Here is a 72,089-nt window from a genome sequence, read left to right on the forward strand (position 1 = left end):
ATCTAAGAGACCTCAAGCCAGCTTGAGTGTACACTAAGGTAAATACTAAACACCCAAATAAATAGCTCAGTGACAAGAAAACAACCAGAGAGCCACTGGACGCTGGTTCAAATCCCCAGCCAAAAAACACACAAATATTTTACAAACAACTCAAGTCTAGAGATGAGCGAGTAGTGTTCGATCGAGTAGGTGTTCAATTGAATACTACAGTATTCGAAATACTCGTACTCGATCGAACACTACTAGCTGTTCGAAGTTAAACGTTCGATGCAGAACCAGCATTGATTGGCAGAATGCTATACATTCTCCCAATCAATGCTGATTCTTCTCTTACCTTTCCGAAGTCTTCTCCGCGTTGCATCCCTGCGTCTTCTTCCAGGTGGAATTCACTTTGCCTAGGCATCCGGCCTAGGCAGAGCCAACTGCGCATGCGCAGGCATGCACGCGCATACACGCGCATGCGCAGTCGGCTCTGCTCAGGCGTCGGGCCGGATGCCTAGGCAGAGTGAATTCCACCCAGAAGAGGACACGGGGACCCTGTGCCGGGAGAAGACTTCAAGCAGAATCCAGCCCGACCGTCACTCGTGTACTTGGTAAGTATGATTTTATCGAATGTTGCCTACCCCTGAAACGAGCATTTCCCCCCATAGACTATAATGGGGTTCGAAATCCGTTCGAACAGTCGAACAGTGTGCAGCTGTTCGAATCGGATTTTGAACCTCGGACATTTTAGTGTTCACTCATCTCTACTCAAGTCCTAACAGAATCTTCCCCTGGTAATGTCAAATTTACCACCAAGAGAATTGGAGTCTCTCAAGAATCTTGATAATGATAACAATATCACCATCAAGCCATTTGACAAGGCAGGCAATCTGGTTATTCTTGAACAGTCTAAGTAGATTAAAATGTGCAATGACATTCTGGGTAACTCTGAGTGTTATGAAATCTTGAGGACAGACCCCACTGAATGATACACTGAGGAAGTTAAACAGATTGTTATTAGAGCTAAGGAGAAAAATCTTATTAGTCCAGCTGAATATGACTTCTTATTATTCCCTCATCCGGTGTGTGCTACCTTCTAGGCACTACTTAAGATCCACAAAGGACTGTCCCCAATAAAGGGGCTCCCAATAGTGGTTGATATTAACTTGGTGACCCAAAATACTAGCCTTTATGTAGATGATATACTATGCTCATTTGCAACCGGACTGTCCTCCTAAGTTAGAGTCACCATGGATTCCCTCCACTGTCTGGTTCAGACAACAGGCTACTTAATGTGAAAGCTCAAATTTATATGTTGTGGGCTACTTATATACTTACTAGAGATGAGCAAATTTTTCAAAAAATTGATTTAGCAGCTCGCCAAATTTTCTGATATGATTCAAATTAATTTGTGGTGAATTGTGTTAAAAAAAACAACTATTTCCTGGCTGTAGAGTTCCTGTATAGTGGTGTAGAACACAGTGTTCAACCTTGGATTTTAGTGATGACCCACTAGGGGACCTAAAACACTGATGCACTCAGTGCGGCTTCATCTCTATAGACTGCAATACATGTGTATTGCAATCTATAGAGGAAATCAGCCTATGCAGACATATAGGATCACTTCCTCACTTCTGTGCAGAGTCAACCAGCTACTGGCAGACAGATGTCACTGGCCAGATCCTGGGCTGCAGAAGATCTGTATCAGCACCCCCCAATCTCACCATAGGGGGTGTCGAGGGGGACATGTAGCATGGCGGAACCCCTTGGATGAAGTGGTCATGTTTGACATGTTTGCTAGGGCAGGTATATAAAAAAGAGAGGGGACACACCATATATAGCGACAATTGTACACAGAAAGCGTAGCAAAATCAAGACAAGTGACTATGGTATACAAAAAGTCGCTAAATGTGTATGAGGACAAACAGCGGTGTATGTCCACTAAAATGATAGTTGTATGTCCCATAGAGCAAGGTACAACATAATATGCAGTATTCAAGTCGTGTCCAACAGTACAAAACTACCACACAATTGATTAATAAAACATAATAAATTTTATTAATACCTACTAAAACAGTAGAATCACATGACATATATGAGAGACAATTACATAATACAATTCTGTTGCTTTAAGCAAGTGGGGGTAGACAAAACTACATAGTACCAACTAGCCAGTAATAGGTAGAAAACAGATGGCCAATAAGGGCTAGTTCACACGTGAACTGCCCGCGCGGGTTTTGACACAGAGAGAGCCGCGGCGAGCCGCGTCTCTCTCTTTTCAAAACCCGCCCGCCGCGACCATCGCTGTCGCGGCTTAACCCTCTGCTGTCGGCTCAAATGAATGAGCCGACATAGGAGGGAGCTGCGGGGGGCGGAAGCCGCGCGACTGAGACAGCGCGGCTTCCGTCTGAAGAAAGGACATGTCCTTTCTTTTCTCCGCTAGCAGCAGCTCGCCGCTAGCGGAGAACAGAAGCCCGGCGGTCTCCATAGACCACCATTATAAGGGGAGGTTTTGGACGCGAAATCCGCTGTCAAAAACCTCCCCTTATACTCACGTGTGAACTAGCCCTAACAGTTACATGAAGTAGGAATGGTCCTGGATAAGAACAACAATATATAATAATGTATGGTGCAAGATGCACCTAACCATTAACAGCAGTGTGACAAAGCCAGGAACCCAGTATCTCTCCTAGGCGGTATAACAATACAGTGTTGCCATCTTACCTACCAACAAGAAAGGAAACGCCCGGGCGTATCCTGAAGGATATTAATGGGGCTCCCTCATTTCTGCTATCTTTGAAAAGCACTAAGTGCATATATTTTATTTTTATGCTTAGTAGATATTTTAGCAAATTACAATAAAAGTTATTTTTTAGTTTTACTAATTTTTGTCCAACCTTGTTTGGTACATATACCACTAATTACATTAAAAAAAATCTATTGTGGCCCCTGGTTTTAGAACAGAATGACAAGGGACGCCTCAGAACAAAAAAAGGTATGCATCTTTATTTTACACTGAGGAGTAGTAAGCCCTATTTATACCTGTATACAGGCCATTTTTGCGATGAATTCCATGTGCATATTTTTCTGTGTGAGCATTTTTCCTTTCTTTGTGGACAATTTTCTGTGAGCACTTTTCTTATGCACATATATGATAGTAGGTTTTTCCTTTGTGTTTTTTTTTTTACTTTTTACAAAGTACAATGATATAATTATACCAATGTCGTCTTGTTCCAGAACTACTTGACATTACGCTGTTTGAGTACACTGTGCTTTTAATATTATCATGCAGGTTTTTACATGGAAAGAACTGCACTCTTCTTTGTATTCAGTTTCTCACTGATTAGTGAATATTTAATTGCTTAGTCACAGTTCTGTTTTTTCACTCTTAGTCCATTTTTGACTTGCTTAATACTTTTTTGCAGTATTTTAGTTCTCTCTGCATTGTTCGTTCCAGTATTGATTTAGCATGTATGCTCTGCCATTGACCTCACTCAATAATTGATATTCTAATGAAGTGAAGACCCAGGGTATCAAATCAGTCAGAGGGTAACCAAATATTGGGGTATAGCTTAGCCTGCCAGTTGCAACTACAGGTAGTCCTCGGGTTGCAACGGTCTAGAGTTATGATGTTTCGTGGTTACAGCTAGAGATGAGCGAGTAGGACCTTGCTAGTCGGGAGTGCTGGCAGCTTGCATTTATGCGGGAGCTGACCTTTTCTCATAGGAATGCATTGGCCAGCGTTGATTGGGCAGTGTACAGCATTCGGCCAATCAACGCTGGCCAGGAGGCGGAGTCTAATATCAGACCACAATGGAGACTGCTGTGGTCCGATCTTAGACTCCACCTCCTCACAGAAGAGCCTCTGGCAGAACCAGCATTGATTGGCCGAATGCTGTACACTGGACAATCAACGCTGGCCAATGAATTTCTATGAGAAAAAGTCTCAGGCTATATACGCTTTATCCAGGTTGTCATAGTGTGTACCCACCAAACCATCAAAACTAAAAATGCACAAGGCTACCGGTAAGGGACGTGGACGAGGCTGTGGGCGAGGCCGGGGATGTGGGAATGTTGCTGGGTAGCAAGGTCGCAGTGAAGCCACAGTGCATTCCATGCCTTTTCCTCAGGGGCTGCAAGCATTGCGCTTCTCCACAGTCCCCGGCTTGCTGGCCACATTAAGTAGGGTGCAGGGCACAAACCTAAGTAGGCTTGAGCACCAGGAACATGTGTTACAATGGCTGGCGGATAATGCTTCCACCACATTATCCACCAGCCAGTCAGCCTCTATCTCAACTCCTCCTCCTACACAACATTCTGGTCAGCCTTCCTCCCAAAATAGCCAATCTTCCCAGCAGAGTAATCCCAACTTTCCCTGCTCCCAGGAGCGGTTCTCTGGTCCTTTAACTTTCCCTCTCCCAGGACCTCCATTTCCCGATTTCACAGAGCTAACAGACAACTTTCTGTGTCCAGATGCCAAAACACTGGAGTCTCGGCCTGACCTACACAGGGGGGATGTCAAGTGGGGAAAGCAGTGTCGATGTTGAGGGAGGTGCAGCACCAAAGAGGGTAGCTAGAGGCAGAGGGATGTCCAGAGGCAGAGGTCAGCTGCTTCCCCGGAGCCAGGCCACACCCAGAATGGCCCAAGATGTTCCTTATCATAGCCAGCCCAGAAAAAACTCCCCCATTAAAGGCATGTTCCTCAATGGTGTGGAGATTTTTCAAGGAATGTGCGGAGGACAAATATAATGCGGTTTGCACAATTTGCCACTAGACACTGAGTAGGGGCTATGAGAAGAGGAACGTTTCAACCACTTCCATGCGCCGTCATTTGGAATTCAAGCACTGGATTCAGTGGGAGAGAGCAAACACAGGACAATCGTCGTCCGGCATTGCCGCCACTGTCTCTCCCACTGTTGCCAGTGCTGGCGCTGCAGTCTAGAGCACCAGCCAGGATACCGCAACATCTGGCTCCACCACTTTGGGGACTTCTCCCTCATCCTCCCCTATTCCTGTCTCAGCTCCTTCTCCTGTACCATCATGCGCCTCCTCCCAGCAACCCACCATCTCTCAGACATTTCAGTGCAGGCAAAAATACAGCGCTAACCACCCACATGCGCAAGCCTTGAACGCACACATCTCTAAACTCCTGGCCCAGGAAATGTTGGCGTTCCGGCTTGTGGAAACTCTGGACTTCCAGGACCTGATGGCAAGTGCGGCACCTCGCTATGCCACCATCACTACATCTCCCGGTGTGCCGTCCCCGCCTTGCACTAGCACGTTAATGTATCTGTATGCACTGAGCTGATCTTAGACTGATGGTGGATGGTATTACCACTAAAGAACTAGGTTCTTGGGAGCAGCAGTTCTACTCACTACCCCAAATGAGGGGAAGCGCAAAACAAAGAATACATCCAATGGGATTTCACTTGGAGCAAATGTAGGTCCAAAGTAAGAAACTGCGCTGAACCTGTATGTCTAATTTCAATGCTTTATTATAGACACTATATCATTCACCCAATTCACACTGTCTGAATGATATAGTGTCTATAATAAAGCATTGAAATTAGACATACAGGTTCAGCGCAGTTTCTTAGTTTGGATCTACATTTGTTCCAAGTGTAATTCCATTGGTTGCATTCTTTGCACCAGCACGTGTCACTCATCATCATGCCGGCCCTAAGTTCCGCGCTTTGCACAAAGGTCCACTTGACCACCGGCGCTTGGACAAGTGCATGCGGACAGGGATGCTACATTTCACTGACGGCACACTGAGTGAATGTAGTTGAGGCTGGGACTGGGTCACAAACTGGACCGGTGTACCTCGTCTCCCCACCTATCATTCCTGGCAGGGGCTCTGAAACAACACCCTCCTCCTCCTCCGTCACTGTTAAATTGACTCCAGCTACGAGCTGGAAACGATGCAGCACAGGCGTGGGTAGAAGTCAGCAGGCCGTGCTGAAGCTCATCAGCTTGGGGGACAGACAGCACACTGCCTCCGAGGTGAGGGATGCCCTCCTCGATGAGACAGCAATATGGTTTGAGCCGCTGCACCTGGGCCCAGGCATGGTCGTGTCTGATAACGGCAGGAACCTGGTAGCAGCTCTGGAGCTTGCCAGCCTCCAACATGTTCCATGCCTGGCCTATGTCTTTAACCTAGTGGTGCAACGTTATTTAGAGACATACCCAAATGTGCACGAGCTACTGGTGAAAGTGCGGCACTTTTGAGCCCGCTTTCGCAAGTCTAAAGTAGCCTCTGTTAGCCTCAAAAAACTCCAGCAACGCCTACATCTGCCCGAACAGCGGCTGTTGTGCGATATCCCCACACGCTGGAACTCAACATATCATATGTTGAGCAGAGTGGTTGAGCAACAGAGACTTTTGATGGAGTACCATCTCCAAAACCCTATGGTGCCACAAAGTCAGCTCCCTCAGTTTCTCAACCATGAGTGGCCATGGATGGGAGACCTATGTGAAATCCTATGGGTGTTTGAGGAGTCCACCAAGAGGGTCAGCTGTGATGACGCACTAGTGAGCGTAACAATCCCGCTCTTGTTTGTGATGCGAGAATACCTGATTGCCATCAGGGATAACGCATATCACACTGAGGAGTCAGAGATAGTAGCAGAACCGTCACAGCAGGAGAGTAGTTCCACACACCTGTCCGCTTCACAGCGTTTAGTGATGGAGGAGGAGGATGAAGACATGGCAGATGATATGATTGTGACACAGGAGGCTACCGCGGAAGTTCAGTGCATCCCATTCTTGCAGCGTGGATGGGGCAAAAGGGAGGAGGAGGAGGAAGAAGAGGAAATGCAGAGTGACCTTTCCGGTGGGGGCAGCAAAGTCATGCCAAGTAACACTCTGGCACACATGGCTGACTTCATGTTGGCGTGCTTTTCAAGTGACAAGCGCATAGTCAAAATAATGGAGAGCAACCAATACTGGTTATTTGCAATCCTTGACCCCCGGTATAAAAATAACATCTCATCTTTTATTCCGGTAGAGGGGAGGGCCAATCGCATTAATGACTGCTACAAGCAATTGGAGATGAAACATGATGGAAATGTTTCCATCAAGTGTCATTGGCGGCAGAGAGGACAGTTCCTCCATGAGGCGAACAACTGCCGTCCGGTCCACACTTACAAGGGGTACACTGTCTAAGCTCTGGGACACGTTAATGGCACCCCCTCACCAAACTCCCGCCACTGAGGGGTCTAGTGTCACCAGGCAGGAAAAGTATAGGTGCATGTTATGGTAATACCTGTCTGACCACAGCCCTGTCCTCTCCGATCCCTTTGCACCCTACACGTATTGGGTGTCAAAGTTGGACCTGTGGCTTGAACTTGCCCTATATGCCTTGAAGGTGACCCATCATTTTCATGCCCACCAGTGTCAAGCACCCCAACATGAATTGTCATGTCTGCGCTCAACCTCTACAATTCCTCTTCATATTCCTCCACCATCTGCGTTGCCCAATTCTGATCCTTCTAGGCTCAATCCACCCTGATTTCCCCAAACTCTGCTGGTTAGCGGATGAATCCACCCTGATTTCCCCAAACTCTGCTGGTTAGAGGCTCAACTCACTCCAAGGGCCAAAAACACTGCTGGTGCAAGGCTCAACTAACCCCAAGGACCTAAAACTCTGCTGATAAGAGGCTGAAGTCACCTAAAGGGCCTCAATCTCTGCTGGTAACTCAGCTTATGGGCCTCTAACTTAATTTGGAAGGGCTCACGTTAAGGGTCGGAAAACTGAATTTTGGAAGTATTTTCTCCCCATAGACTATAATGGGATTCGATGTTCGATTGAACAGTGGAGTATTGAGCGGCTACTCAAATCAAACTTCGAACTTCGAACATTTCACTGTTCGCTCATCTCTAATACTGAACACTAGTCCTTTCCCACATACAACAGAAGCATTTGCTGATGACTCATAACCAACCCCTGACAATCATTGCCATATCTAAAACAACTATTCAATATATTTGTACAAATTTACAATTTCAATGTTGATTTTAGCAGTCTGGAATTTTACTTGCCTCAAATAACTAACTACAGCTCATTGAGTGAAACTCCCTGTACACTCCATACAGTATGACTAGAAACACCAATCAAATATCTGGGCAAAGATCTGATTTCTCAGATTCTTCTTTGATTCTGTGGATCCCTTTTGGGTAATGATTTATGCTGCCAGAGGTGTATAGACTAGTAGATTTACTAGTGGTTAGTGTAAAGTTGGATAGGTAGTCTGACAATGCATAACTTTTCACAGTGGATAATGCAAGGTGTTAAATTTGACATATTTTTAGGCTATCTAACACCTTTCAGTTGTCTAAATTTCAGCTTCAATTTTACATCACAATATTGGCACATTTTTTAAAGCAACTTATTTAAAGGGATCCTATCATTAAAACTCTTTTTTTTTTCTCACTAACACGTCGGAATAGCCTTAAGAAAGGATTGAAATCCTGGTTTTCGTCAGTATGCAAATGAGTTCTCTTGCAGCACTGGTAGCGGGCCCCAATGCTGCGAGAGAACTCTCTCCATCTTTTTCAGCAACGGCCTCTTCACGCATCTTCTTCCGGCGTGCGGGGGTCAAAATTCAACACATGCGCAAGTCGGCTCTACCAGCGGGCCTCGGCCATATTTTTGTGGCTTACACGAACAGGTGCAGTACGCTCCTGTAGTTCTATGACGTACAAAGCGTACTGCGTCTGCTTGCTTAAGTGGCCACAAAAAAACGGGATTTCAAGGGAACGGAGAAGACATCGAAAGTTAGGAGAAGAATAGCTTTTCTTAAGGCTATTCTGATGTATTAGTGAGAAAAAAGGGAGTTTTAATGATAGGATCCGTTTAAGTTATATCCTTTTTCTTGAGAAACCATGCCCACATATGTAGCAAGTGATTTTTTTTTAATTTAAATAAGATGTTCCAACTTGCGACAAAGTGTCAGGGGGTGTCACTTTTACACTAGTGTCTAGTTGTAACCACAGATAATATAAAGGTAGATCTTATCAATTGTGAAAAAGAAAAACATTTTTGATCAGAGTTTAAAAAGGAACATACAGTACGAGTTCCAATGTTTGGTAGTCAATAAAACAGCTAAAAGAAAGATGTGTTAAAGTAAACTGTAAAGAAATACAGAGCAATCTTGAGAGTTTGTGCTATTGTGTAAGAATTTAGTCTACATTCAAGTTACAAGGGTATTCCCATACAAACCATCTTACTAGATAATATATTAGAAAACCTGCCATACTATTTCTATATAATTTAGTCTAATGCATTTGTGTCCTCTTATTTTATAATTAACTTGATTAAAATTGAGTTTGTATGATGATGTATGTGAAGAATTTGTAAATACTTAATGACCTTTTCATGAACAACCAAGCGTTGCACAGCTTTTATTAAAAATAATTCCTTCACAAACATTTACTTTCGCACTAAAGGTTATCTATTTATTTATGTTTAACAGGAAAATGCCATTTTGGTCACCAAGTAAGAGAGAACAAAATTGTTTTGTCTCATTAGACCTTGGTAAACAATAAGACAGAGAAGACAAAACAACTAGTCCACAAAATGCTGTTAAACTGACCATACAAATTACTTGATTTTGGCCAACCATCTAGTGTATATGGAGTCTTGACTCCCTTGCTTCGCAAGTATATAAGCCACTACCAGTTCTGAAACTAAAGTCTTGTGGGCCCTGGTGCAATCTTTTGTCCGGGCCCCCTACCTCATCCCTAGAGTGAGTTCTTCATAGTGATGGTTATGGATGTTAAGGAGTTTAATCAGCCTTAGTGTGGTTAGGATCTGTGGGTCTCCTTGGCTTATGGGCCAGATGAAAGCTGCAATCTCAATACTGATGCCAATGTTTATGGGACCCCTAAGACTTCTGGGTCCCAGTGTGACTGCACCCTTTGCACCCCCTCACATTACCCCCCCTGACCTCTACCTATTCAGTATACATGCATTACTTGTGAAGGACGTTATAAGCTGATGTATTCACGGTTAATTCATCTCCAGTTTGGTTAAGGCATCCAATTTTTCTCAAAACTAATTCAATGCAATATCATGGCATGTTAACAAAAGATTGGAAAGACGCCAATTTGCTCCACCTAAGTGGTCACGTATTAAGTCAAATAGGATAGTTAGCATATCATTTTGCAATAATTTCTCAAACGAGTCTCCTTTATTTGAGAAACACATATCTGGACATGTCTAGACAATTAAAGGGGTATTCCCATGATGCTTGTTCACTAAACTGTTGTGCTCTCTTCACTTCCTGCTTTTCTCGGCACATATTTGGGCGGGGTTTCACTTGCACGGGATTGGTTGTAAATGAATTACCACAGTGTGAAGCTGATGTAGCAGAGCTGGATTTGAGTCAGCTTTCATTACATACAGAGGTAATGGACTCCCTATCTCAGCTCCCAGCCCCTTCCTCCCCCTCTGAGAGCAGGCAGCTACATCACTTGACAAATGAGCAGATAATCAGGGCCATAGAAAGGGCCATAGAAACGGAGTGTAAGCAATGAAGTGAATAAATTAAGATAGCAGCCAAACAAAGCAGTTTTGATAAAGCAATGCATTTAGGAAAAGTCTTAAATTCATATAAACTAGTAGTATAGATAGGATCATTGTGATGGGACAACCCCTTTAAACAGGTAAAGGAGTGAGGGAAGATATTGCTAAACGTCTTTCTTTCTTTCTTTCTTTCTTTCTTTCTTTCTTTCTTTCTTGATTGGCGGGGGTCATATACCCAAGCACATGGATATACACTTCTATTGTGGTTGTAACTGGTATTGCAGTTATGCCTATTCATTGATGAGAGACCATGGGACACTGATCTCCAATTGTTGATCTATCCTAAGAATAGGTCATCAATTAGTAAAATCTGGAAATCTGGTTTAATGTCATAACATTAGGTTGGGGGCTACCATATGGTACCTACATGTACTGAAATTTAATGCAGTTTTCTGACAAAATAGAACCAAATGGGCGGACTGCCAATTACTCCGAGTTGGAATATTTGCTAAGTTAGAGGATGTAAGTAAGTTGTTTGCAATTGTCAGTTACTGCTATGAGCGCTAAAGAACCATTAGAGAGGAAATAAAGCTAGTTTTCATGCAATGGCAATATTAATATACAATGTTGTTATAATAGGTTAACTTAAATGCAAATAGGCTTATATAGAATTTGTGCCAACTACTGAGAAACAGAATTGCTTTATGGCAGATTTGCTTTTTAGTCTCAGTCTAGCTCTCATTGAGGCAGATCAAATTAAATATTAAAGACAATAGAATATAACTCTTAATTCATCGTCAGCATTTTTTCTTACCAACCCTGAACTTGTCATGTAAAACAGCAAAGTTTGATATTCTACTTAATAATTGTGCACACTTGTTTAATAAATCTTCATTACTGACATTTAAATTTATAATTACAATTGTTCAGCATTTTTCTAATTAGGGCCTAATTACTAATCCCAATAGTCAAAAATTGTTTAATAAATACTTAAGCTATTTGCTTAGTAAGTCATTTACAGTATTCCGTATATTAATGTTGTAGACACATTAAAATAGAAAACAAGAAAAACTAACAGGAACCGAAATAACCATGAAAATCGATGGAAATACAAGTTGTTTTAGGTGTTAGCAATCTATTAACCCCTTCCCATCACAGCTTTATTTATTTTATGCATTTTCATTTTTTTTACTTTATATATATATACACAAATATTTTTTTTTCACATCTTAGAGGGCTGTTTTTCCCTTATCCCCTCTTTCCCTTGAATTTATTCATTGTATTTTTTAGTTATACCATTTTTGAGAATATCTATTGCTCTGTTCACTTTTTGCAGTTTGGCACTGATTTTTTTTCGCCTCTACACTGGTTCACCGTACAGTAAAATTATTTGTAGACCAAGCATTTATGGACACAGATCCAATACATATTAGACCTAATGTGTGTGTGTAAGTAGGGTGATTTCGACTTTAAGTATTTAATTTTTTAAAATATATTTTTAAACGTTCTTTCTTTTTTTTCTTTTTTTTCTTTTTTTTACTATTTTGTTAGCCCCACAAGAGGGCTTAAACCAGCAATTGTTTTATTGCAGGTCCCATAGACTGCAATACAACTTTATTGCTGTCTATGGGAGATTTGCTATGTTACTGTTTAGGCTGGTCATCGACTGAAACAGGCCAACTCTCATAATCTTTCTGCAAGGGATTGGCCTGTAACAGCCATTACATTGGGAGGGCCATAGTGCAGTGCAATGTCCACGATCAGAGTGAACTACATTACATTACATTACAGTGGAAACCCAGTAGCTATAATGGCTGCTCTGTAGCAGATCAGCCGCCATCTTTAAAGACATGTGCTGTAATAGTATGGCTGATGTTGGGAAGGAGTTATATTAAGAGGTCAGGAGGACATTGCTCAACCTCTTGGTTGTTATGGCAACCCCTTGGATACCCATCATGAGATTGTGAGATCTAGAAGGTGGCAGAGGGAGGCAATTGTGCCCCTGACTGACCGAGAAGCCTCTGAAGTTGGAATATTTTCTGATTCTGAAAACAGGTCCTGTGTCTCGGGTGTGTAATACAGCCAAGACCCAGAAGTAATGCCACAGAAACGGCTCCTGTGCCTGAGGCATTACAGTGCCATACTATTATAGTGCTGAGCGTTAACTATATGCTCAGCGTGGCGTAATAGTATGATGCTGAGCAGGAAGGGATTAAGTGTATGAACAAAAGGAAAGTCTAAATCACATCAATATTTGGTGTGACCACCCCTTGCTTTCACAACAGTATCAATTCTTCTAGGAATCTCAAAAACAAAATAGAACAATAGACACTGAGCAAACCGTAGTGTAGTACTTTTGAAAGGAGGAAATATTTAGCAAAGGAATGACGCTCACCTTGGGGAGTTGTGAACTTAAGTCACAGCTCTGTAAATACGATGACTCAATAGTCAGATAGAGCAGCAATGTTCCCAACACCTCGCTGGCATATAAATGTGAAGTAGAAGGACCAGCAACTCAGATTTGGTGATAAATCTGGTACTAAGGAACTGTGCTCTTCTGATTGGTTAGAAAACACGGTTTTATTGGTAAAAAAAAACACCTCTCACAACGTGTTTTGGGCGTCAGACTACGCCCTTCTTCAGGTGCAATGGTTTCTGTACCGCTAATCAGCCCAGCGGTACAGAAACCATTGCACCTGAAGAAGGGCGTAGTCTGATGCCCAAAACACGTTGTGAGAGGTTTTTTTTTTTACCAATAAAACCGTGTTTTCTAACCAATCAGAAGAGCACCGTTCCTTAGTACCAGATTTATCACCAAATCTGAGTTGCTGGTCCTTCTACTTCACAATTCTTCTAGGAACACTTGCATCCAGGTTTTTGAAGGAACTTGGAGGAGTGCTTGCTGTAAACATGTTGGAGAACTTACCATAGATCTTCTGTGGATGTAAACTTGCTCAGATCTTTCTGTATCTTCATGTATTCCACGTATACTCAATAATGGTGAAACTAGGGCTCTGTGAGGGGCATATCATCCTCCAACGGGTGGACACATTTAATTTGACTTCTCTTTTGTTCATTTGCATAATGTTCTTGACAAAAATAAATTATTAGCGATTCTATGTTTAGAAGAATTGTTACTTTATGGCATGTTTCCACACCTGCTTAAAACTTTTGAGTCATACGGTATTTTGTGGCAAAGGGATGCTCCTGTGTTTAAGTTAATTTTTTGTAACTGTTATTATTTTTCTATATCCAAACCAGAGCTCAAATATACATATTCAAATTAATAAAAATCAGTTGTAAATTAAAATCATATAATACATTTTATAAAAATTTTCACCTTACATTCCCCTATAACATAGTAAAAACATACTTTTAATGATGTCTAGACATTAGCTAACAGTGTCTGAGATCATGTTTTGTACATTGATGTGAAAATAATAAATTCCCATAGAATAGCTCTTTTCAAAAATTTTGAGATCACATTTTTAATCTTTCAAATATTTTCTTTCTTTCTTGAAAAGGAATCATCCCGAAGTGACCATTGCATATAAACCATACATCTTTTCAGGACAATTTGAGTGATTGATTTCATTCGACTAATGGAGAATAATCCATACAAAGGAACAAATGTTAAAGCCTTTCAAGACCACTTTACATGACAAAAACATTGTGTAAAAATGTGTGAAGTAAATATAAAAAAAATACAAGACAAGTATAATATGTCTGCTGACACAAGCTGTATGAAGAATACCAGATGGTGTTGTTTTCTGCTATAGGACAAAGCATAACTGTATACCTAAAGATTGTATCCAAGCTGTAGTTGCTAAAAGGACATCAACCTTATATACGTCTACATCAACACTTATATACAAATTCAAGATTAATGTAGAGGAATCCTCTAGTCCATCAAGTTCTTAAATCTGAGCCTTTATTTGTGCAAATGCTTACAATTTTTCAGCAAATCATAAATGTACATTTGTCTGACATGTCTTTGGTTCATATTCTACAACTGTTCAGTGTACAATATCTCTCTTTTGTGTCTTGATCACTGCTTTCATTATCAGGATGCTTGCATTCAGATATTATCAGATAATAGGAAATTACATTTTTCTTATACTCTGACTTTGCTTTAAGTGTAAAAAGGCATTTAGGGGCAATTGTTGGGAAAAAAAAATCTTTCCATTGTAATTGGATTTTTATTATTTGACATGGCATGTGTGTTACTGAATAACGACTTTTGTGATAGATTACTTTTACAACTTTTTCTTTGTAAGTTCTACCAACATTGCTATTTTCTGAACAAAATTTGGTAGCGTTGTTAAACATCATTAAGCAGAGCAATATACTGTATGTAATTATACTGCACACAATGCAGGGAGTTTCATCAATTTGGCGTAGAAAGTTGAAATCATGAGCACAATAGGCACCGTATTCTGAGGTGAGATTTTATTGGAAATCTATGCTAGTTCCTAAGGTCTCGTTCACATCTGCCTCGGTAATCCGTTCAGGGGAGTCCGCATGGGGACCCCGTCAAACGGACTACCGAACGCATTGGCAAGCGGTGTGTAGTGAAGGCACACAGACCCCATAGAATATAATGGAGTTTGTATGCTTTCCGTGTGGTCTCCGCACGAGTCATGCGGACAGGAATGTAGATCATGAACTACTTTTCTGTCCACACGTTCCATGCAGAGACCATGCGGAGAGCACATGGGCCCCATTATAGTCTATGGGGTCAGTGTGCTTTCACTATACACCGCTTGCCAATGCGTTCGGTAGTCCATTTGGGAGGATTCCATGAGTACTCCCCCGAATGGATTACCGATGCAGTTGTGAACCAGGCCTTACTGGCATAGATTTCCAGTCTGGAGCAGAGGAATCCAACTGGTTTATGAAGAGGGTGTAGACTTTTCATAAATCTCTTGGTCCCTGTTCCAATCAGGCCCTTTATTAAGACTGGCATACAATATACAAGTTTTATTAAATTTTCCCAATGTGTACAGACATCTTTATCGAGCAAATTTACTAAAGTTGTGTTTTGAGGAGCAAAATAGTGCAGTAAATGTACTCCAGACATAACCTGACAAAAAAAAAAAAGATAAAACTGTAAAAAACAGAGGAAGTCAGCTTTAACTTAAATCTGATTTAATTCTGATTTAATGGCTGTGATAACTTGAATTAAATTAAATGTTTTTTTTTTGTTTTTTTTTAACTTGGTATAATTTGTAAAAATTAAATGTCTGCAATTAGGGAGATTTATTAATAATATAGTAAAATTCATAAATTTATAAGAGAATGAGAATGGAACGTATTATACTAAATTTATCAAAATAGCATAGGATGGCTGACATATGTTATACAAATATTTGGAGCCAAAAGATTGTTCAAAAATATATTAGTCTAATTTTATGACTCCTCTTTTCAAAGCTGTTCAGAACATAGTGAAAAGCATCTAAATATTTTAAATTTGGTAATTCATTTTTGGTGCAATTACTGTCACAATACTGACACATTTTGATTAGTAAATCTCCCTCAATATTTTGAAGAAAAAGCATGGAATTATTAATATATGCTCATTATAAAAGATGGTTTGTTCTGAGGAGTATGTCTGAGCAGAATGAACTCAGAGTTCCTTCCCCCAACAGTACAAATACATGAAGAGACAACACTAAGAACTTTCTAGGGATCTTTTTACTCCCAGGCCAGCGACAGTGACAAGAGGACATCCTCTACGTCTGGAGGCGAGAACATTTCACCAGCAACCTAGATGGAGATTCTTTACAGTAAGAACAGTGAGGCTCTGGAACTCTCTGCCACGGGAAGTGGTGATGGATTCATTGAACAAGTTTAAAGAGGTCCTGGATTCCTTTCTCTAACAGAACAATATTATGGGTTGTTGGTTCTAGATTGTGAGTCAGGAAGGAATTTTTTACCCTTACATGGGGAAATTGGCATAAGCCTCATGTTTTTTTCTTTCCTTCCTCTGCATCAATACTGTAGAGATATAAGTTAGACTTGATGGACCGGTATCTTCATCCAAACTCCTCTACCATGTAGTTAAGTTACTTATTCAAGCAATTAAAGTCCATTAAACTCTATTAACTTCATTAAAAATAAATGACAACTACCCCCGCCCCCTAAAAAAAAAAAAAATTACTATAGCCTGGAGCAATACTTAGTGAGTATCACAAAAATGACTGAGATGAGGGGCGGAGCCTAACCGTCATTGTAGATGGACTGCTGAGCCTGCAGCTCCGTCGGAGTTAGAGCCAAAACTCGGTCTTCCAAGCGCAAAATCCCAGAGGAAATGGGCAAAAATGGAAGAGACAGGTCTGGAGACCCTCCGGGTACCCCGCTGGGCAAGCAAACATCAGCCGAAGTTCATAAATTCTTTAAAAAGAAAACCCAGCAGTCCCCGATAATGGCGCGCAAGATGGCGCCTACAGAGTCTAGGCCGGGAGAGACAGCCGAGGAGTCCGATGCCAAAAGCACAGCTAGTGCAGAGCGGATGGATACCTCTGCTATACCCATTACAAGGGCTTTCCTAAAGAAAGCACTTTCTCACGCTATAGCACCCGTTTTGGCGGAGATTAGCGAAATGAGAGCTGATATGAACCGAATGGGAAACCGTGTGGATACACTGGAAACTTCTACAGGAGCGCTCTCAGAACATGCGGCAGCTTCCACGCAGTTCCTGAACTTACATCATTCACACCTTAACAGAACATACGATCTCCTGGAGGACCTGGAAAACAGGAATAGAAGACGCAATCTCAGAATAAAAGGCCTACCTGAATCGTATGCTACTGAAGATCTGAGAGATGTAGCCGCATCCATCTTTTCCTCCCTTCTTGGGCCAGAGAGGGCTTCTGAAATCCGCATAGAGAGAATACACCGGGCAGTGAGACCCAAACCGAAGGACACTGATCCCCCTAGGGACATAATATGTGGCCTATTAACAACTGTGGACACGACCGCCATCCTCACGGCTGCGAGAGATAAACGCCCGCTCCTTCATGAGCAGCATGAAATTCAAATGTACCAAGACATAGCCCCCTCGACCCTGGCCAAAAGGAGGGCGCTACGTCCGTTACTGGAAGTGCTAAAAGAAAAGGGCATACCGTATGCCTGGCTATTCCCATTCGGTCTAGCAATACTGAAGCAGGGTAGGAGAATCACAGTTCGCACCCCAGATGACTTGGGAACAGTCTGGACAGTCCTAGACATTCCTCCTCTACCCATACCCTCATGGCTACCAGTTCCGGAGGATATCACCTCGCTCCCAGACCTCCCGGACCCAAACATATGGAGAAAAGACACCGGGAAGCCACAAAGATCACGGAAGGCACTGAATAAACTGCGCTTACATGAAGAGGACTGAAACCGATTGGCATCCTCTCATCGTTAGTCAATGCGCAGATACGCCTGGACATGTAAGTCGACAAATTCAGCTCCATAATTTGAAACGATATTCACTTACACGTAAAACTCTCCTTTCCCCTACTGGATCTTACTCCCTTGGCCCTCTTTCCTGCCCGTCTTACCATCCCCCTGCGCTGGATATTCCACCGGACTCATGGACCCTTGTTTATTCTCGTCCTTATCCTAACCCCTGTCTGGACTTACCTGCCCCCCTCCCTCACAGGACCACTGCCCTGCAAGACTCCTTTATTGCTAAGGAGATTGGCTTCTACACGGAGGACGTGCAATCTCTTGCCGCAACCTGCGACTAGCTGGACTCTCACAATCACCACCGCTCGGGATCAGGTTGGCTGACCTCACACTCTGTAGCTTAATGTCAAAAATAGCATGTTTTCCTGACTGCTTTTCCTATTATGCGTATTATTTGTATTCTTGGGGCCCTGGCCCCTGCCCGGGTTCTCGGGGTCCTTGCTGAACTAGGCCGGGCCCCGGGACCTCGGGTGGCGGTCGGGTCCTAGACCCTATTATAGGGATTGGAGTGATCTGTTCACCATATATGACAGAACTGTTAGAAAGGCTATGACATTACTCTCTATAACGGCGCTGTTCATCACACAGCTATGATATATGTGATAATGGAGATGATCATACCGTACGGCTCCGCAACACTCACTCATATCTCTCCATCCTATTTCCCACAGTTCTGCTTTTCCTCTACACCCCCATGGTAACAGGAACCGGCCGCATCCACCTTCCCTCTTTTTGCCCTTCTCCACTTCACACTTCATATCATCTACCATCCCCCACCCTCCTCTCCCTACATACTCTCCCTTGCCTCTCCCCTCCCTCCCCCCCTATGTACAGTACTGAACCCTCTGGTTCTAGCTATAAGTAGTTAACTTACTGCAAGTGACCCGAAGATGTAAAAGACTTCCTACCCGGAGACATTAACACCCCGGATTGTTACAATGGTTTAGTTATATAAGTAGATTGTATAACAGTTGCTTTATTGGTTGGACATGGTTATGTTTTGCTGTGGTTCCTCAATTTTATATGTTATTGCCCTCCTTATGTTATCTCATTTTCCATGCTAATGGTAATATCTTTACTGATACACTTACGCTCCACACATACCTCCTCCTATTCTCCGATCCTGCCTCTTTCATCTCACCTCCTAATATACCATACACCTACACTCATACACTAACACTACCAAACGACATGTACACATTCATACCAATATCCACCAGAACACGGCACCAATTTCCATTGCTTATTTTTGCTCCCACTTTTGGGCGATTCAAATTGATTGGTCATACCCCTTTCTCACCGGAAGACCTGAGTGAAGGCCGTCTCGATTAGGCTTACACATCCGAATCCCCACACACGCTAAGTCTGAAACAAGACTATAGCATTTCACAGAGTCGATGCACTATAGGCTCAGTCATTGACTCATACTCCTACTCGATTACACCCCACTTTTAACCCACCTATATTTTGTGACATATAACTGGTGAACTCTTTCCTCCCTACCCACCCAAAAATCCTACTACCCCACCCACTTACCCCCTCCCCCTTCTTCTTTTACTAAGCAGCCGCTTCTGCCTAACCATCCTTGTAGGCCCCCATACTCCCTCACTCCCTCATCCCCCCTTTTCCAAAACTAGACAGACACACCCTTAACCACTCCTACTCCTCTTTCTCACTCATTCGCCACTCTATCATTAGGCTAGAACCCTGATAGCTGTTCTTCTCCCCCATCTACACTAACCCTCATCACTTTCTCCCTTACTTACTCTATACTCTACTACCTTACTCCTTTGGGCCCACTGGGACCACATACCTGAAGTGTCTCTCACCGCGGCCTCCTACAGACGACCGCAGGAATAATGGTGGACCTAACATTCACCACATTCAATGCCCAAGGTCTCAATTCCCCAAACAAGCGCTCACAGATCTACACAATCCTTAAGAAACTACACTCGCAAGTGATATTCCTCCAGGAAACACATTTCAAAAAGGACAAACTTCCCAAATCATTCCCTAACACATATCCTCTAGTCTTTCATTCAACCAACCCAGTAAAATCAACCGCTGGAGTGTCCATTTTCTTGCACCATTCGGTCCCGTTTGAGCTTACACATAAATATGAAGATTCGGAAGGACGTCTTCTCATGGTCAAGGGCAAAATAGCTACACACCCATACACCCTAGTTAACATATATGCCCCAAACAAAAATCAAGTCCAATGGATCATAAATGCGTTACAAACGGTGGAGCTTTTTGCTTGTGGTCAGGTAATACTGGCCGGAGATCTTAATCTCACGCTCAATCCCCTATTAGACTCCTCTTCAGGAACCTCCAGCACTAGACAAAAAGCCTTAGGCAAACTACTGCAAACGTTTAGAGATATGAAATTGACAGACATTTGGAGAACCCTCAACCCCTCAACCAAAGACTATTCATTCTTCTCCAACCCCAGACAGTCCTACCAGAGGCTAGATTACATTTTTGTGTCTGATACTCTGTTACCCTCTGCCAAAAGAGCTTGTATAGACTATATCACAGTATCAGATCATGCACCAGTTTGGACATCCATCTCATTGAACCAGCTACCTAGGAGGGACTGGTGTTGGAGACTTAATGAGACACTTTTAGATAATCCTGACTCAATTTCTCTCCTCAGTTCTAAACTCAAGGAATATTTTACCATTAATTCGAACCCAGATACGTGCCCGACCATAACATGGGAAGCACACAAAGCAGTAATGAGAGGTGAATTGATCTCTCTGGCCTCTAAAATCAAAAAAGATTCACAGGCTGTCCTAGACAAACTACTGGCAGACATTGCCTCTATCGAACGAATCAGGAAAATTAGTAAACGACTCCCGCTCCAAGGTGAACTTCAAGAATTGAGAGAACAGCTCAAAAACTTCCTTAATGCACGGTCAGCCAAATATTACCTACACTACCAACATAAACTTTACGCCCACGGGGACAGGGTGGGGAAACTCATGACCTCCATGCTCCACAAACGTAAAACGAAATGCTTCATCTCTCACATTAAAGATAGACAAGGCAAACGCCTCACATCCACGCCGGATATAGCATCTGCTTTTCTCTCTTTTTACTCTGAACTATATAATTTGAACAAGCTAGACTCGACAGCCGATAAAGACTTGAAGGAGTCACAGACTGTCTCGTTTTTGAATTCAATCAAACTTCCCGCGCTAACGGATGAGGAGGCCATGGGTCTCTTGGATCCCATCTCCCATCAAGAAATAGTGACCGCACTCCGCTCTTTTCCGACTGGAAAAAGCCCAGGTCCTGACGGGCTCCCATTGCACTATTACAAAACCTTCCAATCAGAGTTAGTGCCTCACCTAGCTCGATCTCTCAACACCCTCCTCTCAGGCACCCTTCTTCCTCGACAAACACAAGAGGCTTATATTACTCTCCTACCAAAAGACGGCAAAGATCCAGCTGACTGCGGCAGCTACAGACCGATTTCCCTCTTAAATCTAGACCTCAAGATATGGGCGAAAGTTTTAGCCCTCAGGATACGACACCTAATTCCGACCCTTCTACATCCAGAACAATCAGGATTTGTTTTGGAAAGAGAGGGAAAAGACAACGCTCACCGACTGCTTCACGCAATCTCTTTTGCCAGGAAAACAGACACGAAACTTGCCCTACTTAGCCTTGACGCTGAAAAGGCGTTTGACCGAGTCAATTGGAGTTTCATGAAATCGATCCTTCATAAATTCAATTTTCCAACCCAATTCGCCTCGGCGATATTCACTCTTTATGACCAACCCCACGCCCGCCTTAAAGTAAATGATACACTCACTCCACACTTTGACATACATAATGGGACGAGACAGGGGTGTCCTCTCTCTCCCTCCCTCTTTATTCTTACTCTAGAACCCCTCCTACAATATATTAGATCACACCCAGATATAGCTGGCTTAAAAATCGGTCAATTCACTCTAAATTCAGCAGCCTTCGCAGACGATGTCCTTTTTCTGGTAACGAATCCTGAAATAGGACTGCCCAAAATTCTTGAAGCATTAACCTTATATGGATCTATCTCGGGTTATAAAATTAACCTGGGAAAATCTGAAGTTTTAAACATAAACCTTCCTAAACACAGACTGGCCTCACTACAACGATTATTTCCCTTTAAATGGACGTCCAAATCGGTAAAATACTTGGGCATTAAATTGACAGCCGACCCACGCCTATTGTTCGAAGAAAACTTTCTCTCCCTACTGTCGGAGATTAAAGCCAAACTAACCTCCTACACTTCTCTCCCATTTTCTTGGTTTGGCAGACGGAGCTTGCTCCAAGTCTACGCTTTGCCTACGATCTTGTATCGCCTACACATGATCCCAATCCGCCTACCGCCATCCTTCTTCAGATCAATGAGATCCCTCTTCACGAGCTTTCTCTGGAAATCCAGGCGACCCCGTCTTCCCTTGACACTACTGATGAAGAAGAAATATGCAGGGGGCATAGGGCTCCCAGACATTAAAGAGTACTACAAAGCGGTCCAGCTAAAACGCTGGATAGAGCTGGCCACTCCTAAAGCCAATCCCACTGTTTTTTTGATGTCATTAAATACTTTCGGTCCCGAGTCTTTAGCTGAGTTATGGCTTCACTCTAAACCAGGCCACAAATCTAAAGATGTGGACCAACTGCTCCTTGGAGCAGCTGAAACTTGGAGCTCCCTCTCAGACACTTTGGCACCAGATATCTCACCCCTTACTCCACTGGGCACAATTCCGTTCTGGGAAAATAGAAACAGACCCACCCAGTCTTCTCTTTGGAATAAACTTTCCTATCACGAAGCGTTTGATATTCTTAATGAGGAAGGGAACCCAGAATTATCTAAACTGGTCGCTCTAGCCCTTACAGAAACCATGGACTTTCTAAGCAAGGCACACCTTCATCTGACGGCTCAAAATTGGTTTCAAACCCACTCGGTCAGGAAGACTTTCACCCCCTTTGAAAGGGCAATTGCCGCTAACAATAAATCCCTCCGTAAAACCTCCCACGTCCTCTCCAAATATGTTAACCCACCTAAGATCTCTAAACCAGCATACCTCTCATCATGGGAAACAGACCTACAACTCACATTATCCGACGAACAAGTCTCCTCAGTTCTCTCGCACGCCCACGGTTTTTCAGCTTGTGTAAGATTACAAGAAAATCATTATAAATTGCTCACCAGATGGTACCACACACCAGAATGGCTATATAGAATGAAATTATCCAATTCAGATAAATGCTGGAGATGCCACAGTCAAGTAGGTTCTCTCATGCATATCTGGTGGCAATGTCCTAATATTCAACGCTTCTGGGAACACATACAATCAACAATTCGCAAATGTACAAACTCCAACCTCTCACTCACACCTGAGATGATCTTTCTCTCTCTTCCCACCCTGGAATATAAACCATCAAACACAAACTTAGTTTCCCATATGATAGCAGCCGCTAATTCTCTAATTCCGAGGAAATGGTTGGATCCATCCCCCCCGACCAAAGAGGAATGGATTGAAAAGATGAATCAAATCATGAGATTTGAAGAACTCTCCAGCTGGAAAGACAGGAGACATGATAAATTTGTGAAACTGTGGTCTCCCTGGCAAAAGTTGACCTTGTGAGCGCTTGTGGAAGGGACTAGCTTACTGATTCTTCCTTCCTTTTGTGTGGTCCCGGTGGGCTCAGACCTCACTCCAATCCCTCTCTCCTCACCATAACTTTCTAATCTCCCACTCTCTCTCTCTACTACATTCACCTGAACTCCCAGATTAGATTTGCTTCCCTTCCATGTTAATATTAAATACTCACCGGTCTCTTAAAATACCCCCCTTTTCTCTCTCTCATAACTCCCTATCAAGCCCTGGTCCACCCGGCCTTACCTCAAAATTACACCGCTCTCTCTCTCCCCCCAATCACCCTTCCTCCATTCCCCCTCTACACCCCCCCAATTTAGTTCACCAGATGTCATGAACGTGCTACATATTACATATATTATACCCCCCGATAACAACTCTCCCTTCTTTGCATCTGTGCTCCATTTCCCTTGGCATACGAAACTTCCTTTCTAGCGACGACATTCATCTGTTGTTATCCCGTTGAGCCATGTAAAGTTATTTATGATTTACTCTTTTGTATTACTTGTACATTTCATGTGCAGATTATACCTGAAGTTGATCTATTCCTATGTTGTAACACTCAATTTTCAAATAAAAAATTTTTGGAAAAAAAAAAAAAAAAAAAATGACTGAGATGTCTGTAATTTCAAGTAGCTGAAAGTGAAGAAACAGTAAATTGATACTCACAAGGAGCTCCAGTTTAACCCCTTCTCACCGCAGCCATTTTTTTTTTGTTTGTTTTTCACATGCTTCTTTCCAAAAGCCATAACTTGTTTATTTTCCTGTTCACAGAACCTTATTTTCATGCATGACACATTGTACGTCACATTAACAATATAGTTCATCAATAGTTTTTTTTTATTTATTTACAGAAAATTTTTGGGAAATTTGATGGGAATGGCGGCAGTACTACTCCCTCCTGTATACATGCCATATTGACTAATTGTTCATTACACCTTAGGGAGAATACAGAGTCTAATCATAACCTGCTACCAGCAGTAGGGTGTAGGCCTCTACATAAACCACAAAGGCTCATGTACCTTATTGACAGGGAATATAGTCAGACAGCAATGTATATTTACTATCATTCCTGGAAATACAGAGCCTATCGTGTTGTATACCTCTGAAGAACCACTGTGGATCTTATCACGGTGGGTAAACCCATCAGGTGTTTTATCTCAGATATAACACACTGTGACCTGGTTCCTTTGATGGGGCATCAGTGTTAAGGCCGCATCATAAAAGTATTTAACAGTTAACTAGTTTTCTATGGTGAACCTTGAGATCTAACTCTGATGTGGGTCATTAAACTGATCAATCAGCAAGAAAGTGATATAGCATTGATCAGATTTAACATATCCAGAACACTTTTGATACAATAAATTTTAATTATTTATAGTTTCAAATATGTGTTTTTGACACTAGGAGGAGATACATAATATTCAGCGACCTGCAAGAAACACTATCTACAAATCCTCACACAGTGTAGGCATATCACACTAAATAATCTTAAACTGCTGGGACTCCACCAGAATGTTTCTATAACATCTCTCTCCTCATGTATTAAACTGATATTATCTTGGAGATTATCTTGGCTCTTCCAGGTTGGGCTGGTAATTTTAACATATGGATGCCACATAACCATCCATCCTCCTGAAGAGGATAGTTGCTTTTGGTAATTTCTCCAGTGGAATAAACTTTATGGATGTCAGACCAAATCCCTGTTGATCATCCTGCATTCTCAAAACTTAATTAATGGAGACAAAGTCCTAAGTTTAAGTCTTCTAAGCAGACGAAGACTCCAGCCAAGAACCTATTTCCAGATATTTGAGTGGAAAATCTCTTTGACTGTGGGGTATTACTGGACACTTTCTTCACTTCATTAGAGGTCACCAGTTGCTTGGCATTGTATGGTTCTCTATTTTTTATTATACCTTCTCAATTGCCAATTAGCATTCAAACAATTCTAAGCTTGTTATAACATATTTGCTTCTTTTTCCCCTCTCTTTCCCTCTTGCCATCTGCTGGGTCACTGGGGGAACATAGACACAATATCTTCTCTTTACTGGTGCCTCTTAGAAGTGCCTCTCCCATTGTTATTGCCTTTTTGGTGGTGTACCCCCTCTTTCAAAGTGATATACATGTTCTTTTCATTCATGCATCTACTATGGTGTTTTTGGATACCTCAAATCAGGATTTAATTCTGTTCATCATTTCTCATCTGAGTTTTCATTCCACTTTGATACCGATGACTATTTTTACTGCCTCCCTTAGTTCGTAACCACATTTTATGCGTTCATTCAATTTTCTGGTTCTCTTAGAGAGTGTCAAACACTACTGGTTCATGGTGCAACATGGTGGCTCAGTGGTTAGCACTGCAACCTTACAGCGCTGGAATCCTGGGTTTGAATCTTACCAGAAACAACATTTGCAAGGAGTTTGTATATTCTTCCCATGTTTGCATGGATTTCCTCCCATTCTACAATACTGATAGGAGAAAAAAAAAGTATCTTGAAATCTTTAAAGAATTTCTGTTTGTTAATGTTTTCTGTTTGTTAATGTTTTGTTTCGCTACCCAATAAAGAGTATTGTACCCTATTATATGAAAAATAAGTTTGTGCTATGCTATATTTCTTGAAGTAATTTTTTTTTTCAAAATTGCTGCCAAACACTATTATAATTAAACAGTTTCCAGTAAAATTAATGAAAAAAAAAAACAGGGCAGGGGACAGGCAAAAGGAGGGGAGGAAACACTCAAGCAAGTATTAACAATAAGAATGTTGGTGGCAACAGCAACAGTACTTCTTGTTTTGGTGTACCTGGCAGTAGACACAGTATTGTTGTACTTCCTTGAATGAAGATAAAGTTTTTGAATAAAAACTATTAATATTATAATATTGCATCTCAGCGTGATGTGATCTTGAGTCAGGTTTCTTTTCTTTTTTTTTTTAAATGTAGATTGGGAGCCCCACATAGAGCTCACAATGTACATTTTTCCCTATCATTATGTCTTTTTTGGAATATGGGATGGAAATCCATGCAAACACGGGGAGAACATACAAACTCCTTGCAGATGGTTCTATGCCCTTGGTGGGATTTGAACACCAGGACTCCAGCGCTGCAAGGCTGCAGTGCTAACCACTGAGCCACCGTGTGGCCCCTCCTTGAGTCAGGTTTCTGTATGTTAATTCTCCTCAACCTCTAATGTAAATAATGTAATTTACTGCAGGGCTTTTCTGGACTGTCAAGCATGTCTCTTTCATCTTCTTCACTGACACAGATACTTGGTAGTGATGTGGCATCTTCTGTTTCTCCTAGTCATAACAGCATTCCTCTTCTTTCTGTTTAGCAGTATGAGAACATTGAGCATTTCTTGCAAGTATAGGAGGCAAAAGAGGTGGTGGAGGTAGTAGTGATAGGCAGGGCCGCACCTCTAATGAGGCGAGGTGAGGCGGTGGCCTCAGGTGGCACCCCGGAGGGGGAGACAGCCGTGGCAATTAGATTTTTTAAAACTTTTTTTTCTAAACTAGTGCAGGAGAGGGACGTTCTTAAAACAAACCAATTGGCATTCTCCTGTGCTGGTTTAGACATCTGTGTCTCAGCACAGGTGGCATCATCACACCTCCTGTGCTGAGACGCAGCCGTCTTTTGCAGGCCCAGGTCACAAACCCACTTTTCAGACCCCTGAGTATAATAATCAGAATCACAGGGGTGGTGAGGGAACATAATAAACAGTGTTAATCACCTCTCCGGGATCCAACGGTAATCCTAGTAGGCTTCAGGCTGGTATGGTAATATCTCTGACGTCATGTGGCCTGGGATATTACCATTCAGGCCAGAAGCCCGCGCTAGCAGTCCCATACAGGCCTGAAGCCTGTGCTAGTAGTAACATCCTAGGGGGTGTGGTACTACTACTGGTAGTTGTTACGGTAAGGGCATTAGGAAGAAATATGGAGGAAGAAATTATGAGGGTATGCAGGAACTCCTTGGCCATGATGAGTCTGAAAAGCAGGGGAAGACAATGACATAGTTGATGATTCTTTTGCAGATAGGACCTGGCAATCAGATCAGGGTGACAAGTTGTTATCAGATGAAGACGATGGTGTCAGTTCCAGCCAATTAGCAGCCCCAACATCCAAAAATCCTCCCTGAGGCAGACCTGGGGGAAACTCACAGGGTGGCGGTAGTGGCACTGGTAATGGTAGTGGCAGATATGTTTCCATCGCTGTTGGTGTTGGTGGCAGCAACTAGACATGGTCATCTCCTTGTGGAAATTATTTTTGTACATTGACAAATGATAAATTCATAGAAAAGTGCAAGTTCTGTAAGTAGAAACTTTGCCATGTCTGTACAGTATAGCTGTACAAATAGAGGAATTACATCTCTATGTACTTTAACTGAAGATGTCGAACTCTGAAATACTAGTGGTGCTGATATACAGTGCCAACCCAGTAGAATAATAGAAAAAACCTTGCATACTCAAGCAGGCCGGATGCTCATAACAACTTCTTTATTAATTGAATGGCACAGGACTTGACATTTCGGTGAAGAACCTTTGTCAGACATGCATGCTGTCTCTGATGCGGTGTAGAATGACATTTCGGTCAGGGACTTTTGTCAGATGCTACAGAATATATACAAAACACACACAGCATGGCTATTCTAACAATAACAAAGTTAACTGTTACACACAGATTTGCAAAGGACAAATAATGTGCACAAATCAAGAGAACATCCTCGTGTTAGAGGCAAAAATGGTTCAGAGTTCACAGAATACAGAAGAGTCCATTCAGATGAAAAGTGAAAAGGTCTTCTGACTGTAATAATTGTCACTCCTTAGGGAGAGACCACCATATAGGTGTGTGGAGACTTGTTAAGCCTTTAGCACTCCACTTTGCAAGGAACTATGGGAAGAATATGCAAATCCGCCTTCCATGATGTAATTAGGAAGACAGTTGCTGCCTCATTGTTGCAAACCAATAGAGCGCGCTCACTGGAATGTGCAAGCCTGTCTTAAGACAGGATTCCAGTGAAATAACCCAATAATGGCTGCTCCCTTTAGCCTCATGCCCGACCTTCCAAGAGGCCTTTGTTTAGCAATGACGCTGGGATTATTACCAGGTTGAGAGACTATAGCATTAAAAATTCAAATCAACTCCCCTTTCCCTAGAACACATATAAAAGCACTTAAATACTGTGAAACACCTACACATTAGGTATCCCTGTGTCCGAAAACGCCCTGGCTATTAATCTATAAAAATATTTTTCCTATATGGTAAACGCTGTAGTGGGAAAAAAAAGTAAAAAGTGCCAAACCGCCATTTTTTCACTGTTTTGCCTCTGATAAAAATTTGAATAAAAATCTATCAAAGCAAAAGCAATTCCACAAAGTGGTATAACTAAAAATTTACACCCAGCCCCGCAAAAAAGATGCCCTATGCATCCCCGTATACTAAAGTATAAAAAGTTATGGGTGTCAGAATATTGCGACTGTGCCCCCCAAAATTTTTTTCTATAAAATCATTGCTTTTTGCAATATAACCACCATGTGTGTGTAAAAACCACAGTAAAGCAGCTTCCCCTCAAAAAGGGTCATTTTTAGAGCATTTTAAATGTTAAAATTCGTAAAAGCAAATGGCAGAGCAGTGTATGATTAAAGGGATTCTGCCATTAAAATTGAATTTTTTCTTGTTGACACATAGGAATAGCATTAAGAAAAGCTATTCTTCTTCTACCTTTAGATGTATTCTCTGCCCTTCCATTTGGTATAAATCCAGTTTATGTTGGTATGCAAATGAGTTCTCTTGCAGCACTTGGGGCGGGCCCCAGTACTCAAACAGCACTGGTGGTGTTACCAATGCTGCAAAAGAACTCTCCAGCCCCACCTCCATCTTATTCAGGAATGGTCTCTTCACGCGTCTTCTTCCGGCATGGGCGGTAAAACTTCTAGGCTTCGGGCCTAGGGCAGAGCCGACATACCCACAGGCCACAAGAAAATGGCCACTTACTTACTGTGTAAGCAGCCACTTTAAGTTAGGAATTTGTACCATTGCTTACCACCCATATTTCTATAGATATACTTGTCATTTTCACTGTGTTTGCCTATGGACTAATTCAAACGGCGGAAAAGTTTTCGGCCGCATTGTTTTTTGGCACGGCTAGCAGTGCATCGGCATTTTGTTACAACATTCCACTCCTGATTAGGCCCGAACGAATGGGCCTAAACAGGAGCATGTCTCGAGCCGCGGACGCAAGACAGGGCATGTTGCCTCTTTTTTCCGCTAGCTAGCGAAAAAGAAGAGCGAACAGCTCCCATTGAAATTAATGTGAGCCTTTATTGCAGGCGGATTTTGACGCGGATTCCGAACTCAATGTGAACATACCCTTAAAGAGTTATATTTATTATTATTGTTATTATTTATATTTATTTTGCTTACTTATATAGCTCAATCATATTCCACAGTGCTTTAAGACATTATAAATTGCTGTTTCATACAGGGCTCATAATCTGCATTCCCTGTCAGTATTAGAGTATTATATCTTTGGATTGTGGGGGAAATCCCATGCAAACATGAGGAGAACATGAGGAGAACATACAAATTTCTTGCAGATGTTGTTTATTGGATTCAAACCCAGGACTTCAGCACTGCAAGGCTATTGGGCTAACCACTGTTAGAGAGTCATAGGAGCCTTGGCAGTGTCATACAATGTTTTAAGGCAATTTAAGCTTTGGTTCATACTGAACTTGTCTGACCCATAATGAATATTTGGACTGAACCACCAGAGTTTATGTGTCAAAATAGTTTTTAATGAATATGGTATGTGTGGAAGGAGGGATTTCATGTATTTGCTATGAGTGAGGGAATTTTTATAGATGATCTTTGTTGAGGGAGAACTTGGCTTAAAATCAGTACCGAGCTATTTTCCCTGTTTCAGGAACTGACACATTTTTTGTTTTTTTTGCAAAAGCATTTTTTTGCTCAGGTTATTAAAATTATTTTTGCATCTTTTTTTCAGTGACATATAGGACTTTATTTTTATGTTATTTCTATTTTATTTAATTAATGATCTATTCACACGTACAGTATCAGATTTCTAAAACCTACATTGGTCCATAATGAATACCTATACCTGGTTCAAGTAAATATAAGAAACTTAAAGGGGTTGTCAGGAATAAACTATAAATGAACCCCTAAACTAAACCCTCTCCCTCTGCCAAACTTCTAATTTACTTCTATTAAAAAAAAATCTATAATTATCAATATCCCTGGAGCAGTCTTGTGACTGCCCCCCAGACACAACCCCATCAACTAGTCTTCCTGTATGGCAGCGGCTCCTTCCCTCTTCAAGTGCTTACTGGAGGCTGGAGATGCTGCGTCTATGAGACATACACAGTAGAGATGGTACTACATCTCTACTGCAAAGGCCTCACAGGTACTTTTGGTCTGGTTGCAAGGACTCCAGTCTGCACACAGTGAAGAAGAAAGGAGGAGCCGTCTCCCAGATCAGAAGCTAGGTATGATGCGGTGGGGGGATGGGCTTAGTTACTTGTGAAGGGCAAGCAGTGGGCCGGATAGCTTAGCTAGGGAGACAGGGAGGGGGGAGTAACAGAGAGAGAAGAGGGAGGAGCAGTGACAGGGAGGTAGTGTGGAAGGTACACAGGAAACTACACAGAAAGAAGCTAACACTATGTAAAGAAATGCAGAAGATGCCAGGAACTCCCACAGACAGAAATTACTCAAAATGCTGCTAAAAGTATATGGGTGGACATTCAACCCATTAGTGACACTAATAGACTAAAAAAATAAATAAATAAAAACTGAAAAAAAAACTGAAAAATCCCTTTACTATAACTTATGAGTGAGAAATTTTTTGTTAACTTACCAGACATCTCTCATGCTCCCCAGGTCTGCTAAACTGCTCAATTCAATGTCCAAAACTGTCTTCATTGGAAACACACTGAAGTTCACAGAGATCTATGAAGAGTACAATAGGCAGGAGGAAGCCGAGATGAGTGAGTGTATGAGAAGCAGAAAGACAGGACAATCTGTCCTGGAGCAGATAACTGTAAGATGTATATGTATATCACTAGAGCTTTATTCATGGCAAAACAGTTTAAGGCTGAGTCCCCATGTGGCGTAAATGCAACAGAAACAAAAGCTGCATTTTACAGTCGCTGTGTAATGGATGGGATTTACACAGTGTGTAAAATGTGCGCAGTGGACATGCTGTGATTTCCAAAATTTCCAAATCGCAGCATGTCAATTATGCCTAAGGAAACGCCGCAGGTTTCCCTGAAGGTATAATTGAAGCAGAAGGTCCACTGAGGAAACCTCTGCAAACTTTCTGTTCAAAGCACTGCTGGATAATTTTTTTCTGCCATGTTTTTTTCCTCAGTGCTATTTTTGCTACAGGACACTATGTGGGTAGGGTTGAGTGATCAGAGTTGGTAAAGATCGGATTCCGATCGGCGATCGAGTGAATTTCACAATCGCAATCGGAATTCCCATCCTGATCTTTTCTGGCGGGATCGAGGTCGGAGGTTTTCTCAAGATCGGCTCAACACTATTCATGTATATATCATTAATAGGGTTGAGCGATCAGGATCGTGAAAAATCAGATCCCGATCAGCGATTGAGCAAACTTCACAATCGTGATCGAGATCGGCTGGAAAATGATCGAAAATCGGATTTTAAAAACGATCCTGAAATTTCTAGATTGACTCAACCCTATATGTGGGTTTTTTACCCTAATACAGCAAAAAGCTGCTAGAAATTGTAGCAGCACCAACTTGTGTCTGCTTCTTACTCACAGGGTCCTGCTCCCCTAGCATCTACATAGACTTCTTTGTATCTGACCTATTTGTAAACTCTGACCTATCTTCAGTGAAGACCGTCTAACAGCGAATTGAGCAGTTTGACAGAGATCTTAAATATTAAGTGCAATAAAACATTATTGAAAATATTTTTTTAAAGTCCCATGGATATATGAATACTAACATATACTAAACAGCATATTAAACATATTTTCATGTTTAGATTGACTACAGTAAGTCTTGACATGTTTTAATACATCCAAGCTCATGAAAGCATGTACTGAATATCTCCTTTCATGGTTCAGTTCATACGATATGAACTGTCTTTGCCCTGTATTAAAATATATATTTTTTAGATTATTTATTTTGTTCATTAAAATAAAGAAGAATAAAATAGCTCCACTGGTGCCTTTTGATGATAGTGTTTAATAAGTAAGCTAGTGTCCCAAGACTAAGCGAATCTGACTAAAATAAGCCAACAGCTTCTTGGAAGAAATTCAATTGCCCTTTCAGGATCAGACAAGAAACAGCTGGGGTTACAATACATAATTAATGTGCTCAGAATTCGTACAATTTCAATACATTTCATTCTTTATTAAACTTTAAGTTAGATTTAGAAACTATTTTACTGCCAGGTAAGGCTTCTATTTTGCATTTCAGTCTAGGGAAATATAATAGATGTCTAAGAAAATATAAAATATATAGAAAAAATGTTAATGACATTGCAGGAAACTGGATAACAGGAATAGATTAAACTTTATTGACGTTAATATGCATATCTAGTTTATTGCTAAGCAGGAAAATTAGGCACAGTGTTTATTGAAAGAAAACCATATGATACATTGCTGATTGTAAAATGATGGGATATTATTCAGCAAATAATATCTTATGGAAAGTAAAGAGCCAATTTAGCATGAAAATAAAAACTACAAATAGGAGTCCCTTAGAAGAGTTCATAGGCCAATTTTTTTGTGAGGCAATAAAGTAATATTCAAATGAATTAAGTAGGACACATAATAAATATTTAAACCCTATGAAAGTGAAAACATAAGAAGTCCATGCCTAATACAGTCCTATGAAAAGTTTGGGCACCCCTATTAATCTTAATCATTTTTAGTTCTAAATATTTTGGTGTTTGCAACAGCCATTTCAGTTTGATATATCTAATAACTGATGGACACAGTAATATTTCAGGATTGAAATGAGGTTTATTGTACTAACAGAAAATGTGCAATATGCATTAAACCAAAATTTGACCGATGCAAAAGTATGGGCACCTCAACAGAAAAGTGACATTAATATTTAGTAGATCCTACTTTTGCAAAGATAACAGCCTCTAGTTGCTTCCTGTAGCTTTTAATCAGTTCCTGGATCCTGGATGACGGTATTTTGGACCATTCCTCTTTACAAAACAATTCAAGTTCAGTTAAGTTCGATGGTACTACACTATAGAGGCACATGGAAAAATAGATGAGAATGGGCGGAGTCTACATAGATGTGAGTAGAGCTAAATTTGCTGCGGCACGCTTAGCCTTCTAGAACCATTTCAATTTCTCATGTGACCTCTTGGGAAAATTAATTGCCCATCCCTGCTGTACACTGTCCCTGAGTCCATGAGGATTTTGTGCATGCTGCCACCTTCTGCGGGGGAGAGGGTAATAACTACCAGGACATGATCAGACCATGAGAGGGGGCCAATGTCAGTGTCTGTGAGCTGGCAGAGGGCCGGGGCATTCCCAAAGAAATAGTCAATGCACGTATGCGTATTATGGGGGTGAGAGAAAAAAGTATAAGAACGGGGCGTGGGGTTGTCTACATGCCAAAGGTCATAGAGGGAATGAGATTGGATCAGCCAACGGTACTCGCGAGCCAGAAGAGCTTGTTGGCGGGGGGCCTGAGTCGAGGGGACTGAGTGAAGATCTACCCGTTCGGAGAAGATCATGTTAAAGTCACCGCCAACCAACCAAGTCGCCGGGGAAAGAGAACTCAGATGGGAGAGGACTCGACGCAGAAAGGAAATATGGCCAGAATTAGGGGTATAGAGGTTACATAGGACAATGGGGGTACCATGGAGAAGACCCTCCAGGATGAAAAAGCGTCCTCCTGGGTCAAAGTTGGACACTGTTACTGAAATCGGGCACAAACGGGACAGGAGTATAGCGACCCCCGCCTTGTGCCGATCATGAAAAGCAGAAAAAGCAGTCGGGATGTGATGCCTAGCAAAGTTACACATGCCCGAGTGGTTGAAGTGGGTCTCTTGCAGGAATGCTACAACAGCCCCCAGAAAACGGAGTTCCCTAAGAACAAGACGCAACTTGGCGTCGGAGCCCAGGCCCTTAACATTAATTGTCATGCACCTAACCATGGGGGACTAGAGTTATGGGACAGAAGCAGATTAGAAGTGGACTCTCCCATCGGGTCAGGAGACCTCATGGAAAACCAGGAAGAGGAACGCCAAAGCAGGTCATCAGGGGTGTAGGGCCGGGAGAAGACCCCGGGCATCTCGGAGAGCTGGGAACCATCTTGGGACCTAATGGAGAAAAAAAGAAAAAAGAAAGGAGAAGGGAGGGGGAGGGGAGACACAAGAGGGTGGGATACAAAAATCCAAGTGCAAAACGTAAAATCAAACCAAAAAACAAAGTACACATAAAAACCGGAATGAGCGGTCAGGACTAAGTCCCCTGACCTGGAGTAGGAACTCAATGTCCAAATGAGCATTAACCAAAATACCACGCAGGGACACATTGTGAACCCACAGCTGCACACAACCCCCAAGGATGAGGAGGTGGGCCAGGGCAAGAAGAGGTCACCAATATATAAACCTAAGTAAGGTATTGGAAGGGAGGAACGAGCCCACCCCACCAGCAATAAAGCAGACAACAGCAAAAAAAAGAATATAAACGGGACTGGAGATGAAAGGAAAGAAAAGAAGAAAAAAGAGCAGAAAAGAAGAAGAAGAGGGACGAGGAAGGGAAAATAAAAAATAAAAACCACAAGCACATTAACCCCGGAGGGGAGCAGGGAGATCAATAAAGCTAGGAGGAAGGAGGGTCCATTCTTGATCTCCTGGGAGGAGCAGTAGGAGAAGGCAGCTGATGTCTCTTAGGCCTCTGGACAGTCCAGACTTGAGGCAAAGGAGGAGGCAGAGACGGGAGTTCCCAGTTGGGTAAATCCGGAGGAGGAATATCCAGGGAGGCACAGAAGGATTCCAGCTCCGAGTAGACTCGAAGAGTAACAGAACGTCCCTCATGTCTGGCCATAAGTGCAAAAGGAAAGCCCCAGCGATATGGAATTTGACGGTCGCAAAGGAGCTGGAGTAGGGGACGGAGATACCTCCTGTTTTGCAGCGTGATCAGTGAGAGATCTTGATAGAGCTGAATCTTAGCTCCATCAAAGTCAATGTCTTTGAGTCTACGAGCCTTGGACAGTACATCCTCCTTTACAGAAAAGTCATGGACACAGCAGACCACATCACGCGGGTTAGGGCCAGTTCCTTTTGGGTGGAGAGCTCTGTGGGCCCGGTCCAGTTTAATTTTGTGGGTCGGGGATTCCTGTAGAACAGAATTAAAGATCGCCTCCAGGGTAGCATACAAGTCCTCGTCATGAGTGGCTTCAGGGAGCCCCTTGACCCTGATGTTATTCTGTCTGCCCGTTTATCCAGGTCCTCCAGGTGACGCTGCATGTCACTAAAGACCTGAGAGTGGGAGAGAACAGTGTCCTGGAGCTGAGAGAGATGGGCATGGTTCTGGTCATGCTCGTCCTCCAGGGATTCGACCCGATGTGCAATATGTTGAAAATCTTCCCTTAAAGACACAATTTCTGTGCGTATTTCCGGGCGGCAAGCGGAAGTAACAGTAGCAACCAGTGAAGCAAAGTCCTCTTTAGAAGGAAAGTGAGCAAGGTATTCCAACCAGGGAGGTGGTGTAGTGGACAGTCCAATAGCCTGGGAGAGCAGAGGAGGAGAGGGTTGAGTGGCCTGTGTATAGGGGGATAGAAATGGAGTCGCCCCTAAATCGCCATCTCTGTCCATGCAGATAGTGGCAGTAGCTGAGTGGAGTGCAGGAGCAGGGGGCTGCTGGGAAGAGGAAGCCCCTGAGACATAGGAGACAGAAGCTGAGTCCTGCGGGGGTACCACGGAGGGGATAGAGATGGCTGAATCCCTTGGGGAAACAGGCAGGGGAGCCTCTGCAGAAAGGGGATGTTCAGCAGCAGGAGTACGTTGGGGGAGTGGGGGAGGGGCTAAAGATGGTGGAGAGCCCACGCTCCCCTTTCCCAATAACTTTATGAAGGAGGCCACCGTGATGGAGGAGAGAGACTGCAAGGCCGAGCGGCTGAAGTCCTGGAGAGCCACCGGCGAGGAGCGCTGTGGGGATGCTCGTTCTTCCAGGGGAAGCGAGGAAGCTTCAGCGGGAAGACTGAGGCTGGAGCAAGCAGCATGTCCTGGTGACAAGATGGCCGCTGCCGCATGGAGAACTGGAGAATGGAGACGCCGGGCTGAAGGAGAGCGGGCAAAGTAGGCTGGCGGGAGAGGTCTCCGGGCGCAGGAGGAGCTGAGGAAGAAGCCCGGGTACTTTTTCTGCCCATGGGGAGGAAGAATCAGCGATGAGTCCCGTTTGCAGAATAGGAGCTTGAGTGAGACGCGTCCTACTCCATTGGTGCCGAAGCCACACTCCTGTCATATGTTTCAATGATTCATTTTCATAACATTTAGCTCATATGTAGTGCCGTAATGGAAAGCAAGAAAAAAATAACTAATGGAAAGCAAGAAAAAATAATAACTAATAACCATAACTTTAAGGATCTTCAAAATGAAAGAGTTGGTTATTGCTAATTTGTCACAATGCAAAATGAAAACATAATGAGTAATCTAGTTTTCCTAGTAGAGTACATGGTTATTTATTTTTTGGCATGAATGTATTATGATGGGAACAGTTCGTAGAATTTTGAAAGTTATAGCTAAATTGCCTGTATTAATGGATTTTTAAAGGCTTATCAACTAAGAGACTGACAGCTTGAATAGATTATAGCTATTAATAAAAGCCCTAATTAGACTTGGTTATTAATATTTAAACCTATATTTAAAGCTAGTGAGTATTACGCCTTCATATCCAGATGCAATAACTTAGATAAGCAATGAATAAGTCTTTATAGTTTCAGGGCACTGATGCTTGTCATATACTGTTTCATGCTGAAACTGACTCACTTTTAGCCACATCAATTATCTGTGATTTAAGGAACATAATTTATTTCACAATAATGTCTGAATAAAGCAAAGGCCGGCTAATAAATAGCAATGGGAGCACAATATGAACATTATGTACCAGATTGATTGGTTATAAAGTGGTAAATCTTCACATTTAGACACTTACAGACGTTTTCTGCTAATCTGAAGAAGTCAGTGACAGTATAAAATATTATTAGCTTCATTTTGAAATAACTTTTATTACTATTCAATATAATAACGAATAACTGTTTATGACGCTTCATTTTGAAATAACTTTTATTACTATTCAATATAATAACGAATAACTGTTTATGACTGTTAAATATAACCAGTGAAAGTTTGAATAAAATTTAATAAAAACAATATCCTGTGTAATTTTACTTGCTTGAACATTTATGCATAACGTTATTAATAATAAGATAAAGCATACAATATATAGTCCTTATAATAATTAGTTTTTTGCAGGCAGATTTTAACATGGAATCCTCCTCAAAATCTGCCTGCAAAAATGGCTCCCATTGACTTAAAGGAGACACGCTCCTGTTTAGGCCCATTCATTCGGCCTAATCAGGAGCGGGATGCCGCGACGGAATGCTGATGCTGCATCGGCATCCCGTTGCAGCTAGCCACACGGACAGTTCACAAGGCGTAAAAGTTTTCCGCCACCTTTTCCTCCGTGTGAACATACTCTTAAAGTGTACCTAAACATTAAAATTACTTTCCAGATTAGGGTAAGGTTGACATCTGTGTTGGAGTCTCCATTTGGAGTTTTCAAAGCAGATTAGTCATAAGTTATCCAACAATTTCAGTGTAAAAAACCCAAACAACCAACAGACCTCATTATAGTCAATGGAGTTCCTTGGGCTTGTTCAGGTCCATCATAGAATGTATTTGTTTTACTGTTCTTATGGTCGTCCGACCGACTACAAGAACGGATAACTAAACATAGATGTGAATGTAGCCTTTGTTTTGCAATGTGTGTAGATGAATGAGAGGAATAACATTTTTTATGACTATTAATTAGGGTTGAGCCGATCTTGACTTTTCAGGATCGATTTTAAAATCCGATTTCCGATCATTTTTCATTCGAACCCGATCTCAATCCCAATTCCGATCCCAATGCAAGTCAATGGGATTTTTTTATTAATCAGAGATTGGATTTTAAAAGCAATCCTATTCACTATACAGCATGGAAACTAAGAATTGAACGCTTTAATTGTTAGAATCCACTCTGTGTAATGAATCACTAAGTAGCCAGAGGATTTTTTTTTTTTAATCCTCTGGTTACTTAGTCCCCCCTGGGGTCCACTTACCTCTAGAGATGGCTGCTCCGGTGTCCTTCTTGCTGCCGCTCCATGCTGCTCTTCTTTGCCTCGCTGCTCCCTGCTTCCCAGCTTAGGAGAGTGTGGGCGGGTACTAGGAGGGGAGACGTCACGTCTCCCCGCCCTGTACCCGCCCACACTCTCCTAAGCCACAAGCCCCGCCTTCCTAGCGCTTTAAACACTAACCTGGGAGGCAGAGCAGTGAGGCAAAGAAGACTGCAGCGTGGAGTGGCAGCGAGAAGAACACCGGAACAGCGGAGCAGCCATCTCTGGAGGTAAGTAGCTACGAGACATGTTAGTTTAGTCTTCCTTTAGAATGAATGAAGGCAGCCGGCGCGCAGGGGGTTAAGGCTGTGTTCCGGCTGCTTCCATTCATTCCTATGGAACCGCAGCGGAGCCTTAACACTGAGTATACACTATATACTCAGTGTGAAGGCTAAGGGGAAATTGTGGGGAAATAATCCTCAATCTCGATCCCACCTAAATGGATCGTGTTCGGAATTCCGATCGCGATCGTGAAATTTTCTCGATCGCCGATGTGAATCCGATCTTTTCCAAACACGATCGCTCAACCCTACTATTAATGTGTCATATGTCACCCTTAAATAGGCATTGCTTTTTCAAAAGACATTGAACAAATATGTATGGCTAGCAATTACAGGTAGTCCTCGGGTTACGACGGTCTTGGGTTACGATGTTTCGTGGTTATAACTAGAGATGAGAGCTCCCTTGTAACAGAAAACTGCCAGCACTCTCGAGTAGCAAGGACTAGCCTGCGGCAAATCAATGCTGGTTCTACAGCTGGCTTGTCCTTGCTCATCGGAAGAGAGCTGGCAGCTTGCTGTTACGAGCCGCTGCACACTAAATCACTGTGATCCGTTCCTATGCGGCGTCGGTATGGTAGGTTTCCGACTTACGTCGAAATTCGGTTTACGACGCCGCGCAAGAACGGATCAACGTCGTAAGTCGAGGACTACCTGTATGCCAAAATTTTTAACATGTGTATATATATAATCAGTGGAAAAGGCACCTTTATTCTTTTATCATAATGTATCTTTTTTACGGTTGAGAGTAACGCTCCACTGTGAGTGGAAAGGGATCACCAGGTCAACCACGTGGATGCATCTGGTCAGCGAAAAATTGTGGTGAGCTGGCCATTGCGCATTTAATACACCTTGTAATATCCCAATTTCAACTTCCTTCAAGAAGCTGATAAAAATCTCCCCATTCATAGTGCGGATCTAAAAACATGGCTAATCAATAACCATCCCTTTCAATAATGGTAATGGCCCCACTTTGACGATCATTACAGCCGAGAGCTACAGGCAAGTCCATCGGAACAAAGTGAACATTTTGTGGCTGTGAGCCTAGTTGAAAAGTGATAAAGAAATTGTTTTTTAAAAAAAACAGACTCCAATAATTATTCTTTTAAGGAAGCAGATATAGATTTTTTTTTTTTTTTAATGCCAACACTGTGACATCAACAGTGTGGTATAATGGACCAGACTATACAACATGTTTGGCTGAGTGGGGGCAGTGGTGATAGCTGTGACCTTGCAGCAGAGCATAATGTGATGAACTAGGCCACAGGACATGGCTGCCTGAGTTGTAGCAGTGCAGCAGGACATAATATGATTGACTGGGCCAAAGGAAATGTCTGGTTGAGTGGTGGCAGTGGTAATAGCTGTCTGGTAGTAGCAGGCAACATCAACAGTACAGTAAATGGAACATGATTATAAAGGGAGATGGTGGCACCAATATTTGGAGGCATCAGCCAGAGGTGTGTTAAGATCCTCATCTATCCATGCCTGACTCATTTTGATAAAAGTTATTTCTTTCAAATTAGCGGTTGACAATTTTGTCCTGTTAGGTGTTACAATGCCACTGGTATCACTGAATACACTTTCAGAACTGAACACATATTGCACATGAGGCCAGACAAGATAAAACTCCCATGGCAAACTGGGCAGCTCCTTTCACCTACTGACCTAGAATTCCATGGGGTCAGAGTTATTTGCTGAAGCATAGGTGCACTTTAAGTACAGCAGTACTTGCTGGTGCAGCTGGTGAGTGTCAGTTGCCTGTTGTGGCTAAAGTTGGCGCTGCAACTTCCAGATATTGTATTGGACCTGGCTGCTGCTGATGTTGCTTTTACTCCCCCTGACATTTGTGGCACTGGCAGAGGTAGTGGAGCATGAGGTGGACTGGGAGCTTGCAGAAGCCACTAGGTATGTGTGAGACTGGCAGTTGCAGTAGCATCCTTCAATGCTGTGGTAATCTGGATATATAGCATATTCTGATAATTAAAATAAATGTGTCTTACCTTTTGGGAAGTAGGAAACAATTCTACCATTTTGTCTTTATAGCAAAGGTCTAAGGAAGTTGCCATACAGCACTCATCCCTCTGCTTGTTGTCAATAATGCGTTTGTCACTATGTAAGCAGCAGAGCATACAGTTTACCATGATTACCGGTGTATGCATGCAGTGGCGGATCCAGGGTTTGCGGGACCCTGGGAAATTGACTTTGGCGGGGCCCTACTTACCGGGGGGTCTCGCACTTCTAACCAGTACCTCCCAACTGTTGAAGAGTAGAAAGAGGGAATAAAACGTCAAATTAGACCCTGCCCACTTTTATGTTGACTCCGCCCATTCTCATTCATTTTTCATGTGATTCCACACAGTATAATCCTCCTACAGTCACCCGTAAATTATATGTCCCCCCTCCATCTCTCCTCCATTTTCATATACACCCTTCATCTACCCCTAGTTTCATGTCCCCCCCTCTATCTCTGTCCCCAGTTTCATGCCATTCTCCCTCTTCATCTGCCCACAGTTTCATGTCCCCCCGTCTCTGCCCCAGTGTCATGCCATTCTCCCCCCTTCATCTGCCACAGTGTAATGCCATTCTCCCCCCTTCATCTGCCCCAGTGTCATGCCATTCTCCCCCGTTCATCTGCCTCAGTGTCATGCCGTTCTCTCCCCCTTCATTTGCCCCAGTGTCGTGCCGTTCTCTCCCCTTCATTTGCCCCAGTGTCATGCCATTCTCTCCCCCTTCATCTGCCCCAATGTCATGCTGTTCTCCCCCCCATCTGCCCCCAGTTTCATGGGCCCCCTACATTATTTTCCACCTAAATGTTTTAAAAAAAAAAAAACACACTCACCTTCCCTCGCTCCCCCGCAGCTCTCTCCCTCATACACATATTGTAGGCGCGATGTGACATCATCACATCATGGCTACAAATGCCGGAGCTCAGCGTTAAAGCAGGAGCTGACAGCTCCTGCTTTAAACGCCTATGTATTCAGCTCAGCTACGTCAGCTACGGACGCCGATGAGTTGAAATCGGGACATGCCGACCGGGACCATTTTGTTAGGTCCGGGCCGCGCCGCGGGGCCCCGGGTGATTGCCCGGCTCGCCCGGCCCTGTATCCGCCCCTGCATGCATGGACCTAGGGTTCTGCCATGGTTGGGGGTTCTTGGCTAGCATGGTTGTTATCATCATCATCTTGAAGCAAAAAAGGGTAGCCTCCTTCACTGACTGTGCCTGTGACATATCATTGACCCTCTCTGTATGCAAGGGACAGTCTTCCTTATCCTTCTCCTCCCCCTCCTCTATCTCCTTTTCCAGTCTAGGAGTCCCAGTTCCTTTACCATTATGACCCTGACCCGGATTGTCATCCTTCTCCTTCAACACAAGGTGATGATATTGACAAAGAGGGGGAAACCATTCCTCCTCTTCTGTCCGAAGTTGCTTGAGTCTGTTTCCTGTAAGATATACAATAGAGTGATCACATTTCTCATGCTTCAGTCAACCCCATCTAACAAATTTGATGGCTTCCTTAAAGGGATTGAGAAGCTGGAAAACTTACTTCATGAGCCTCCAAATGATATATCTTGAAAATAACACATTGTTCTTGTTGTCTTCTGCATCCAATAATTGTTCACCATCTTCTGCTGCTTACATGGATGCACCAGAAAGTTTAAGATGTGGTTCAACTGAGTTGGAACATGAAATATAAGGCGGTGCAAAGACAAACTGTATTATCACTGCAAATCGAATGAGGTGTTTTTTGCAACATAGGAATAGCTGCAATGTGCAGAAAATTTTCTAGCCCTGAGGAGCAACTCTTTTAAGCAGTGTAGTTGTCTAAGGGCAGTGGAATCCACTAACGTGGTGTTGAAAAAACTCAAGTTTCTTTCCACTGACCTTCATTTTACTTGCCGGAAAAAAACAGCAGCATGTTGCTTTTTTGTCTAATGAATCTGAAAGCCAAAGGAACAAACGAGTGATTATGAAGATAATCTTGTTTCCCTTAGTCCTAACAGCGGCACAATGTGGGGTATTTCTGCCCCTGTGTGCTGGTAGGACAGGCGGATATTTAATTAGCCAATCAAATGCGTGGCAGGCCCTATAAGAGGGCACAAGAACCTCCCCTCTGCGTGTAAATACAAAAGTACCTCCATTACATTTATATACAGTTTTATACATAAGATATGATTCCCAGGGTGGGAAATCTTGTGCCGCTGTTAGGACTAAGGGAAACAAGATTATCTTCATAATCACTCGTTCCCTGTCGTCCTCAACAGCGGCACAATGTGGGGATATAGCAAGCAGGTCCCCAAGATGGGTGGGACAAACCCATGACCGAACTTAAACTGGTCTGGGCAAAGGCAGTGGAATCTGCCACTTAGTCCTTCAGGCGGTAATGCCGAATGAAGGTGGATTCAGATGCCCAAGAGGCAGCTGCATATATTTGGTCCACAGACAAAGCACTTCTTCCTGCCTGTGAAGTGGACATTGCCCTGGTTGAATGGGCATGAAGGAAAGATGGAGCCGACAGCCCTTGGGCGGTATAGGCGACTCTAATAGTCTCGGTAACCCACCGGGATATTGTAGCTTTGGCGGCTTTGGCGCCCCTGTTTTTCCCCGTGTAGCTGACCAACAAGTTTTCAGTCCACCTAAAGGGGCGAGTGCGCTGCAAGTAGATCTGCAGGCATCTGACCACATCCAGCTTGTGCCATCTTTCTTCTTCAGCAGAAGAAGGGAACGGAGAAAATACTGGAAGGGAAATCAGTTGGTTCCTGTTTACAGCAGATGGCACCTTGGGACGAAACCCAGGGAGGAACCTAAGCTGTACATGGTCAGAGAAAAAGGTGGTATATGGCTCCTCAGCGGACAAAGCTTGTAGTTCACTAACGCGTTTGGCAGGTGTGACTGCCAATAGCAGCGCCACTTTGCCGGTTAGCGACTTGAGGGAGACCTCTTCCAGAGGTTCAAATGGCTGGCCACATAGGGCGTTCAGGACCGGAATAAGGTCCCATTGGTGGACAGGGGTGTTTACCACCGGTCTCAGCCTAGTTGCCCCTTTAATAAAGGTGCTCACTAAAGGATCCTGAGACAAACGCCTCCCCAGATAGGCTGACAGGGCCGCTACGTGTACCTTGAGTGTGGCCGCAGCAAGACCTCTGTCTAGTCCGTCTTGAAGGAAGTCCCGGATCGCCTCCGTAGGGGGATCGGTGGAGTCCACTTGATGCTGCAGACACCAGGCATTAAAGCTGTTACCTATTCGACGGTAGTTCCTGTTAGTCGAATCTGCTCTGGCGCTGGATAGGGTCTTCAAGACGGCTTGTGACAGTCCTCTATTTCTCAATAGGGGCTGGTCAACCTCCAGGCTGTCAGGTTGAGTCTCCTCAGATCCTGGCATCTCAGCTCTCCTTGGGTTACCAGGTCTGGGAGTGGGGGAAGCCTCCAATATATGCCCTGACTCATTTGTATGAGCTGAGCAAACCAAGCCCTTTTTGGCCAGAACGGGATTATGGCTATTCCCGAGGCTTGGTCCTGTCTTATTTTTATCAATACCTTCGGTATGATTGGAACTGGAGGGAATATGTAAAACAGCCTGAACCTCCATGGGATGGACAGGGCATCCACCGCCAAGGGATTGTCCTCCTGGTACAGAGAGCAGAAGGTCCCCACCTTGGCGTTGAGTCGGGTAGCCATAAGATCGACCTCCGGGAGACCCCATCTCTGGACGATCTGTTGAAATACGTCTGGATTGAGAGACCATTCTCCTGATACGGTAATACCCTGACTCAGCTGATCCGCTACTATGTTCAGGGAGCCCTTTATGTGAACAGCGGATAACTGGACCAGATTCTTCTCCGCCTAGGCAAATATGAGATTCGTCTCTCTCAGCAAGGTTGGTGACCTGGTGCCCCCTTGTTTGTTTATATAGACTACCACCGTCATATTGTCTGACCGGTTTTTGACAGACTTGCCTTTCAATTCTGGGGCAAAGTGTACTAGGGCCAGGTACACTGCTCTGAGTTCCTTGAGATTGGATGACCCCAGCTCCGGACATCTCCATCGTCCTTGTACAGTTTTGTCTTGACAATGGGCTCCCCATCCCAATGGGATACATCTGTTGTCAACAGGGTCCACACTGTCGGGACCGTGGACCTTCCGTCTTTCAGGTGTATCCACCATCTGAGGGCAAGACGGGTAGCGGGAGAAAGGCAGATCTTCTTGTGCAATCCCCGTGGAGACCTGTTCCAGGTTCTCAACACTTCCATCTGCAGGGGACGCAAATGCCATAAAGCCCAAGGCACCGCCCTGGCCGAGGATGACATCAGGCCCAGGACTCTCATGGCGGTCCGGATGGTACCTGCCGAGTGCGCAATAGGAATCGTGCACTGGCTTGGATTCTTTCCTTCCTTGGACCGGAGAGGAAGATCTGCATCGCTTCTGAATCCACTATAAATCCGAGGAATTTTCTTCGGGTGGATGGAACGATTTCGGACTTCTCCCAATTGATAATCCTAACTCCTGTAGGAAGTTGATGGCAAGGTTGAGCTGCTGGAGGAGGGCAGCAGGAGACTGAGCTTTCAGTAGCCAGTCGTCTAGATAAGGGACGATGAAAAGACCCTGAAGTCTGAGGGCTGCAGCGACCGGAGAAATCACCTTGGTGAATACCAGTGGGGCGGATGTGATGCCGAATGGCAGAGCTGTGAATTGATAGTGCTCCCTGTGGCCGGCCATAGCGACGGCAATCCTGAGGAACTTCCTGTGGAAATGAGCAATGGGGACATGTAGATAGGCGTCCTTCAAATCGAGGGTAACCATCACCTCTCCTGGCTGAAGAAACACAGCCACAGAATCCACGGTTTCCATTCAAAATGACCTCTTCCTGATAAACCGATTGAGGTACCTCAGGTCTATTATCATCCTCCAGCCCCCGGTGAACTTGGGGACCAGAAAGACGGGGGAGTAGACTCCCAGACCGAGGTCTGAGGCTGGTACCTTCTCCAGGGCGCCCTTGGTAACCTATTCGGCAACCAAGGCTTCTAGACTGGCCTGCTGAGAAGGTGGAAGAGTTTGGGTGGAAACGAACCGATCTGGAGGTGGAAGATGAAAGTCGATGTGATACCCGTGTTGTATGATCTTCAACACCCATGGGTCTTGGATATGGGTGAACCATGCTCTGGAAAAGGAGGAAAGACGTCCTCCCACAGGAAGGGGGGCCACAGGGAGCTGCCCCACGTCAAAACTCAGGCTTCCTCTTGGTGTCCTCCTTGGAAGCGCCATGACCAGCTCCCCTAGGGCGATATCTAAAACGCCGTTGTTGGGAAGGGCGTCTATAATTAGAGGAAGAACCTCTGCCTCTAGAGGGAGCACGTCTGCCCCTGGATGCTTGAGGTAGGGACCTTCCCCTACCTTCAGCTAATCCCTCCATAATGGCGACTAAGCTTTGGCCAGACACCCTTCCCGGCTCAAAGGGGAGAGCACAGAGAGCTGCTTTAGACGCAAAATCTGCCCGCCAAGGCTTTAGCCAAAGGGGTCTACGGGCCGCAGTAGACAACGCCATAGATTTGGCGGAGATTTTTAATTGATGGCAGGAGGATTCCGCCAAATAATCTGCAGCCCTAAGAATTCTTTTCATAGAGGCCAGAATCTCATCTCTGTCTACGCCCAAGTCTATATCCCGCTCCAAGGCGGCTAAGCGGTTGCGCAAAAAGTCACCAACCATAGAGGAGGCTATGGCCACAGAGGCTTGCGCGGAGGAAGCTGAGTAGACCTTCTTCAGAACGGAGTCCGCCCTATGATCCAGAGGGTCCTGAAGATTTGAACCATCTTCCAATGGCACCAGGGTTCTGCGGGACAGCTTTGCTACGGCCAAATCCACCTTCGGGGGAGGCCCCCAGGAATCCCACTGCTCTTTTTTTTTTTTTTTTTTTTTTTAAAGAGGCTCAGCAAAGCAAGTTTCCAAGTGGGAAACGTCAGACAGAATCGACGAGGATGGGATTCGAACTCATGCATGTAGAGCACAATGGATTAGCAGTCCATCGCCTTAACCACTCGGCCACCTCGTCCTGGCTGTGTTAACAGGAAACAAACTCTTGAAGATCCTGGAAGCGAATGTCCTTTCTCTGGCTGTTTCCACTGCTGCGCCATAAGGTCGGTCAGCGTGGCGTCCGCATGGAAGGCAATATGTCCCCCAGAGGCAGACGTGGAGGCTTCCCCGTCAACCTCTCGGCCCACTGTAGACCGGATGGACTTCAGCAGCCTGCCTGTTTGTTCATAATGGAACGCAGTTCTGCTGGAATGACTGAGTCGTCCTCGGAGGAATCATCCTCTGCCCCCCGCAGGTGTTACAAGGGGGGGGGGGAGAGACGAGGAACGGAGCTCAGAGCATGGTCTCCTGGTGAGCTGAGACAAGGTGCAATGGATCCCTTTGAGGGAATCATCCTGCAAAACAAAAAGGAGAGTACAAGCAAGGGAAAAACTATTTACCCAAGCGATGCCCAAACTCACCATCTCCTTGACCCATGCTTTCATATCTCTGGGAGAGGGCTCCACAGGTGGAGGACCTCTGCACCCGCGACAACGGGCCCACTCATAGCCTGAAAATAGGCAAGTTATAGGACCAGTAGTACCCGGCAGGGCACAACCTTTCAAGCCGCTACCTACCATCAGGGAGCGGTGTGTCGCAATCGAAGCAGGAAAGATGTTTCCTCTTGGAAGAGGTTTTCCTCCTACCATCCCCAGGAGGGGTAGTAGAGGATGACATATCCTACAGAGAGAGATAATAGACCATGCAACACTGTCACCATGACATCATACCAGCTTTTAAAAAAAAGGGTAAATCTTACCAGGTCCAGTAGACCGGACAGTGAGGTGACGGATTTAACCTGGGAGAACATACAAACTCCTTGCAGATGGTCCTTTGCCCTTGGCGCGATTTGAACACCAGGACTCCAGTGCTGCAAGGCTGCAGTGCTAACCACTGAGCCACCGTGTGGCCCCTTTCCCAATAAAGTTTGCAAACTGGAAAAGAGTTCAAGATCAATGAACACCACAATCGCACGCCTTCAGCAGATACTGCAGGAAGGTCTCTGACACCAGGCCAGCCAGCCTCTTAATTCTGGCCGGCTGGAAGTGGGCGGAGCCACAATCAAAGCAGGTGAGGCAACCTGCCCAGACAACTAACCCTGTAATCAGGGGTCTGCAAAGATATACATTCCCCCCCACCAAGAGGCCCTTAACCCGGGCACTTACCCCCACATCTCCCCGTCTTTTCCGGCCTTTAATAAGGCCTGAATCTTCCCTGAGTGAGCGGCCGCCAGCGCCAGGCCGTTGCCAAGGCGCTATGATACTTCCGGCGAAACCGGAAGTGCGCGCTTACAGCGGCCGGCGGGGAACAGGATACACAACAGTGTGGTTCCACCCGACGGCAGTCCGCACGGCCACCAGAGGCGGCATGCGGAGTCCCCGGACTCTCACCAAAATGTCAGGTAGGTCACAAGGAGCAGGGGAAGCGGAGGAGAGGGGGGGAGGGGGGATAGAGGGGGGTAGCCACACATGGCTAACAAGCACCTTCTCCCCGCAGGGCACAGAAGGTGACAAGAAGAAAACAACCGCTCAGGAGGTGAGTGATCCTGCTGAGCTTCTCTAAGAGGACACAAGTCCTCCCACCTGTCCTCTGTCCACACAGGACAGAAAAAAACACGCAGAGGGGAGGTTCTTGTGCCTTCTTATAGGGCCTGCCACGCATTTGATTGGCTAATTAAATATCCGCCTGTCCTACCAGCACACAGGGGCAGAAATACCCCACATTGTGCCGCTGTTGAGGACGACAGGGAACAAGTATGATGACTCATACAAATGGAAAGTGCTCAGTTTGTAGCAGTCATCTGCTCATTTTTACAGACAATACAATTATAGTGTGAAACTAGCCTTATTCCCACGTCAGTGATTTTTTTGTGCACCCATTGCTTACTATATACTTATACATACTTGCATTTCAAGTTGGGGGCACCATTTTGCTTTTTTCCCTCTGACAGCAGAAAATCTAGGTGCAGCTCTGAATATAGGTGTCTAAAAATAACAGAAACCCTTTTATAATGAATATGCAATTAACTACTATAATTATTAGAAATCGTTTTCAATGTTTCAAGTAGATTGAAACTAACTGAAAAGAAAATAAGCAACATTCACAGATTCTTTCACCTATAAAGCAATGACAATTTCTGCTATAAACCATTTCTGGATAGCTATTTAAAGCCTGAAAAGGATCACAATTCAGCTCTGCACTTGTTTTCCAGGAAATATACCAAGTGTATTTTATCCATACTGTACCCAAAAGAATGATCAGAAATAAGGTGATATACTCATGCCTCGAGGGCATAGTTTTTCTTTTACCACTCACTATGTGTTCAGTATACAATAGGAGGCTCATAATTGCTGTGTAGTAAAGTACATTTGCCTCCAGAGCAGTGACTACCCTTAAGGCAGAGCCATCATGCTTCTATTAGTTGCTGACTGACCTTAGTACAGCGGCTTGTTATTTTTGTTTGACTGTGTCTATATTAGCTCAGTGAATTATAGCAAATAATAACTCTAACAACGGTTGTGAGTGAAGACGAAAATAGCTCCCTAAAAGATGTAGCTGCCAAGGTAAAAATAAAATATACCATGGCCTATTGCCAAAATCTTTTTATTTTGTTTTTAACATAATATGTGTGCATATGGGTTTGTGTGTATGGGTAGATATCATAGGTCAAGTTGAAGATATATTGCTAATATTTACTATATACATATATAAATTTACTACTATCTATCTATTATCTAAAAATATAAATTTGAGGCTCTTCACATACTTGTTTGATCAAACAGTAGAAGCCCTTCTGCCCTGGCAAGGTGACTACAGATGTGACCCTACACTACACAGATTTACCTGCACTTTGACGTGTACTCTTTCCATTTGCACAAAGGCTATTTAATTGGAATAGAGTATTCCCGTATTTCCTTTATTGGCATCACTACATATATTTGTGCAGTTGTCTGGGGTGGTTATGAGCTCTGATATACTCTTGTCTTGACTACTGTAACTCCTGACTAATCGGTCTTCCCCTTACTAAACTCTCCCCTCTACAATCTATTCTGAACGCAGCAGCCAGGCTCATCTATCAGTGTAGACCCTACAGCGATGTCTCTGGTCTGTGCCAGTCACTACAGTCGTTGCCTATTCATTACAGAACACAATATAAACTTATCACCCTCATCCACAAGGCTCTCCATAATGCTGCACCTCCCTACATTTCCTCCCTCCTCTCTGACTATTGCCCAACCCATGTTGGTAGGTCCTATCCAACACAGTTGGCAGGTCCTATCCGATCATAAGAAGCAGCTATATCATTTCCCCACTTTTTTCTGACTCATTACAGCCATGGGATTCTGGCACACCTTCATAATTTCCACCTTCAGATTTCTTACCAGTTCCCCTTTCAGAATCACTATCAGTAGTAGTATTACACCCCCTGCCACTAGTACCTTCAACATGTTATGTCTTCCTCCTCCGCTTACAAAAAATGTTGACTGTTCTCATCCAGCTCATCAAAAAGAGGAGGAAAACCTCTGTAGAAATGAGCAAACCTCTGAAAACTAATTTTGTTTTGGGCGGCTCATGTTCCAAATTAGTTTTGGGTTGAATAAGTTTGGTATTTGATTTGATTTTAACATAGTGAAAACACTGTCAGGGTTTTTGGGAAGAGGTTAAAGAACAAATAAATTAAAATGTTATTACCCAATGCTACAATCCTTAATAGGACATATACCCTATTAATATTTTTAGCAAATGTCACAGGTGAAAGATGCTAGTGCAGAATTCTATGCTCTCTTTTCTTTCTTGCAAATATTATATTTTAATGATAAATATGCACAGCCAAAGCAATAATAAATATATGCAAATTAGTATCATCAAAACAATTTGAAAGTCATTTAGATCTACCTAATTCTATTTACTTTTGTTCTACTATGTTGATATGAAAGATTCTCAAATTTCTTGAATTCTGGACTATCATTTTTATATGTTGTTTATGTGTTGCTTGTATTTCTGTATATCTGAGATGGCTCATTATGGCTGAATCATCATGACTCATGAAATTGTGTGACCTGTTCAAGGAGACAGGTTAAATTTACATGAAAGACACCTTGCTGACTCTAAGGGGCAGCTGACCACAAAGAAAAAGATTATAGATAAAGATAAGCCAAGTGGACATGTCTTATGTTACTATTGGAGATGAGCGAACAGTGAAATATTCAAGATTCGATATTCGTTTCAATTAGAGCCTCAATATTCGACTACTCGATCGAATATCGAATCCCATTACAGTCTATGGGAAAAAATGCTCATTTCAGGGGAAACCACTATTCGACTAAAGGAGAGTCACCAAGTCCATGAGTAGCAGGAGGAGAGTGTTTAGGAGGAGCGCTGTGCAGTTAAAGCGCACGGACCCTATTATAGTGTATGGGGTCCATGCACTTTAACTGCTTGCAGTTGCGCTGATAAAAAGTAAGCTGTATAGCATTCGGCCAATCAATGCTGGTTCTGAATCAAATATTTACTGTGAATAGCTAGTAGTATTCCCTCGAGTACGAATATTTTGATTACCGTAGTATTCGATCAAATACCTACTCGATCGAATACTACTCGCCCATCTCTAGTTACTATTTTACTAGTTACTATGTTACTAGTTACTATTCAGATTTTACTGAAATATACAACTAACCCAGCATTATGCTGAGATGAGCTTTGTTATCTGTGTGTATGGTATAATTTATTGTTCCTCCATGAAAGCATTCACTTGAGCATATAGTCCTATTGCTAGAAGGGTATTAGACTCTTCTGTGACAATATTGACTATCAAACATGTAATTAATTATTTAATTAATTAATTAAACAATTTAAGAAAAATGTGTGCTTGATATGTGGTTTTGACAGTCATGGTCACTTAAAAATATAGAAACTATAGGCTTATATAAAATGCATTTTAACATTCATTATCACAACTGAATATATAGTTTCATAAAAAATGACAGAATTTATGGCTGCAGAAAAAAAATACTACAACATATTAGTAAAGCGACCAACTCTATTGTTCTTGTAGCATTTGGCTAATGGACTGCAGTGTCTAGGACGATCCAATCATCTCTTTAAAGACTTATCTTTGAATGCCAGTAGAAGAAAAATCCTTTAATCTCCTTTTCCCCATTAGAATTATGACCACTATAAAATATTAGAAACAGAAAGATCCAAAACAGCATTTTGAATCAGGAAAAACAAATGTATGCAAATTGCAAGCTGTACAAAGCTATAATACACTAGAAGGATATTGTCCCAAACTGTTTCTTTATATGCCTTTAAGTTTTTTACAGAGGTATCAATATTTTATTAAGGTGCGTTTTTTTCTATTATACTTTTATAATACTTAAGATATAAAATAAAGTTTGAAAAAAAAAAAATCCAGAACATGATTTATTTCACACCACCTTGTAATGAAAACAAATCAGGATTGGTAGCATACTGTGTATCAAACTAAGCAAAGAAAAGGAGTAAAGACTAAAAAAATATACAAGGTCGGTTCACTCATATCTAAATATATGGTACCCACTAGAGATGAGCGAACAGTAAAATGTTCGAGGTTCGATATTCGTTTCGAGTAGCCCCTCAATATTCAACTACTCGAATTGAATATCGAACCCTATTATAGTCTATGGGGGGAAAATGCTCGTTTCAGAGGTAGGCAACATTCGATCAAATTATACTTACCAAGTCCACCAGTGAGGGTCGGGCTGGATCCTCCGAGAAGTCTTCTCCTTGCAGCGTCCCCGAGGCGTCTTCTGGCTCTTCATTCACTCTGCCAGGCATCGGGCCTGGGCAGAGCCGACTGCGTATGCCCGCACTACAAGCGGACATGCGCAGTCGGCTCTGCCCAGGCCCAATGCCTGGCAGAGTGAATTCAGAGCTGGAAGACGCCGCAGGGAAGCTGCATGGAGAAGACTTCTAAAGGTAGGAGAAGAACCAGCGTTGATTGGCCGACTGTATAGCATTCGGCCAATCAATGCTGGTTCTGCATCAAACTTTTACATTCGAACAGCGAGTGGTACTCGATCGAGTACGAGTATTTCGAACACCGTAGTATTAGATCGAATACCTACTCGATCGAGTACTACTCGCTCATCTCTAGTATTAACCTTTTAGCCATACGTTATAATATAATAAGTAAAATACACTTCAGATACAATATGTGTCAATATGTCATTTCAAGCCATTTCTGTTGTAGGTCACGTTGAGATCCAGACATCCTTCCCACAAAGGAGAACTATGCAAGAATTCTGCAGAATACTACTTACCATCAGCTATTGTGGTCACTTTGAAGAAACTTAGAGTTATATTTCAATATCTCCATTCAAAGAAATACACTGTTAAGAGTTATATTGCTTTCCAAAGTGAAATGAATTGTATCTATTTGAATGGTTCTCTCAGAATCAGTATATTTAGCTCATTGAATTATGTAGTTTTAATAGTCTAGGCATTTCAGCCTCTAGCACATCACAACATGAATATTAATACATTACAAATGCTTGGTCATTAATACTACTGGGGAAGATTGACCATTCAGAACTTATACAAATTCTACTGATCTGACCACTCCATTTATCAAGGGCAAGATTCACAAACATATTTGTTATTCTTATTAACCCAAAAATACAGTTAATACAGTTAATCTAACTCCCTGAGTGAAAATAACAGGAAATTATTGGAATTATGTCAACACAATATGGGGAAATAAATGTTACAAAATACATATTTTATGATAACATTAAATAAACGTTTTGTAGAAATACAATTGTGGAAAGAATGATTTATGAAACATTATTGTTGAAACTGTCACCAAGTTTATAAGATTCAATTTTTTTCAACTTACATAACTGTTTTATTGGTCTAGTAAAAAACAGAAATAGACCTACACTAGAAACCCATAAGAAGTGACAATCTAAAAGACATACAAATTCAATGATGGCCACTGCCTATATTGTACGCATAGTTCTTTTTATAACACTGTACAACACACTGTATAACACAGGCCTTAAAATCCTGAAATGTGAAAACTGTTTAACTGTCTAGTACCAACACTATGAAGTACAGTGCTGAAGTTCTTATAATGCTACATGTGATTCGCTTCTACTTTACTGTATTGTTGTCTACTCGGGAAGAGCAAACCATTTTGGATAAAACTGGATTATATTCAAATTTTCCAATTTTGGGTTGGACCCGAACCTGAAACTTTTGTAATACATCACCCACAAAATATAACAAACAGTCATGCTCACCTTGCTTCACCTCTCCTGGGCATCATCATGGCATCTGGTGGTGTTTGGTGGTCCCCCAGTATCATCTTCTGCCCTCTGGCTAATATTATGCACTCTGTGTTTTGGCCTCAGTGATCACATAAAGTATGCCAACATCATAACACTGGATCTAAACATCATGACTGCTGAGGCCCAACCAGCAGCTACAGGTCAGAAGAGGGCAGAAGAGGACTCTGGGGAATGCCCAGGAGAAGTGAAGTTAGGTGAATATAACTGTTTGTTATGTTTACTGATCTCTCTTGGGCCTCCAACTCTATGGTTTAAAATGACCCCACACTATAATAATAGGCCTTTATATTTGTGCTGAACAAGTTTGGCCTGAAATGAAGTTTTGCCTGCTGTATCTTCTTCTCACTTCCTGTATTCTTCCACAAGCAGATAGGCAGGCTTTGACCTTTTGATGAACAGGACATTATGAAGTACCTCAATAGATATAGGCATTTGTCTTTACCATGAGAGATTATTTATCATGATTACTAGTAATCCAATGTAAATGCAGATCAAATAATATGCACAGTAAATGTATTTTAAATTACTCAAGTTTCAAGAGGAAAAAAAAACTATTTACGGGCTGCAGAGGAGAGAACAAACTCACAATCAACTCAGTGCTATCTTTGCGTTTATAGAGCTAAAGAGATAATTCACATTGTCCAAGCCTTTATCAGCAAACTGTAATTAGCTGATCCAATTATCCACACAGCACAGCACAGATTGTCTGCACAATAGAATATAAACAGTTGTATTGTAAAACAGTTCTACAACATATCACACATTAGAAAAACAATTTACTATTAGCATTGACCATTTTGGCGGGGACACTCTTGACATACAAATACAAAATATTAGTGAAACTCAAGTGAACAGGATAGACTAAAATAGATTTTAAAATTCCACAGATATTGGTCAGTCATCCACCAGTAAGATAGAATGATACAACGGAATATTAATATTCAAGCCTAGAATAAACTAATTATCCCCTAAAACATAACTTTTATTGTCTATATGTGAAAATTATAACAACTTATGTTAAACACATTCAAAAACCCTGGAATGGTAGTACTATAACTCAGCTGTGGGGGACACTCCAGACAGGCTGTATATACAATTTTTTAGTGAAACTCAAGTGAACATGATAGACTGAAATAGATTTTACAAAAAAAGGTGAAATATTAAAATCTGCATAAAAACATCATACGTAGCACAAAAAATATAGGGCAATGCTGGGTAGTACTATTGAATAAACCACATTTGGCCAGCAGGCCAAACTACCACATATACGACAGAATAGTTATAAAAATATATAAATTTTATTTAGAAAAGTACATAAATAATAATAATAGATTGGAGGTAAACAATGCATCAGCTATGGATGCAATGACATACAACTAGGCTTTCATAGGGAAATATGCTTTGCATTTATAGTCAATACAATATTCAGTGAAAAGAGTTCCTCACCACATAAGAATGGGCATCATTAGCTATATACAGATGGATGAAGATCCAAATCATTAGCACTTCTTACTAGAGGGCCAATACATTTATATTTGATATTGTAGACAAAAGAAAACATATGAGCAACATTAAGCTTTTACCTGTAAGTATGTCATGCATCAGAACGCGCCCCGACGCGCGTTTCACCACGCAAGTGGCTTCGTCAGGGGGAAGTAGCTATATGGCTGAATACATATACTCGGTATATATAGTGTCTGGATGATCATAGATTCAATACAGCTGCCTAATGGTCCACACCCAGTATAGACCGGAACTGCCGTCTATTATTAGTGCGTCCGCACATACCATATCTCCAATGCGCATGCGCGAGTATACCATAGTATCGCGATATGTTTTTGCGATGATGCGTGTGAAAGACGAGTTTAACATCCACAGCGCATGTGCGAGACATCGCACACACCAGCGGTGCATAGAAAAACCTGCCCAAAGAACCACAATTATGATTGTAATGTATAATTATGTGCAGATAACATTTAAATGCACATTGCACATATGAAAAGCCTCGCAGAATATAGTGTATATAAATAAAATAGAACGGCAGTTTGTGTCAATTAGTCATATAACGGATCATCTATTTATCTATCATCTACGTTCAATCCGTGAGATCAAACAACAATTTAAACAACAACAAATTAAACAGCTTAAAATGTGGTGGAATAAATCTTTCTTGGAAAATTATATAAGTAAACAACTGATTCCGAGGGGTTTAAGAATTCAAATTTTTCCATCTTTTAATGAATTACATCAAGATTTTTTGAATAAATGGGAAACCATATGCAATGGAGCAAGTAAATCCCTAATGGAATTAATTATTGAATATAATTCAAAAATGGTTGATGAACTCACCACTGATATTGAAATTGGAATGTGTCCACTTCTGGGGGAGGTTCATCGATGACATATTCATCATTTGGCAGGGTACTCCTGAGCAACTAAATACCTTTATGGGCCACCTTAATAGGAATAATAAGAACATATTCCTTACATATAGCTTCAGTCACCATGAAATTGATTTTCTGGATGTTAAACTCACAATTGATGACAATGGAGCCATACAAACAAAATTATACCGTAAAGATACGGCTACTAACTCCTTATTGCATTTCCAGACATCCCATCCAAGACACTTGGTGCAGAGTATACCGGTTGGTCAATTTGCAAGAACAAGAAGAATCTGTTCTACAGAGGAGTCTTTTTTTGAAGCATCTCTGGATCTCACTAGGAGATTTCGGGAAAGAGGCTATGAGGAAGAATACATACAAAAGGGCTTCAAACGAGCAGTTTCAGTTCAGAGAAAAGATGCACTTCGCCCTCGTATGAAATCATCAGTTACCAGTGACCAAGTAAGATTTATTACATCTTATAATTCTAGACATCATGAAATGAATCGTATCCTGTACAGACATTGGCACATACTTACCCGGGATCCTGTTCTGAGGAAATATGTTGATACACGCCCAAAAGTAACATATCGAAGATCAAAAAACTTGAGAGACATGTTGGTAAAGACTAAGAGTCATTATACTACTAACTCACAACAATATATTTTTGGAGCCACAAAACCAGTTTGGGGTTGCAAGCCCTGCGGTCAATGTATAGCTTGCCAAAATGTTGATACTGGCAACAATTTTTGGAATTCGGAAGGGACGAAGTTCTATCAAATACGTCATTCTCTAAATTGTTTATCAAAAGGAGTCATATACTTTGCAACATGTCCTTGTGGTCTCATCTATATTGGCCTAACCAGCCGTGAGTTTAAAAAGAGAATCAGAGAACACTACATAGATATTCGCAACTCTAAGGATGAAAATAACATCTCTTTATTGAAAACACTTCCTAAACATTTTAAAATTCATCATAACTCAGATCCTTCTCTCCTGAAAATGAGGGCAATCGATCAAGTGATTCCTACTTCTCGCTCTGGCGATTGGAAACGTATTCTAGCGCAGAAAGAGTCTCGCTGGATCTTCACCCTTGAGACACTCCATCCGAAAGGTTTGAATGATAATATCCAATTCTCTTCATTTCTATAAAAAAAATTTTTCTTTCTTTTATTATTCATTTTTTCTTTTTGTTCTTCTCACTTCTTTGTTTCTTTTTTCTTTTTTCTTTTTTCTTTTTCTTTTATATTTATTCAGTTCCTATCTGCAGTCATTCATGATTTTAATTATTGAGTGCTATTGGCTGAATAAGCACTTTATATATGCATAAATATGCAAGTGCATGCATATATTTTGTATGTATGCAATTGCATTATATATATTTGTTCCAATAATTATGCATTTTATTGCTTTTATTTTTTTCATTTTTTCACTATTTTTTCAATATTTTTTTACTTTTTCCTTTTTCCCTTTTTTATTATTTTTTCTATATATAGTGTCTTGATATTTACATCAATGAATTATATAAGAATAAAGAGAAGAAAGGACTGAATGAATTGAAAATTGCGACGCATCATACATTTTTATTAAATATATATTGCACTTTAAATGTTATATTATATTATGCATTTTATTATGGTACTCGTTTATATGTAATTCACTTATATACATGAGATATATTATGTGTTTCTAACTTAAGCACTTTTGATTTTTTGTCACTGTTTTTTCACTTCGCCACTGCGCACCTACCACTTTATTCACTTCACTATTATTTATTATCATCTTTTTATCATCTTTTTTATATATATTATAGCACTTTAATGATGAAATGATTTATATACTACTCTGTAGTACTTAGTCCTTTGACACTATTCACATTGATGCGTCTATGTTGCAATAGTCAAATTGTCCTGCATAGTAATAGATGATCCGTTATATGACTAATTGACACAAACTGCCGTTCTATTTTATTTATATACACTATATTCTGCGAGGCTTTTCATATGTGCAATGTGCATTTAAATGTTATCTGCACATAATTATACATTACAATCATAATTGTGGTTCTTTGGGCAGGTTTTTCTATGCACCGCTGGTGTGTGCGATGTCTCGCACATGCGCTGTGGATGTTAAACTCGTCTTTCACACGCATCATCGCAAAAACATATCGCGATACTATGGTATACTCGCGCATGCGCATTGGAGATATGGTATGTGCGGACGCACTAATAATAGACGGCAGTTCCGGTCTATACTGGGTGTGGACCATTAGGCAGCTGTATTGAATCTATGATCATCCAGACACTATATATACCGAGTATATGTATTCAGCCATATAGCTACTTCCCCCTGACGAAGCCACTTGCGTGGTGAAACGCGCGTCGGGGCGCGTTCTGATGCATGACATACTTACAGGTAAAAGCTTAATGTTGCTCATATGTTTTCTTTTGTCTACAATATCAAATATAAATGTATTGGCCCTCTAGTAAGAAGTGCTAATGATTTGGATCTTCATCCATCTGTATATAGCTAATGATGCCCATTCTTATGTGGTGAGGAACTCTTTTCACTGAATATTGTATTGACTATAAATGCAAAGCATATTTCCCTATGAAAGCCTAGTTGTATGTCATTGCATCCATAGCTGATGCATTGTTTACCTCCAATCTATTATTATTATTTATGTACTTTTCTAAATAAAATTTATATATTTTTATAACTATTCTGTCGTATATGTGGTAGTTTGGCCTGCTGGCCAAATGTGGTTTATAAAAACATCATATATAATGCATAATAAATAAATAAATAAATAAATAAACAAATCATACATCACTAGTATCAAAGCCTTACTCTAATTTTGGAGTATATCCCAAAAATCCTATTAATGTATACTGCATGAAATACCAATCAGTACCAACAAAATAAAATATTAAAAACATTAAAGCCTGCATTAATATGAGTATGGTCTTATAGGGGAGGTATTGATATTGTTCATGGGTCAGCACATAAATCATTGTGAGACCCGTTTTAATAAATTAAATGCGCCCCTCCCCACACCAACAAATTTGGTAAAACTTTACATATTGGCTCTACCAATAATTTTACACATAAACAAATAGCCCACTTAGGATATTGCACCACTCTAGGAGAATATTTTGTGAGTGTTTTCAGCTTGTTCCTGCTGTCTGCTTACAGTGCCTCCAATGATGAGTGGATTATATGATGACAAGCCTAGTAGTGTCTGTAGTCTTCTACTGTACAATAGAAGACTACAGACTCTACAGACACTACTAGACATATTTACTAATATTATCTAAGTTTTAGACAGTGCTCACTCAGACTAGTATGTCTTAAACTGCACCAGATTTACCAAACTGTCTAAGGGCTAGTTCACACAGAGGCCGATGGGGTGAATTTTGGCACCGGGAGTGACGCAGGAAGCCACGTCACTCTCGGGTCAAAACCCGCCTGCCACGACCATCACAGTCACGGCTTCCCCCTCTGGAGTCAGCTCAAATGAACGGGCCGACACCGGAGGTTGCTTCCACTAGGCGAAAGCCTGAAGAAGGTGCTTTAAACTTAGATCACAGTGCAACTTTTTGAAATTCTGAAAAACAACAACAAAAAACACAATTATTTTAGATGGACTGGATTTTTTTCAACAATTAAAATATATAAGTTTCAAAAATTGTCTTATTGGGCCCAAAATAACATAATCTCTATATTTTTATGTACAGATTTGATTTAGTAATATGTAGTTGAACACTTTGTATTGTATTGTTCAGCATGTATACACAATTCCATTCAAATACTATTAAAATCCTAGTTTAACGTACAACTCTTGTAACATTTATCAGAAGGAGATGCTATATTTATACAAATACTATGTTGTGCTTCTTTCTTCTTTTCAAGCAGCATCACTGCAAAATACAATATCAACATATGACAGACACCGAAAACTTAAATTGTGTCATATTGTGAAAATCCACACAGGGTGTCTGAATATTTTTATTTCAGTGTATAAATATTAGGCTTTATGTATGATGAACAGCATTATAGACAAGCTATTATCTGTATTGCAGTGATACCTGGGTGGTCATGCCGTGGTATAAAGCACATGTGGACAGTTTGAAAGAATAAACAGAATTAAATAGAACACTCTCTTTTGAATGACGATGAATGACAACCATTGATAGTTGTGTCTGCTGTCTTTAGACCTACATAAAGGGCTGAAATATCCCAAGCTCATTTATTCTTTTATGTGTCTCTTTGTTGTTACTTTGGTATTTGTGACATTTAGAATTTCATTCTCAAAGCATGTATCTTTGCAGATTTTGTTGTACTAGAAAAAAAATATATTTCAGTCAATTAAACTGAATTTATGATTTCTCTCTAGTTTTATTATAGGTTTAGGAACTAGAATATCCAATACTTCAAAAGACACATTTTGTTTTCAAAAATGTATTTCTGTCTCTTTTTAATTTAATATCCTTAGATGGCTAATATGTAAGCCAATGACCATCATTTTAAGAATAAGATGTTGGGGTGTTTTATTCACTAGAGTAGAATATTAGATAATCACTTGCTTCATTTCATGTACGTCAATAAATCACAGAAAAGTAGAATATCTTAATTTTTCATTTTCACATATACAGTAAGACTGGTGCCCCATGCGATGGAAACGCCACCATTTTCCCACGGTGGAAAAGCTGCGATAAAAATTGCAGCGTTTTACAGGACAGGCAAAGTGGATGGGATTTTAGCAAATGCCATGCCCACTTTGCGGGAAAACCTGCCGTGCAGACATGCCATGGTTTCCAAAACGCACAGTTTTGGAAATCACAGCATGTCAATTATACTTACAGGAACGGCAGCGGTTTCCCCATAGGTATAATTGTAACAGAAAGTCCACAGAGGAAAACTCTGCTAACTTTCTGTTTAAAGCGGTGCGAGAAGAACTTCGATACGTTGCCACCGCGGTTTATCCCACAGCACTTTATTGCTGTGGGACATCCGATGGGGCCTTAGCCTAAAGCATATTTATCAAATAGGTGTTAACTCAAAAATTATGTGTTGTAAAAAAACAGATTTAGGCTAAAGCCCCATGTAGAACGCCGCAGCAAAAAAATGATGTGGGGAAAAACCAAGGTGGAAACATATTGCGTTTTTTTCCCACAGCGCTTTTCACAGATAGTCTGCAGAGTTTTCCAATGTGGACATTCTGTTTTAATTATACCAATGGAGAAACCACCAGTGTTTCTGTAGCTATAATTACCGCTGCACATATTTTTCTACAATGTGTGGATGATATTCACTATTCACTTTGCAGGGACTGTAGAATGCCACATAGTGCCCTAAGGCTGCGGAAAAACAGTGTTGTGTTGTTGTGGAAATACAGGGGACACAATGCTGTGTTTTACAATACCAGCACAGAGAAAGAGATTATAGCTAACCTCATCCACACAATGCAGAAAAAAAGAGCAGAACGGACTGTTAATATTAGCTTTAATAGGAGAAGAAAAAAAGCATATAGAAACACAGCAAAAACTCAGCTGTTGAAAAAAAATGCAGCAAAAGAAACATATTTTTTTGCAGCATTTTTCATTGAGTTTTTGCTGGTGTATTTTTTCCCCTTCTGCAACAAGGGAGCCTTAGCCTAAAGAAAATGTATCTTCTAGTTCATTTTAGTTTACTTAGTTATATTTAAAACATTTTAGAGAAGTAACATGTTTGTTCTTTTAGTTGAATGTTGCATCTACTTATTCTTTATTTTTAAAGCACATCTGGGCCTGCCATCTCCTTCCTATATTGTCAGCATAGACAATGCAGCAAGTGTTTGCTTATGGCAGGCACAATAACTTGCAATTATTTGAACATGTCATAGATTGTAACAGTCAGGAAGAAGTAATAGATTACAGTTCTCGCCCACCTAGGAATAAAGAGCCGAAAGAAATGCAATAGTATCTAATCTACTTGATTTACCCGTATCCCAGCCTACATAGTAAAACATCTTCACGTCACATTTTGGCAGTCATATTCAATGTATAAAAAAAATGGATCAATTGTTATCTTTTTTTTTTTTTATTAGATGCAAAAGGAAATATGGTGGACTATGCTATTGTTTCTTAATAAAAAAAAGCAATATATGCATTTTTCTTTTACATTGCACCCCACACAAAAGGATGTCCTTCTTTTGCTTCTCTTTCCAGCAGATACTTTAACCCCTTAGTAACCAGACTGTTTTGGACCTTAATGACCAAGTCAAATTTTGGAAATTTGCCCTGTGTGACTTTATCAGTGAATAATTCTGTAACAGTATAGTGTTTACAAGTGATTCTGATATTGTTTTGTCATGACATGTTGTACTTTACTGAGAAGGTAAAATTAGACTGATATAACTTGCGTAAATTTATTAAGAAACTCGCAAATGCTGAAAATTTTAAACATTTTTCAATGTTCTCCATTTTCAGCTGCGATATCTCACATATACACAATAATACAGGGCAAAAAAGTTACCGGTAGTAGTTATATATTTCCAAATTTTAAAAACTCCACCTATCAAAGAATGTATCAAGGCGTATTATCACAATGAGTCTAAAAATGCTTCCCAAAAATTGATGTACAAAATGAAAATTGAAATTTTTAAAGAAATATGCCATTTCGGTGCCCAATACAATGCACCCACTTTGCGTTGTCAGAGACCTGCACTCCTAAAACTATTAAGTGGGCCATCCTGAGAGGCAAAAAATTGTGGGTGTAAACTGCTGCTTGGGCACACAGCAGGGCTTAGAAGGGAAGGAGCACTGTGTTTTTTAGCTTTTGGGGTACAGATTTAGAGGGACTTTCTGGGCACCATGTTGTTTTTTCAGAGCCCTGGAGTTGACAGTAAACTGGAATTCCCCAAGAAGTGACCCCATTTTGTAGGGGCAATTTTAGGGTCTCTGCAAGTGTGACAATCTGCACTCCAAAAGCACATATCGCTCCTTCACATCTGCACCCTGCTGTGTACCCAAATGGCAGTGTATGCCCACATGTATGACACTGATGTACCCCAGATAACGTACTTAATGCCATATATGGGTAGAAATGGCTGTTTGGGCACAGCCGGGCACAGAAGGGAAGGAGCACTATTTTGGTTTTTGGACATCATGCCACTTTTGCAAATCCCTGAATTGCCAATAAAGTGGAATCCACAGACATGTCACCCCATTTTGGACACTACCTCACTGATGGAATTTATCAAGTGGTGTAGCGAGCATTTTTAACCCTTGAGTGTTGCATTTATTTAGTTTCCAGAAATGAATGCGCAGCTGATAACATTTTTTCCAGAAATTTGCCATTTCAGTGCCCAATATGTTGTACCCAGCTTATGTCAGCAGAGATACACACTCCAAAAACTGTTAAGTGGGTATCCTGGGCACAACAGCTTTTATAGTGTTCATCTCATACAAGGCGGGCACAACATATTACGCATGATGTATTCCTGGAAAATTTGTCATTTTCACCTTTCACAATCAGCTTCGTATTCATTTATGAATAATAAGTTATAGCAACACTTGGGGGTTAAAAATGCTCTCTGCAGCCCTGGATAAATCCTACAGGGGTGTAGTTTCCAAAATAAGGTCTCATATCAGGGGATTCCACTTTGCTGGCATTTCAGCTCTGCAAAAGTGTTATGGCATCCAAAAACCAAACCGTCTGTGCTCCAAAAACCAAATAACCCTTCTTCCCTTCTGTGTACAGCTGTGCCCTAATATCAGTTTATACCCACATATGACATTACATACATTATTTGGGGTACACCAGTGTCACACATGTGGCATAAACTGCAGATTGGACACACAGCAGGGCTCAGAAGGGAAGGAGCGCAATGCGACTTTTGGAGTGTAGATTCAGATGTTTGGTATCTGGACGCCATGTCATATTTGTAGAGCCTGTAAGGTACCAGAAAAGTGGATTCCCCAAAGGAGTGACCCCATTTTGAAAACTGCACCCCTCAAATAATTTATCAGGGGGTGTAGTGAATATTAGTATCCCAGACGTGACTGCACAGCAGATGGTGAAGAGGGAATAAATAAGCTGTGCGGAGGACATTGCAGACACCAAATTCCCTACTATGTCCCAGTAGCTCCTATGATTGGGGAGTCACTCTGTGGGTCACTTTGTGGGTCACTTCTGGTATATTTTCCCTCATACGCTGTAAATCTGGGGTGTCCCCTTATATACTCTCGCACAGCTTATCTATTCCCTTCCTGCCGCAGCCAGTTGTATTCTAATAATGATGGCAATTTTGCGGGTTGTTTGTCTTCACATTACTAGATGCTATATTTTCTTTATTTTTCTGGTGATGTGGCCATATAAGGACTTGTTGTTTGTAGGATGCGATGCATTTTGTAATGGCACAATTTTTGGGTGTCTACATCTTATTGAATACATTTTATTAACCCTTTTTGCTAGATTTAAAAAAGAAAAATCAATTCTGGCATTGAGTTTTACCTTTTAAATTTTACGCCATGCAGCGTACAGTATAAGTAACATGTGACCTTTATTCTGCGGATCGGTACGGTTACGGTGATTTATATTATTTTTTTTAGGCGATACTAATTCTGTAGAATAAAAACACATTTAGGGACATAAATCAATGTTTTTTTGCATCATCATCTTCTGAGAGGCGTAACATTTTTATTTTTCAGTTGACACTGTTGGTTGAGGGTTTATTTTTTGTGGGACACCCTGCACTTTTTATTGGTACTGTTGTTGGGTGCATATGACTTTTTGATCACTTTTTATAGCATATTTTGTAAGGTGAGATCACTACTTCCGGCGGGTTTTTTCCGGGGTTTTTTCCAATGTTCACCGTGTACATTAAATATTGTTTCCATTTTACTATACAGATTGTTACAGGCGCGACACTACCAAATATGCATTTTTAAAATAAAATTGTTTTTTTTTATATAATTCATTTTCTATTTTAAAAAAAGGGAATTTTGGGGGCTTTATAACTTTATTCATTTTTACTATAAACTTTATTTATTTTTCACTTTTTTTAACTTGTTTATGTGTCCCTTTAGGACACCTGAATTAGTGATGCTTTGATAAAAGTATCACTAATTCTGTATTAGACACTGCAAGACACAGCAGTCAGTGTCCTGCAGTGTCTAGAGGAAGTCAGCCGCAGAGGATCAACCCGGCAGGATCCACCAGGTATTGGGGGTCTTTAGCATCCTGGGGTCACTGGCCAGACCCCAGGCTGCATGTTAGAGACACTGGCACCACCAAATCTCACCGCGGGGGGGTGCCAGTAATGCCGACAGCATCGCGGAACCGCTTCAGTTCCGTGATCATGTTTGATCACGGAACTGAAGGGGTTAAAGCTCCCTGATCGGAGCCGCCTCCGAAGGGGGGTTATGGAGCAGGGTCTTAGCTTTCAGATACAGCTAAGATCCGCTCCAATTACGTTGGCACTGACAGGGAACCCTGACTGCCCGACGTAATCTTACTATAGGGCAGTCAGGAAGGACCTGTCAGTGCTGACGTAATTTTACTATGGGCCAGTCGTTAAGGGGTTAAAATGAGTCAGTCACCATAACCCAGTATATATGACCAGCTTTTCAGATAGATAGGTTTGGTTCAGTAGAATTTAGCAGAATCCTTATCAATTGTGCCTCTGTTGCCAAGATATTGCTGTTTTTTTTTCAACATACAAATGAGCTCTTTGGAGCAATGAGAGTATTGCCGTTGCTTCAAAAAGGAAAGCAGAAACATTATCATTGCTCCACAGAGTTCATTTGCATATTGACAAAAACCATCAATAGATCGGCAACTGAGACACTGATTCACAAGAGGGAAATACTGTTTTATTATGGGCCGGGTTGTTATGCAGGGTTCTGGTGATGGACTTCATTTAACCCCTTAATGTCATGTTCCATAATAGTATGGTGCTGTCATTATTGACTTAACATATTTCACCATACTATTAAAGCGGAAGCGTTCGGTTCAATGAGGCACTGACTTACAGCTAACATCCTGCTCTAGCACCCCAGGCTTAAGCTGAGCATCATTCAAGGTTTTAATTCCTAAGGGGTTTCGTAGTTATGCTTCCCCACATTTTCATCCTCCTGCAGTTGCCCAGTTTCCCCTTCTTTTACTTTTGTACTCAACAAAGTTACTCTGTCTTTTTTGCATATCTCCTGATATGCTTGTCTAAGAATTCTGTTGGGATATCTTCTATGTCGAAATCTCTCTCTTAAAACCTTTGCCTGTTTCTCAAAACTGTCTCTAGAGCTTCAATTTCTTTTGACATGACAATATTGTCCCTTTGGTATTCCCTTCTTCAAAGGGAAAGGATGGTGGCTTTCCCAGCGGAGGAGGGAGTTTGTAGGCATAAACTTTCTGAAGACTTCAGTTCTCACATATCCATAGTCATCCAATGAGATCAATACATCCAGAAATTATAAGTTATTACCTATTTCAAAGGTAAAGTAAAGTGCTAACTCATTGTGATTAAGACTATCTACAAACTCTATATACGACTGTATATTACCCCTCCAAAGGACCAAAATGTCATCAATGTATCTCACCCACAACTCCATCCGCGATGACCAAATGTCACCGATATCACCTAATACAATGACCTCCTCCTACCAGCTCAGGAGAAAGTTGGTATACATTGGCGCACAGAGATTCCCCATTGCTGTGCTGCTATGCTGGTGGCAATGGCTGTCATTGGACAGGAAGAAGTTGTGGGTGAGAAAAAATTCAAATAGGGCCAAGATAAATTGAATATGGGTCTGAAACTGTAAACCCCTAGATCTCAGAAAATGATCTATGGCCCTTGAGCTCATTTATGTGGCATTGAAGAATAAAGGGCCTCAACGTCTCTTGAACATAGCAAAACTCCCTTCTCCACTGGGATCCCCTCCAGTTTTCTGAGGAGATCAGATGTATCTTGAATGAAAGATGGCAGAGCAGAAACAAACGGACATACAACTTTATCAAGGTACACTGCAACATTTTGCATTAAACTATTGATATCTGAAACTATAGTTCTCCCTTTAAGAGGGGAGACCCCTTTGTGAATTTTGGGGAGGCTATAGAAAGTAGCCTCCACTGGAAATTCAGGGAGAAGAAAATAAAATTCTTGTATTGAAATTAAATTGTCATCTTTAGCCTGAAAGAGAATTTGTTTCAATTGATCTCTAAAGAGGACAGTAGGATTTGAATCTAGAATCCTGTAGTTGGTACTCTGATTCAATAGATCACCACAAATGGTATTATATTGATCCACACTCATAATTACTGTATTCCCCCCTTTATCTGGGAGTTTTATTATCAGTTCTTTTCTAGTCTCAAAATGTTTTAAAGATGTCATCTCCCTATGAGATAAGTTGTAGGGACAATATTCATTAGCTATTGCCAAGATCTTTAGTCACTTGGTTCACAAAGGTGTCAATGCATGCTGTTTCTAATGCTGGTGGATTTTTTTGTACTTGTTTTTTTTAGATTAGTAAAAAGCCCTATACCCTCAGCTACTGTGCGATTATCACTGAAGCCAGCCAATAATTGTACATCATTTAACATTTCCCTCGTATACGTAGGGTGCACATAACTTGTCATCTTGTTTATAAAAATATTTTTTGCACTTAAGTTTTCTTGGGAATAATTGGAGGTCCTTAACTCTGTTAAAAAGATTAACATTCGTACTGGGTACAAACAATAAACGAAATGCAAAAAGTCAATATTCAGCTCACCATATGAAGTCTAATGCAGTCCTGGAGAGCAACGGCAAGCGGGTGGACTCTACCCGTCGTACTAGAATGTCTTGCCAAACGGTAAATAACCGAGAAGAAGGGACGTGTGTCCCGAAATGCGTCGCTTTATTCATAGACTTGACACCATGGTTGCTTTGTAACCTTTTTATTGGAAGTATGGAATAAAAGTTATATTTTATCTACGTTTGCCGCGGAATTTTCTATATACATTCTGGATGTAGCTGGCTTCATTTACCGTTTGACAAACAATAAACCCCTGTTTAGGATCCCCATTTCTTTGATAGATAGTGTAACAGATGACAAATTATTCACCTGGGAGCAGGGGTGAACCTGCCCTTTTCGCCACCCGAGGCGGACGACAGAAAGCCGCTCCCCCCCCCGGGCGGAGGGGGCGTGGTGGAGCGAAGGGGGTGGGGCGAAGCGAAGAGGCGGGGATTAGCGGTGTTCGCAGGCAGAGAGCAGGCAGGGAGAGGACCTGCTCCAGCGGCCTCCCCAATCCACCGCTCGGTGCTAAGCCAGTCCAGGACAGCTTGTCCTGGACTGGCTTAGGTAAGCAAAAATGCCGCCCTCCCTGGGGCCCTGGCATAGTGCCAACTGAAGAGGTCGCTTCAGGTCGCCTCATGGGAGGTGCAGTGCTGCCTAGGAGACCGTGCTGGGTTATGAGAAGCACTTAGATTTCTTAGCTAATAGGTCTGTTCTAAAAAAAAAAACAAGTTTTGTGACCTGTTTGTCTTATCCCATCCTCGTCCTCCTCCTCTGTGTTTTGTTCTAGTAGTCCTGTTCCTACTCTCTGAATCGGATCTATCAGTATCCGTTGAGGACACTTCAGTTTCTCCTCCTCTAAAGACTGATCTCTCTCCTATCATAGTATATATTCTATTCTCCTTGAAATCCTAGAGATCCTTGATAATTGTCTGTGCTTGCTTTCCTTTAAATGGAACTGACCTTTTTTAATAAGATCTCTTTGCTACTAAATTCAGATTCACCTTGGAATCTTTTTATTGACTCAGATTGTTCTTTTAATTGTGTGTCACAGGCATCAAGATGTTGTTTTTCTTCCTCCAATAATAGTTGTAATAATCATAAGGAGAAACTAGTTGCCTTGTTACTCACTTACTCATCAAAACCAGACTTCGGATATGAGCCACTGGTAGTAAATTAACCCACAAACCTTAGGGGACAATATTATTTATAATATAGTTCTCTAAACTTTGTACTTCCCACCATGAGGATATTTGGTCATGAAAATTCACTGTTAAATTTTTACATGCTGTATTAAATGTTTGAGTGTATCCTTTTTGAACAAATGTTTTCTCTGAAAAACATCTTTTGCCTCAATAAGCCATTGATTCTTCTGTAGTCCAGCTGACAATAAATATACACTAAATCAGCAATAGTGTAACTCTGTGAGAAATGACACTCATATTTCCAGATCAGTATATTAACCCAGCAAAGACATATAGAATGTCTTAAAACATAACCTTTAATAAATAATGTTTAGTTAAAATGCAATCATAGTAACATAATTACCACCAGTACCAAATAGACAACAATAAAAAACAAAAAATAATATCAGGTCCATTAAACCAATACACATCCAGCAATATTTAACAATATAGGATATATATAAATAGTGCGGTGTGTCTCAGTCAATGGGGTCAGTCCATTCTGCGCGGTTCAACAGTTACCCTAACTCGCCCTTTATTCTGTCCACAATCCCCCAAGACTCCTGCCCTTACAAGGGCAGTACCACATGTAGCTTTCTTTGAAAAAATTGTCCCTATTTGTCCCTACGTCCATTAAAGCAGAAGCAGTAGTGATCGGAGCTGCACCAAAATTGGTGGAAGAAGACAATATAAATTTTACATATTATTTCATCCCATTTTTCCCCTTTTCTGAAGATTTTGAATAGAACAAATCCCTTTATTTAGTGAGAAATAAGTACAAAGTACAAAATATCCCTGGGCATGCATATGATCTAAATACAGAATTACTCTAGCAAATTCTAAGCAATGAACATTTATTTTGTGCTTAAGCCATATGCAGTCTATACAGACAAAACTGGTTGCTTAGTTCCCAGGTCACTACCTGTAGAGAAAAAGTTGCGTTGAAAGTATGAAATGTCTCAATCATTGATCTCAGCTGAATTATCAATTATCAAGTCATCTAGTTTTCTAACACTTGCATATTGCTGGTATAGCTGCAAATAACAAAAGTTGATATTAGGGAAAATGATACAGCAAGCTTTGAAGAACTTTATAGTCTGCCTAAAAACATAGGTCAATTATATTTTGGAAAATATAGCAATTATGTCAAGACGTCTCATACAGCCAGACAGTATCCTACTCTGCACTGATGGGAAGTAAAAACTTTGAAACAGCTGTCTGCAAATGGAAACCACTTCCTTCTGGAGGAATCATACTGGCTTGCTCTCATACTCAGATTATATGCCCTAAGGTTTCTTTGAAAACTGGACATTACTCTGAAGGTACCTATCTTTCAATAGGTGGTGCTAGGAGCAAATTCCTTTTTTCACCAATGAAGTCTTATTTGCATATTCCATTGCCATAATTCTTAGCAAGGCATAGATGATCTAATAAGTTCCTGTACCAGTCTCTCCCTAATGAGAGACATTACCCCTTTTAACCCACAGTACCTACAGGAAAGGAATAAGGATGTGGAAATGATTTGGAATACATTTAAAATATGGAAATACTATATTTTTTATCATTGTAGTGCAGTAAAAAGTTTCAGTTTCTAGTAAAAAATGAACAGCCTGGGGCTTCAATATCAAGGCAAAAATGATGAGCAAAGAGCAGAAAAGGTGCAAAGTATGTCATAAGTGTCTCATTTCACCTGGGGCCTTATTATCCCCTTATGAGCACAGGCATGAGACCAAAGTGTTGTTGGTATTGAAAGCAATAGCATGAGATTTTTTGCGGTGGGAACTAGATATGGGCAAATCGATTTGTTACAGTATGGATTCAACTTGAATATGTTAAAATTGTTCAGTATGTAACAAACCTGAATTCTTTGAGAATTGTCTTGGGCAAACTAAAATGGGTACTATGACATGTACTGGGTACTAAAAATAAAGAAGAGACACGTGTGTGATGTTCTGGCATCACCTGACAGCCCCTTAGCTAACAATGAGTATTATTTGAGATCTTACAGTGCTAATGTCAAAGACATATTGTAATAGTATGTGCAAGAAGAACTAATTGTTTATAGACATTTAATTCAAAACTGCATGATCCC

This window comes from Leptodactylus fuscus, chromosome 1 (assembly GCF_031893055.1).
Source record: "Leptodactylus fuscus isolate aLepFus1 chromosome 1, aLepFus1.hap2, whole genome shotgun sequence".
NCBI lineage: Eukaryota > Metazoa > Chordata > Amphibia > Anura > Leptodactylidae > Leptodactylus > Leptodactylus fuscus.